We start from the raw sequence: 72,089 nt of genomic DNA on the forward strand, positions 1-72,089 counted from the left end.
ATGGGTGTGATGAAATTTTAAACGAGCTGTCCAGATTTTGCACTATATGAGAATGGATGTAAATTATACATTGCCGTACAGTTCTTTAGAATAAATCCATGTTAAACCACAGGCCTTAGGGCATGGATCATGCAACACCTTCTCTCCCACCTTATTTTTTCTCCCTGCTCAATGGCCATAAGCGCCGAGCATAAGCCTAAATTTTGCAGCCTTTCAACGGCAATGGTGACGTCTCCATGTGAGTGACAAATTCTCGAGAGGGACGTAAAACACTATTCAATCAACCAATATATGATATATTCATCCACAAACTACCGGGTATGTGTGTGATGTCATAAACAATTACGTCATTGATGGGCATAATAAAATACAAAAATTTCTATGAGGCAAGACTTTCCCACACCCAATCAGCTTAAAAGTTACAAAATGTAATAATGGTATAATATTTACATCAGAAGGTTGCAAAATATAACAATTTTACAAATATATGTTGAGAATATGAATTGGGAATTACTCGGGTTTTTTTATTGTTCGTAGTCTGGAAATCTAGAGTGATGATGATAAGGAAATCTAGAGTGATGATGATTTTATTCAGACAAAGGATTAAGTTAATTACATTTCATTTTGGGTTGTTGTTTGTTGGTTAAAAACCTGTTAATTCAATAATCATGTTAATTATACTCTGTGCAATTTCAGTCACTTATCACTATCACGGATGAAAACGAAATCAAAGAAATTCAGTCTCTGCCGTTTCATACTCCTCTGCATGCGAGTAAGATGGTGGTGCATCGTCGCTTTCGAATCCAGAGACATCGTGAACGTTCACAGATGTACACAGAGACTTGAGAGGTATCCCCTCGATTGGTTCCGAGTAGTACTTCTTCTGTCGGAACTTATCGGACCTTTTTGGAACTATGACTGGTTTGTCAGCATCTACTGAAAATTCTACATTCTGTCTCGCTTTGATGTCCTGAAACAAATGAATATATACCATTACTGTGGAAAGTGTAACTAGTTATATTGAATTTTGGGCAATGATTAATGTTCTAATAAGCGTTGGTTGAAATATTTCACAAAAAATGATGATGTGTTGAATATTTATATATTCATGGTATTATATAATGACTCGAATTTGCTACCTCCCGTCTCTCTCTCTCTCTCTCTCTCTCTCTCTCTCTCTCTCTCTCATGTATATATGGCAGTGTCACATGTGCTAAACATCATGTTTGTTAGAAACAAGACATTCCCAATAGATTAACGATTCGGAACCAACGTATAAGGAATCGTAGATGATAATGCAGCCCCCAAATTCACTAGATGAAACCCCACGCAAGCGCGGGAACTCACAATTAAATAATATTGCATAAAAAAGGACTTTGAAAATGCGTGTTTGAATTGTTGTGCACATGAATTATAAAAACGATATCATTAATTCAAATTAATTTAAGATCAGTTTTTGAATAATTGCGTACATTAGTTATGTTATATTTATTGATATCATATACAGTAAATAAAGCTTGATTATTAGAAAGTCATGGAACTTCAAATAAAAGGTCCCGTATATAATATAAATGATCTCTCTCCGTATTGAAAATTACATAATGATTTTACGAATACGTTCCGGCATTCCAAATACTTCATTCAAAATTCGAAACTCCGTATTGTAAATGTGTTTCTAATGGTAGTTTTTGTTCAGTGCTACAATTGAAGGGCAAAATTATGAATACACGTCGTTTATAGTTTCTCGTCAAACGCAATATAATAACCGAAAACATAATGCACTATGTGAATGAAAAACAGAAAAACTGCTATATTGTAAACAGTGGCCTATTTCTTGGACATTGTTGACGTCATGTGTTCTAGTCCTTTTTATATCAGGTTCTTAAAGTGAGGGTCTTGAAGTTATGTATTCTAACCGTTGTCATCCAGGTACTTGCAGTGAGGCGCCTTGGTGTCATGTATTCTAACCGATGTTTTATATCCGGGCACTTACAACTAGGGTCTTTACATGACAAATGAAACACGTTTAGCAAACTACTCCAATCGCCTTCATTGTAATTACCCACATGAATAGCAGCTTAAAACAAAATGCGTTTGTGATCCCCTATAAACCTAGGTACATGTAAGGTCGATTGTAACATATTACACATTGATGAGTAATTGCTATTTGGTCTGACGCGTTCCTTTGGCATTTTAATCAACCTAGCAAGATGTCTTCACCTATCAAAATTCAACGGTTATGATCAACGTTAAAGTAAAAGACAAAGAGACAATACTACAGACAGAGAGACTGACAAAAATCCAATATGCTTTTCGATCGTAGGTGGTTGTTGACATGCAAATGATATTGTCTTGTTTAATTAAAGCCTGTTGAATTTTTGTTAGTTGAAAGCCCTCAAAGAACGACGAATCTTGCTAAGCAATAACGCTCTATTTTCAATAACCCACAATTTTGCCTCAAAAACATTTATTGTATGATATTTCAGAAAGAATATGTTTATATAGAAAACCTGTGCATGCATTTATATTCAGTACAGGGTTTCTTATATTGTATAAAACGATGGCAGATAGACATTTTATACAATATGGATCATGCAACCCCCTCCCCCCACCGTATTTTTTCTGATCTGAGATCAACACATTTATTTTCTTTTTATACTTATGTTTTGTGAATATACAATAAAGATTATCGAAATCTCTGTTACATATTAAAATTTTGTAAAAAAATTCCTTGTTAGTGATGATAGGGCTCACAGCGGGTGTGACCGGTCGACAGGGGATGCTTACTCCTCCTAGGCACCTGATCCCACCTATAGTGTGTCCAGGGGTCCGTGTTTGCCCAACTATCTATTTTGTATTGCTTATAGGAGTTATGAGATTGGTCACTGTTCGTTATCTTTACCTTTCATACGTACATTGTATTGATAATATTATGGGATGTTAAAACACAACTTGTAGTACATACATGTAGTAGTTTTACAGAAAATAATTGATATAATGACATATTGTATATTTATACATACATTGTATTATATGATGACGTGTCATAGATTTATACATGCAAGGTGAAGATAACGAACAGTGATCAATCTCATAATTCCTACAAGCAATACAAAATAGATAGTTGGGCAAACACGGACCCCTGGACACACCAGAGGTGGGATCAGGTGCCTAGGAGGAGTAAGCATCCCCTGTTGACCGGTCACACCCGCCGTGAGACCCATATCCTGATCAGGTAAACGGAGTTATCCGCAGTCAAAATACATTGTATTATATGATGATCCCGTGGGGATCCGGGTTAGAATAGGTTCTCAGTACCCCTTGCTTGTCGTAAGAGGCGACTAAATGGGGTGGTCCTTCGGAGGAGACCACAAAAACGGAGGTCCCGTGTCACAGCAGGTGTGGCACGAAAAGAACCCTCCCTGCTCAATGGCCATAAGCGCCGAGCATAGACCTAAATTTTTCAGCCCTTCACCGGCAGTGGTGACGTCTCCATATGAATGAAATATTCTCGAGAGGGACGTTAGACAATATTCAATCAATCATATTATATAATGACGTGTTATAGATTTATACATATACTAGTGGGAAAAAAGAAACTATTATTTAATATTTGAAAAAATAATAAAAAATAACAATGAACAAAATTTTTTGTAATATTGTTAACAAATGTATTCGTTACAACATTTCATAATCCATTAATGTTAACGTCGAATAACGTCAATTTCAGCACACTCGAACTTGAATTAACAAAGTTAATAACGCGTGTGACCACCATTTGCATTCACACATGCTTGACAACGGCGCCTAATTGATGCCACTAAAGTGTTCAGAAATGCTTGAGGGATGTTGTTCCAGATGTTGGTTAAAGCCTGGCCTAAATCAGCCAATGTCACTGGCTTATTAGGTAAACGGCGTAGATGTCGTTCTATTTCCTCCCAGACGTGCTCGATCGGCGATAAATCGGGGGAACAGCTGGTCAAGGCGAGACATCGACATTCTGTTGAACAAAAAAGTTCCTGACTACACGTGCAACATGTGGCCTTGCGTTGTCTTGCTGCAGAGTGATGTGATTTTGCTGTCTCTGTATGAAGGGCATCACATGGCGCAGAATAATTTCGTCTCGGTAGCGTACGCCGGTGAGATTGCCATTGACAATTTATAGAGGGGTCCTTCCACGTGCTGTTATTCCACCCAACACCATAACGCTACCTCTACCGAATTGTCGACGTTGCACAATACAAGCGTCCTGATACCGCTCCCCAACGCGACGATACTCTCTACAACGGCCGTCACTGCTATCCAAATAAAATTTCGATTCATCAGTGAACAGAATATTGGCCCAGTCCTGTATTCTGAATAGCAGATGTCGTCTGCACCACGCTAGTCTAGCGATACGATGACGTTGAAGAAATATTGGGCGCACCGCTGGACGTCTTCGTGATGTTGTGCTCGCGCAGACGATTACGTACAGTTCTTGGACTGATTAATCGAAGTCCAGGAATGCTACGAGCAGTCAAACTTACTGTCTGGAAACGATTTCTCAGGTGCACAAGTCTAATGTGGTTGTCCTATCGACGCGACGTCACACGAGGACGCCCAGAACGTGGTCGATTCCGAATGTTACCAGATTGTTGGAAACGTCTCCATAATGACTGGATGGTGTTCCGATTAACTCCAAAGTGTCTTGCTACGATATTTTGTGCCATTACAGCTTGAAACATCCCAACATCACGATTACGTTGGTTTTCACTGAGTCGTGGCATTACAGAAGGGTAAATTTTGTCAAAACTAAAGTGCTTTCCTTAACAAATAGTGTCCAAACAAACCTTTTACACTTCTTACTCCAAACAGTATTGGCCAGTGCGTACGAACACTTCAATAAACAACATGTGTACACTAACCATGAAAAGGTTCGGGCATCTGAGTCGAGTACTATCCGATATTGTTCAAAAACATCACCTTTATCTATTGTTTAGATTTTATAAATATAAACAATAAATAGAGAAAAACTATACTAAGTTTTATAATGCAGTTTCTTTTTTCCGCTAGTATACACTGTATTATATGATGACGTGTTATCGATGTATACATATCTTGTATTAAATGATGATATGTTATAGATTTATACATACATTGTATTATATGATGACGTGTTATAGATTTATACATATATTGTATTATATGATGATGTGTTATAGATTTATACATACATTGTATTATATGATGATGTGTTGTAGATTTATACATACATTGTATTACATGATGATGTGTTATAGATTTATACATACATTATATTATATGATAACGTGTTATAGATTTATACATACATTGTATTATACGATAACGAGTTATAGATTTATACATACATTGTATTATATGATGACGTGTTATATAGATTTATACATACATTGTATTATATGATGGTGTGTTATAGATTTATACATACATTATATTATATGATGACGTGTTATATAGATTTATACATACATTGTATTATATGACGGTGTGTTCTAGATTTATACATACATTGTATTATATGATGACGTGTTATATAGATTTATACATACATTGTATTATATGATGGTGTGTTATATAGATTTATACATACATTATATTATATGATAACGTGTTATAGATTTATACATACATTGTATTATACGATAACGAGTTGTAGATTTATACATACATTGTACAATATGATGACGTGTTATAGATTTATACATATGTATGATGACGTGTTATAGATTTATACATACATTGTATTATATGATAATGTGTTGTAGATTAATACATACATTGTATTATATGATAACGTGTTGTAGATTTATATATACATTGTATTATATGATGACGTATTATATAGATTTATACATACATTGTATTATATGATGGTGTGTTATAGATTTATACATATGTAGGACTCCAAAGTGCGATGATCACGCCAAAGTGCGATGGTCTACGCCAAACCCCAATGGTGTGAGACGCCAAAATGCGATGATCCACACTCATGCGCCAACGTGCGATGTTGTGAAACGAATTCGAATGCGCCATAATGCGATGGTGTCGACACGACAAAGTCCGATGATGCATACTAATGCGCCAAAGTGCGATGGAGTGACACGCCGAAGTCCGTTGGTTTGTAAACGACACAGTGTTTTGGTACAGACTGTACCAACCGTGTGTTGTTTCACCAAAATATCAGTGCAAAATCCATGCACAAAAAATTTGGAAAAGAACTTATTTTGTTGTCGTGTTATTAAACAAACTTTTTCCAACGCGAAATCGTATAGAATGTTTTGCGTTATAGCGTACACCCAGGAATTTATTACGTGTACATCACAAGTAATAAATGTTCATGAATTAAAGAATGTATTGGCGAATTAGATAGTTCGACAACAAATGCACTTTGCCCTTCTCACAATCCTCAACAGAGTAAACCTTGCCGTTTCTGTCGTCTATGTCAATCTTAATCACCTGTGCCTTCCTCCAATACACCCGAAGAAGTTGGGGTCAGCACTGCAGCAGAAAGAACCTTCGTTGCATGGGGCAAACTGACGTTTCACTTCTTTGGTTTTATTTTGAAAGACGTTTTAAAAGAATGACGTGACGTCACAAACGTTACTGAATCCCACACACCATCGCATTTTGGCGTCCGTAACGTTAACAAACCATCGCACTTTGGCGCAGACCATCGCACTTTGGAGCGACCATCGCACTTTAGAGTCTTATACATATATTGTATTATATGATGACGTGTATTAGATTTATACATATATTGTATTATATGATAACTTCTGCTTCATACTTAGATATTTTATTGAAAATAGATATCAATGGCAAACTAACAACTCAAATTTATGATAAACGGGATTATTTTAGCTTCTACATGGTGTGTATATATCTCAACTGATTCGATACACAAGAGCTTGTTCTACGTATAATCAGATTTGTTTATCGAGGCAGGCTACTGACAAACAAGTTGATGGTGCAGGAGGTTCTCGTTTAAAGTCAGCATTTCGCTAATTCTATGTATAACGATCTAGTTTGCCAATACATCCTATCATTGGGTCAAATGCTGTTTGACGTGTTTCATACCGATTGTTAGGCCGTTCTTGGCACACTGATTTTAAGTACGGATAACTTCGTTTACCTGATCAAAATATAGGGCTCATGGCGGTAGTGACCAGTCGACAGGGGGTGCTTACTCCTCCTAGGCACCTGATCCCACCTCTGCTAAATCAGAGTCCGTGTTTGCCCAACTCTCTAGTTTGTATTGCTTATGAGATTGATCACTGTTCGTTATTGTCACCTTTCATGATGACGTGTTGTAATCTTATACATACATCGCGCTAGTAATCATTTTCCTGACATAAAAGAATGATTGTTTTATGCATAGATAACGATATACATTGATAGATCAATGAGGGTGTACAGTGGTGCAGAACTATGTGAATTAACACGTGGATAGGATTCAGTTACGTACAATAATGGACATATCATAAGTTCTCTCCCTCTGGGTGTCTGTCTGTTTTACATTTACGTTCTGTCGAGAATTGTTCACTCATATTGAGACGTCACCCGATGTGGGTGAAGTACCACAAATTTAGACCTATGCTTAGCAGGCCGTAGCAGTGAGGTTTCTTTATCGTGTCAATGCTCCCCGCGAAACGAGACCTCCTTTTTTAAGGTCCTATATGAAAGACCCGTGATTCTCACTTCTAAATCCCGATCGTTTGGTGAAGGAACAATCACTTCACCTGTAGCATGTCCAGGGATCTGTGTTTCCGCTACTTGTAATTTCAAATTCATTATAGGATTCATCAGATTGATCAATGGTCGTTATCCTCGCTTGTTCATTAGCAAGATATGCACCAATTTTTCCACCCAGTTCAGTGTGTACTACAATACTTTTGACTTTCCAATTCATTTGTTCTTTTTTACGATTACTAATGCAAGTACAAAAACCACACATGTAGGTAACAAACCTCTGGATCCTGAAATTCTATATAACACCGCAGACGTCGTCTTAACTGTCCAAGTAGGCAGCAAAAGATCCGGTCAAACAGAGGAATCAAGTACCTGCTGTCCACCTCATCCTTAGGAGTCAAACCTAAATACATTTTAAAGGGACTGGTTCACGTTTGAGAAAAATAACATTTTGATGTTAAGAATTGAAAATATAACTCATTTAATGTTTACAACCACAATTTGGACCTTCTGAATGCAAGGATAAGAGCAAAACGTTAGCCATAACTCTTTGTTATGTAAACAAAGACTCGAGTCTTTTTATGTTTACAAACGAATCAATGAAATCTTAATTTTGCAATTCAAAGCATCTTAATTTTGTGCAGTCACAAATTTCATTGTGAATGACATATTTTACTTAAAGTATACTTGAAATGTGATATATATATATATATATATATATATATATATATATATATATATATATATTAATTAAACTTGGATTCGTGTCCATAGATTTTTAAAACTTCGTATCAATCTTTGTTTTCAAAACAAATAATAAACTCTCTAAAATGAGCTTCTGTCATGATATATAACCTTAATTTTCTGTGAAACGTTTTAAACATAATAGACCGTAGATTTTGATCAACTAAATTTTAGGGGAGGTCATGAACTAGTCCCTTCAATATAGTAACACATCAGATCGTCTGATTTAATTAATATTAACTTTACTTTTGACAGACATAAATAACCGGGTTTTTATACCTTTGAGGTGTTGATTGAAATTAATATTTTGTGGATTTTATATGGTATCCCAGTACTGCGCTTCCAAATTATATAAGAATTAGAAGAATAAAATTTCCTTTGGTAGTGAATTCAGAGTACACCCAAAATAGCTTTACAGGAATCCATGTTTAATTAAGAGTACACGAGAACATAATTAATTGAAATTACTGGAGTACATAAGATGACAGAAGTGTATTGGTAACTGAAATTAATGGGGTACAAACCTGTCAGTAGACTGACGAACAAACCAACAACTACCACAGTGGCGGTACCGATAGCTGAATACCACAAGTAGGATATAGTGTACAGGACGTCAAGACCCTCTCTGTAAGTGTCCCGATAAAAAAAAAAGAATGATTAGAATACATGACATTAAGATCCTCTCTACAAGTATCCGGAAATAAAACAATGTTTGTTTATGCTTATTCCTTATAGGCACCTGATCTCACTCCTCGTATATCCAGGGGTACGTGTTTGCCCAACTCCTTATTTTGTATTCCTTATAGGAGTTATAAAATTGATCACTATTCGTTATATTCACATTTTCATACATAAATACATAGCTTGATATGATGAGGTATTGTAAATAAATATATACATACAGTTAATTATCGAATTATCGCCAGTCAATTCATCCCGTGGGGATCCGGGTTAGACTAGGTCATCAGTACCCCTTGCTTGTCGTAAGAGGCGACTAAATGGGGCGGTCTTTCGGATGAGACCGCAAAAACCGAGTTTCCGTTTCACAGCAGGTGTGGCACGATAAAGATCCCTCCCTGCTCAAAGGCTATGGGAGCCAAGCATAGGCCTAAATTTTGCAGCCCTTCGCCGGCAGTGGTGACGTCTCCATATGAGTGAAATATTCTCGAGAGAGACGTTAAACAATATTCAATCAATCAATTAATCGCCATTTTCATTATAACGCCGCATTTTTCGAAGAACGTTTTTCCACGTACTTAAAATTCTCGTTAAAACGCCAAATTCGCTATCGCCATTTGCCACGGTATTTTTAGTACAAAATTCTATATCATACTGTTAATTATCTCGATAAACCGCCATGAGTGCACGTGATCAGTGATGCGGGAAATTGGTCATTATCGACCTCCGGCGTACACCCGGGCAGAGGGAACCCATTATTAAATAAACAAGATAATTATGATATAAACCGTAGTCTTGTTGTTTTTACCTCATTGAAAAATATTTCAGTTTAGCTATGGCTTCGCCAGAAAAGAGGTTTCTGTTGAATTTCTAAGAACAACAAATTATTACATACCACGGACATCACCCGAAATGTACACAACAGTTAATCTCCAATTTTTCTACTGTTTTATGGGAAAAGTTCATAAAAAGGAGGACAAAGGGTGATATTTTGGATGCAAAGGGTGAAATACTCGTTGATCTTCGCGCAGTTAATGACGGCTCACCTACCAGGAAACAACCATGCGTTGCGCTAAATACCAACACTGGACAAGGTTTTTAAATAACTTCAAGCATACTGTGTATATGTGTCTTTTATGTGCATTGTTTTGAAATGAAGCCTTATTATTGATAAAACTATTTTAATCATGCTGGAAAATTTGGAAAAATAATTACGAGATATTTCTTTTTATTAAGTTTGTACGTAAAGGAAAGATAACTCTTACATATACAAGAAAAGTAATTCTTTCTCCTCCAAGATGACAGAAATTCAATTCATCACCAATTTCGTTATAACGCCATAAATTCAAAAGAACAAAACGTGACGGTTTATCGAAAGTTGACTGTACATTTCTTTTATCGAAGTCTTCACCTTTCATGAGGTATTGTACATTTATACATACATTGTATTAAATGATGACGGGTTAATAGATTTATACACACATTGTATTATATGATGACGTGTTTTAGATTGATATATATATATTGTATTATATGATGATGTGTTATAGATTTATACATATATTGTATTATATGATGACGTTGTAGATTTATACATATATTGTATTATATGATGACTTATTATAGATTTATATCTATCGATCTATCTATCTATCTTATCTATCTATCTATCTATATTGTATTATATGATAACTTGTTGTAGATTTATACATACATTGTATTATATGATGACGTGTTGTAGATTTAAATATATATTGTATTATATGATGACGTGTTATAGATTTATATATATATATATATATATTGTATTATATGATGACGTATTATAGATTTAATATATATATTGTATTATATGATAAGGTGTTGTAGAATAATACATACATTGTATTATATGATGACGTGTTGTAGATTTATATAGATATTGTATTATATGATGACGTATTGTAGATGTATACAGATATTGTATTATATAATTACGTCTTATAGATTTATATATATATATATATATATATATATATATATATATATATATTGTATTATATGATGATGTGTTATAGATTTATGCATACATTGTATTATATAATGACATGTTATAGATTTATATACATAATGTATTTTATATAATGACGTGTTATAGATTTATGTATTTTTTGACCATGCTGATATTGTTTTTGATAAACAATCATTTTCAAAATTAGTTTTTAAAAATGTATTTCTAGTAGAAGATAGAAAATGGCATAATGCAATATCACAATGTCAACATATGTCGTTGTTTATGAAAATTCATTGTAAATTAAGGCCAAGTCATATCTGGTGTATCCTTAATGAAAATCCTGGTCAACGACGGTCTATTAATTGTCTCTTGCAACTTGCTTCTATGAAAATAGTTTCAAAAGAATGTACTTTGTGTGGTAAAAATGTTTTAAATTATAACATGCATGTAATGCTTAGTTGCTTCAATGTTTTATCAGAAAGAGAACATTTACTAGAGAATATATTGGATCTATTAGACCTTGAAGAATATGTTAATTTTGAGAGCCAAAGTATTGAAACACAATATCTTTCTCTTCTGGGATGTATTAATGGTACTAGCTTTGGAAATTTGTCTCGTGATAAATGGAAAAAAGCAATTCAAATTGTTTCAAATTACGTTTTCAAATTGAAAAATCTCTTTATGTTTGATTGTCGTAAAATGTAACTTTGTACATATATAATTATGTTTGTTTGTTCCTGTTCATATCTAATTATATAATGTTCTAGTTGTCAATTACTTATAACTCTCCATTACCTTGGAGGAAATAAAGAATATCTTATCTTATATATATATATATATTGTATTATATGATGCCGTGTTATAGATTTATGCATACATTGTATTATATAATGACGTGTTATATATTGATATATATTGTAGGGTTATTGAACTTATATTGGTGAATATTGGCACGAGTTGTCTGTGAAAATGCACAAGATTGCGAGTGCATTTTGACAGCTAACGAATGCCAATATTCACCAATATAGGTTCAATAATCTTTTTATTATATAGCTAAAGTATTTAGTTGTTAAATTATATCCCTTTTCACTCAAACTACTCCAAAATAGACGAGAATTCATCAATATTGGCATTTAAGGTGAAGGTGTGCAATATCAGCATGCATTTCTTAACTGTTCAATATTAAACCCGGATTTTGTGAATGGGGACATCATAATTTATTTCCAGTAAAATATTTTGTTTAAATAAATGAATATGATATCAAATACCGGCTCTATCAGATTCGGAGGACCGTCGTAAACAAGCCATTTTGGCTTGTTTACGTCGTTACGGTAACGTCAATATTTAACGCTAATACTCGGAATGTTTTGGGCGCACACAATTTGCGCAATGATGTGTTATAGATTTATACATACATTGTATTATATAATGACGTGTTATAGATTTATATATACATTGTATTATATGATGACATGATGTAGAATTATACATACATTGCATTATATAATGACGTGTTATAGATTCATACAAATATTGTATTTATGATGACATGATGTAGATTTATACATATATTGTATTATATGATGACGTGTTATATATTTTTACATACATTGGAGATGTAGATGTTATGGTAGTCGTAATGTTTATAAACAGAGTAGAGTTGTCGGCCTTTGTACAGTTTTCTGTCGGGAAGGGAAGTGAATTAGGCGCTCCAACTACACTGTAGGCACCAATACTGATCCAGAATGAAAGTGCCAAACCGAAAAGACTTCCGACTACAGCTCCCTGTAAATGAAAATATAGATATCATATTTGTACATAACATAAAATTCACGAACTTGTCCTATAGGTTTTGTTTTGTTAAATGATACATTGGATTGTGTTTCGGAGTACTGAATTATTACTAAAAGAGAAATAAAAGAATCAGCACTACTTACTAATACTTCATTTCTATAATATTTTCGCATAATAACGATAAATTGTAGTCGTTATTTTTTAAATGAAATTTTAATTTACCCATGAATTCTTCATACATATATGCATACATACAGTAAAACTTACAACACGGATATAGTGAACTCACGCTTATTGCGAAGTCGCATTCATTCCCCAATGAGATATGAATAATGATATAAATACTGAAAACTTGGTTGGATAGAACAAAGTTTGCTTATAACGAATTGATTTGATATTCGTTATAAGCAAAATTTATTCTATCCAACCAAGATTTCATTATTTATAGCTTATTTGGGAAATAGTGCAACTGTGCACTATGCGTGTATGTACTATATGCATGTTCGTTGTTAGTGTGTTTACTGTATCTGTGCTTGTAAAGAGGGAGATGTTCGTTTGAGTGGGTATTATAAGATTACTCTTATTGCACTTCCTCTCTGACCACTGGGTCATGGTTCCAACAAAACTGAATCTATAACTAATGAAAGTCATCGAATTCTGGTTCACAACATGAATTTCTTTCTGTTTGACAAAAATGCTAACATATTCCTATGGTAAACTTTGTTTATTCAATTTGTAACCACGTCCTAGCTCCGGGAGCCAAGGTGAGAAGGAAACATGGTCCTTCATTTTGATAAATGTATATTCCCTTTACTCAGATATGTACTGTACTAAGTTTGAATGAAATTGATTCCATTGATCTTGGAAGGACTCGTAAATATACTAACTGCTATGCAGATGACAGACGACTTTGGATTACAAAAACGAAAATAGATGGGTTTGCGATTCGGCTTTCATATCAATTTAAAACGTTTTCGCAAATGTTTGTTTTCTCCGCGTTGAAGTTAAATACATGTACAAGTATGTCAATGTCAATGCAAACCTCGTAAACGAACCGATGATTTTTATTTTAAACTCAATTTTAAGCCAATTCCCTTTAATTTTCGTGGCCCGAGATTAACATGTCAATCAAAAACGGGAAAATAGCTTGAAATTTTATTGACAGACTGGGCCAGATGTGGCAACTGGGAATCCGAAAGTGGATGTGTGGTAGCTGTAAATGTATCCACTTCTTTCATCTACCACAAATATAATTTCACAGCATGTTTAGTGATGAATCAATAATTACCTGAACTAAGTATTAGAACATTAAAAAGACATCATGCAGTGTGAAATCCAGAATGAAATGTGAGAATTCATCGAACAGCTTTGTGAAGAGACAGAGACATATACTGTATGTGTCCGCAAGATGAAACTATGTCATTCACTGAAAGGTTGATGAACAGTTAGTGAAAGGTGACTGGATGACAGGGCGTAGTACCAGAATCATCCTTTGTACCCACTATCTTCATTTCATCTTCAAGCATGAATGGTGAATATAACGATCAGTGATCAATCTCATAACTTCTATAAGCAATACAATATACATAGTTGGGCAAATACGGACCCCTGGACACACCAGAGGTGGGATCAAGTGCCTAGGAGAAGTAAGCATACACTTTCGACCAGTTATACCCGCTGTGAACCCTATATCTTGATCTGGTAAATGGAGTTATCCGTAGTCAAAATCAGTGTGCAGAAAACGGTCTAACAATTAGTATGAAACACGTCAGACAGCATTTGACCCAATGATAGGTTGTATTGGCAAACTAGATCGTTATAACGGCGATATAATTTCCGAAATGATGACATTAAACGAGACTGATGAAACCCCTGCACCATCAAATTGTTTGTCAGTAGCCTGCCTCGATTTAAAAACTGACCATACGCAGAACACGCTCTTACGTATCGAATCAGTTGAGATATAAACAACATATGCAGGTGACAATGGAATATTGATACATAAATATGGGAAATTGACGACGTAGATGCTGATATCATCCCGTTTGTCATAAAGTCGAGTTGTTAGTTTGCCGTTAGTATCTGTTTTGAATAAAATATTTAAGTACTTAGCAGATGTGGAGGACGTTGTGTGTGGTGTCTTTAGAATGAGAATAACAGGCAGTCCAGGTTGCCCTATAAACCAAAATGAAAAAGAAAGCAAAGTAAAGAAAAAAACGAACAAAATACACGAAAAAAGAAACAAAAAATGGCTAATGTACGCAACCGAATAATACGCGTAAGTGAACTCCATAAAATGAATAATTATTTCAGATCAAATTAAATGATTTAAAGAAAATAATTGAAATACAAGGTGTTCTATTCAGATTGATCACTGTTCGTTATCTCCACCTTTCATATTTCCGACCGCTGGATCTCATGCATTCCATTTTCCGTCTATTTCTTGGTGTATAGCAGATAACGCACTAATTTTGACTACGGATAACTTCGTTTACCTGATCAATATATAGGGTTCACGGCGGGTGTAACCGGTCGACAGGGAGTGCTTACTCTTCCTTGGCACCTGATCCCACGTCTGGTATATCCAGGGGTCCGTGTTTGCCCAACTCTCTATTTTGTATTGCTTGTGGAAGTTATGAGATTGATCACTGTTCGTTATCTTTACCTTTCACGTAGGTAAATACTGGCCACTCCAGGTATATTACATCGATTTCGATTCAGTCCCGCCTACTTTTTCAATTGCATACGATCACGAAATGGGGTCTTAAGGTAACCATTTACATTGTGCATTCAATCTTATGAATTGGAATTATTGTTGACATAGATTCCTTGAATATTTTAGGTAGACCACATTTTGTCTTGACTTGTTAAGATTAGATCTGTACTAGGTACGATATCTTATTGCATTATTATTACATAATTGGAGGTGCAATGCCATATATCGCAAATTTATTGCTGTGCACATCCTGGGCATCACCGTTTCCGATCTTTTTTTTAGTAAATGATATCGGTTTGTGCATTTTATCAAACATTGTACTTGGAATCTATGAAATGTTACCTATCCGATAAAATGATGAGAAATTCAAAGAAATGGGGTTATCGTGCAATAATGAATTTTCTTGTCGTACCAAAATTGTTTCAGATGATTTGGTTACATGTTTTAGCACCGAAGCTCTTTAGCTTTCTATGTCTCTATTTGTAATAAACCATATATGACCTCAAATTGTGACGTCATAGTCCAATGTACGCAATATAAGGTATTTCATGTACAGCAATAATTGTTTAGTTGCATGTTAGTTGCATGTTAGTTATTTTGACAATTCAATGTGCATTGACACGTCTATATGTAGCCCAAATTTGCATGCAATGATAAATTCCGACCACAAAAGAGTATTTTTAACAGTCCTTTACTATTGAATAATACTAACTATCCAGTTAGCCCACGGAAAGAAAGCTCCAAGAACGAATATTCCAAGTAGTGGACCAGACGAGGCGCCAATAAAGCTAAGGGAAGCCTGAAAAACACAATCTGTATATGTGAAATATCTCGTAAGTTATTGGGTCAATAATAAGATTTTAAAATTCCCATTCTATATGGTAATACATTTCTCGCGGACATGCTACATACCGCAGAAAATCACCTTGTTCTATTTACACTCATTTAGACGATTTTTGTGGGCGTGGTAAAATTTAAGGATTAATCTTGTAAAACGTTAAAGTAGTAATATGCGTTGGGCGAATCTGAATCAGTATTGAGTACGTTTACTTTGCATCGAGGTGAAAATTACACCGGGCAAAGTTTTCCTAACATGCAGTAATACAAACGCGTAAAGATATGTTATGGATTATGGGAGGTGAATTGGTCAGTCGATGTTGATCCAAGTAAATACTAACCTGTACCACTGTCCCGCCTAAGTTCATAAAGATGAATGCCATTCCGATACCTGCTCCACCATAGAGGACAACTAGAAGTAATAATTTTTTTAACTTTTGGAATTCCCATGGGCACAAATTATGTTTCATTATTAGCTAACCAGGTTTTGTATTTTTTCGAGGCAAAAATTATTTTTTTTTAAAAATCTACCATATAAAGCAGCTTAAAATATTGGTTGTAAAGTAATGTTATAACTTATATCCCATCCAGGTTTTCTGAGACATGTGATGGATATACACGTACTTTAAAAAACGTTTTCACAAGATGCTTGGATCTATTTTTAATTACCGATCCATCAATTGAAATGAATAAGAACTTGCACACAGTTTTCTCTCTATATACCCAGTATTCGTGTGATCCAGGTTTTCTGTGACTCCGTTTTCTCTCCAAGGAATGGCTCCAAAATATCTTTCCACGTGACCGCCGAAAGAGCATTCAAACAGGAGGACATCGTGCTGACATCAATATCGATGCATGTATTTAGAATTCCAAAGAATTCCACTATAGCATGAACTATTTTACATATTTAAATTAAAAATGTATTCAAATTATGAATGCTTTATTGAAAGAATGGGAGCCGTGTTTAGAGAATGTGAAATCCGTGTCCAAAAACTATTTTTGCGTCTAGAGAATTCCTTTTGTGTCTGGATGATTATTTTATGTCCAGAGAATGATTTATCTATGTAGAAAATTATCTTTGTGTCAAGGGAATTATTTACCTGCGAACAAATGATATTTGTCTAGAGAATGATGTTTTTGTATATCAAATCATTTTCGCTGATAAGATAACCACAAAAAGAACAAGAAAAGCTAGACTTCTTTATTGAAAATAAAAAGATATATCACTCTTCATTCAATCCCAAATCAATATACATGTATTTTCTTCTACTACGACAGAAATGCAGTATTGCATTCCTTGCTTATAACTTCTTACTAAATGTAACTACATGTAATGACCATTGATTGTAAAAGAAAAGTGTAATCCTTGACTCTTGTAAATTCTAAGTGTTATTGCTAGATCTCTAATGACGCGCGTTATATCAATGGTTAGTTATCATAATTTTCAGAAACCAAGGTTTTTACACAAACAGGATAGACAGACAAAAATTAATATGCACTATTTCCAGGGGCGGATCCAGGATTTGCGGTTACGGGGGCGCCACTTTATGAGGCTGGGGTCCGTCTTTAGGCCCCCAGTGGGTCCAGGGCGGAACCATGGTGGGGGCCCAGGGGGCGAAGCCCCCGAAAGCTCTTGGATTTTACAGATTTGATAGAGCTTGAAATATGTCTCCTTTTTAGTCATTTGTACTATTTTCTATCATTTTTTATAAGGTGAAATTAATAAAATGACGCAAATTATAAGAGTTTTTAGAAAAAATTAAGTTCTCCCAATAAAGTAATTCAAGAAATCAAAAGATTTTGTCATTTATTTCTCCGGGAGTGGAAGAAATTATCTTAAATCTGCCACTGGTTTCGTGGATTCAATATTGATAAAATATGACACCAATCTGTATTTTTTACTTCTTATACAAAACACGAATTGGTTGAAGAACATTGAAAGTTCACCAGAACAAATCACAACTTGGTAGAAGAACGATGAAAATTGATCAGGACATAAAGGAATAATTTGCTATATGAAGGATGAAATGACGATAGACATGCAGACCTGAGAGCGCCGCTGAACAGACAGGCCACAAATAGCCCGGGGATTCCTGGGTATCCTAGTGTCTCCATCACAAAGAAAGGGATGATCTGTAAATATAATATGGTTGATTGTATATTGTTTAACGTCCCTCTCGAGAATTTTTCACTCGTATGGAACCGTCACCATTGCCGGGTAAGGGCTGTAAAATTCAAGATTATGCTCGGCACTTGTGGCCATTGAGCAGGAAGGGATCTTTATCGTGCCACACCTCCTGCGACACGGAACCTCGGTTTTTGCGGTCTCATCCGAAGGACTGCCCCATTCAGTCGCCTTTTACGACAAGCAAGGGATACTGAGAGCCTATTCTAACCCGGATCCACGGGAATAAATATATTATCAATTAAGTAAAATCCAAGAAACATAGTGTATGCATCTATAGTATTTGATCTTTAAAATGTTTTCGGACGCTTTAACAAACACTTGTTTGCAGAAGCTCAGTGGTTACAATGTTTTTTTTCGTAACTTATCTTCCGCGTATGATAAATTTTTAAACCTATACAGGCTACTGGCAACTATGTTTAAGTTTCAGGGGTTTCGACTAATTTGCGAATACAAAATATCATTGGGGCAATAGTTTGACCGTTCTTTACAAATGTTGATTTTGACTACGAATTACTCCGTTTCACCGATCGAGATATAGGGCTTATGACGATCAACAGGGTTTGCTTACTCCTCCTAGGTACCTGATCCTACATCTGGCATACTCAGGGGTCCGTGTTTGCCTTTCTCTTAATTTTGTATTCTTATAGGATTTATGAGCCTGATCACTGCTAATTATCTTCAGCTCATTCAAAGGATTGCTAAATTCATTCATAGCATCAGCGAAATGTGATTCATTAATGATTTTGTCAGACATGTGCAACTTTATGCGTTTATATATTTCAACTAATTCGATACGCAAGAGCTTGTTCTGCGTATGATCATTTTTTAAATCGAGGCAGGCTACTGACAAACAATTTGATTCATTGATTTATTGATTGTGTCTTGTTTACGTCCCTCTCGAGAATACCGGTGAAGGGCTTCAAATATAGGCCAATACTCCGCGCTTACGGCCGCAGTGAAAAGCAGTGAGGGTTCGTTAGCCTGCCAAACCTACTGCGAAACCTGTTTTTAAGGTAATCTCCGAGGACCCGTTACATTCACACCTGATGCCGAGCCTTTGGCGATATAACTGTCACTACCTGTTTAACGACTTAGTCTGTCGCGACCGGAATTTGAACCCCAACCTTTCGCATGCGAGGCCGAACACTCTACATCTTGACCATCAGGCGGTACAAACAAGTTAATGGTGCAAGGGTTTCAATAGTTTCGTTTAAAGTCAGCATTTCGCAAATTCTATGGTCGTTATAAAAATCTAGTTTGCCAAGAATACCGCCAACGGTACATGATACGCCCGTGAAAAGCTAATATAGATAGAGTGTTTTTCTTGCACGATGATTTGTAGAACTTTTCAGGTAGTATCAGCAATCACTAGGGTGTGAATACTTTCTTTGCATTGTAAAAACCGACAAATCATAATACTTTCTATGTAATATTTTCATTGGCATAAGGTGCACGATGATTTGTAGAACTTTTCAGGTTGTATCAGCAATCATCAGGGTGTGACATACTTTCTTTGTATTGTAAAAACCGACAAATCATTATACTTTCTATGTAATATTTTCATTGGCATAAGGTGTATGTGTAAAAAGTTTGATTATCCTAGCCCCAATTGTTCAGTCTGTATCGTGCTATATTGACCTTGAGAAACAATAGACATCCTACACTTGGCATAAGGTGTATGTGTACCAAGGTTGACAGTCCTAGCCCCAACAGTTTGGTCTGTATACTGCCTACAAGGTTTTCATACTAAGTGATACTGCGACCTTGACCTCTGGCCTTGAAACAATAGGACTCTTCCTCTCATCATGGTGATCAAATCGACCAAGTTGCAATATCATGGAACTTGTGGTTTGGTCTGTATCTTGCCTACAATGTTTACCTATTAAATGATACTGCGACCGTGACCTTTTATCTTGAAAAACAAAAGGCATCTTTCTCCATCATGGTGATCAAATGCATTAATTTGCAATTCCTGTCCACAATGTTTTCCTAGTAAGTAATACCACGACATTGACCTTTGACTTCTGACCTTGAAAAACAATAGGCATCTTTCACCGGCAGTGGTAACATCTCCATATCAGTGAGATATTCTCGAGAGGGACGTTAAACAGTATTCAATCAATCCTCTGTAGCAAATTGTAAAATCCTGGAGCTTATGGTTTGGTCTGTATCCTGCCCACAAGGTACAGACAGACAGACGACGCGATACCATGATACGTCCCGTCTTCGACGGGCGCTTAAAAGAATTTTCCTGGGTGTCTGAACTTGATTGAAAATGTTTAATCAAGTTCATGGCGGTTTCAGACCACAAGGAGTATGAATTTTTTATGTTCTGTAATGATTACGTCACATATTTATCTAGTTAATTGGTTAATAATATTCATATGTTAGTATATTTTATAATTCTAATTTATTGCTATGAAATCATATTTTGATCAATATCATTGCTAACCATAATTATTACGAAATCATATTACATTGGAAATTAATAACTTTTCAGTTCATTCGTAATTAAAATCACGCTGGTGGCAAAGTGCAACATACATTATGACTTGTTATTTATATTCCGTGTGTAGATAAATAAAATCGAGAGTACAGGTGATATAAATTACAGCGATTATCAATCAGTTTGGTCGGGCATAGTCAATTATGAATAAAAATTGAAAATTAAAATTTCTGTAAAATTAAAAGGGAAAATCTAGGTCCCGTGGTCTAGTGCCTATACTTTAAAATGCTGAGATGTCGGCTATATTAACCTGTTTGAATTTCTGACATATTTGATATTACTTGGTTTGTAGTTCTGGCATATCGGGATATGATGTTACCTGCTTTGGAGTTCTGGCATACCGGTATATGTTACCTGCTTTGGAGTTCTGGCATACCAGTATTTGATGCTACCTGGTTTGGAGTTCTGGCATACCAGTATATGATGTTACCTGCTTTGGAGTTCTGGCATACCGGTATATGATGTTACCTGGTTTGGAGTTCTGGTGTACCAGTATATGATACTACCTGCTTTGGAGTTCTGGTATATCGGGAAATGATGCTACCTGCTTTGGAGTTCTGGCATACCAGTAATTGATGCTACCTGGTTTGGAGTTCTGGCATACCGGTATATGATGTTACCTGGTTTGGAGTTCTGGCATACCAGAATATGATGTTACCTGCTTTGGAGTTCTGGCATACCGGTATATGATGTTACCTGGTTTGGAGTTCTGGTGTACCAGTATATGATACTACCTGCTTTGGAGTTCTGGTATATCGGGATATGATGCTACCTGCTTTGGAGTTCTGGCATACCAGTATTTGATGCTACCTGGTTTGGAGTTCTGGCATACCGGTATATGATGTTACCTGGTTTGGAGTTCTGGCATACCAGTATATGATGTTACCTGCTTTGGAGTTCTGGCATTCAGGGGTCTAGAACTACGCTTTCCCGTTGCAAGTGCAATGTCGTCTCAGGAAACAGACCTAGAGTGATAACCTTACCCGCAGGGGAAAGTAATAAATTTGGGAATGAATGTTTATTCAGATCAATTAAATTTAACCCTTACCACGTTAGATTATCATTACAACTACAAGACTGTCACATCTTGTTAAATTATCAAAGCAAGTGCACATTTCACTACCGGTAGTACCATTGCTTAACTAATATCAAAACTAATCCGGATAACCCGCAGAATTCCGGAATGACTTCTGGCACAAACGGGGTATGGATGTGATTACTTTGTTAGGTCACCTGAATCATTCAGGTGACCTATTGCTATCTGTTTTTGTCCGTCGTCGTTCGTCGTGCGTTAACATTTGAACATTTTCAGCTTCTTTTCTGAAACCCCTGAACCAATTTCAACCAATTTTGGCATATAGCATCTGTGGGTGGAGGGGAACAAAAATTGTGAAATTCGTGGTCCCTGCCCCCTGGGGCATGAGGGGTGGGGCAAAAACCATCAAAATGAGTGTAATTTTAAAAAATCTTCTTCTTTACTCCTGGACATCAAGAAGCCAAACTGTGGGCATAATTATAATGAGCGTTGAGCCCTCTACCAAAATTGTGAAATTCATGGCCCCTGGGGCAGGGGTTCTTGTGTTAGAGTGGGGCTCTATTGGTCATATAGTGAAAATGTAAAAATTCTTTGAAAATCTTCTCTGTCTCTGGGTATTAAGTAGACAAACTAATAGCATGGTAATGATGAGCAAGGATGCCTCTTTAAAAATTGTGAAATTCATGGCCCCTGGATCAGGGGTTCTGGTGTGTTAGGGTGGGGCTCTATTGGTCATATAGTGAAAATGTAGAAATTCTTTGAAAATCTTCTTCTCTGTCTCTGGGTATTAAGTAGACAAACTAATAGCATGGTAATGATGAGCAAGGATGCCTCTTTAAAAATTGTGAAATTCATGGCCCCTGGATCAGGGGTTCTGGTGCTAGGATGGGGCTCTATAAGTCACATAGTGAAAATGCATTATTTCTTTGAAAATCTTCTTCTCTGTCCTTGGATATTAAGTAGACAAACCAATAGCATGGTTATGATGAGCAAGGATGCCTCTTTCAAAATTGTGAAATTCATGGCCCCTGGGTCAGGGGTTCTGGTATTAGGGTGGGGTCCTATTGATCATATAGTGAAAATGCATTTTATTTCTTTGAAAATCTTCTCCTCTGCTGCTGGGTATTAAGTAGACAAACTAATAGTATTATAATGATGATCAAGGATGCTTCTTTCAAAACTGAAATTTATGGCCCCTGGGTCAGGGGTTTTGGTGCAAAGGCGGGGCTGATTGATTATATAGTGAAAATGCAATATTTCTTTGAAAATATTCTGTTTTTGTCCGTCGTCGTTCGTCGTGCGTTAACATTTGAACATTTTCAGCTTCTTCTCTAAAACATCTGAACCAATTTCAACCAATTTTGGCATATACCGTCTGCACTGGCCTTGACCTTTTGAAAATCCCTTGTATCATTTACAACTGATTCAAATGAAGATTTGCATGCATGAAACGTACATACATGTATTTTTAGGTCACCTGAATTCATTCAGGTGACCTATTGTTATCTGTTTTTGTCCGTCGTCGTTCGTCGTGCGTTAACATTTGAACATTTTCAGCTTCTTCTCTGAAACCCCTGAACCAATTTCAACCAATTTTGGCATATAGCATCTGTGGGTGGAGTGGAACAAAAATTGTGAAATTCGTGGTCCCTGGCCCCCTGGGGCCTGAGGGTGTGTGGCAAAAACCATCAAAATGAGTGTAATTTTAAAAAATCTTCTTCTTTACTCCTGGACATCAAGAAGCCAAACTGTGGGCATAATTATAATGAGCGTTGAACCCTCTACCAAAATTGTGAAATTCATGGCCCCTGGGGCAGGGGTTCTTATGTTAGGGTGGGGCTCTATTGGTCATATAGTGAAAATGTAGAAATTCTTTGAAAATCTTCTTATATTGGTTTTATCTAAGGAGTAAATAACCCTTTTCTTTATGATGTCTCAGACCTAGGTTTTTTACAAAGGATTATTGATTGAACATAAAAATGACACATGTACTTCATGACCACATAGCTATTCAATGTTTCTTCCATCCAAAAGTAAAATTCTTATATTTAAACACAAACCTAATTCAAACATTGGAAGGTTGTTACATGATACTCAGGTGACCTATAAGGCCCTTTGGGCCTCTTGTTTCTAGTTGTTATTAAATGCCTTGATATTTCAGCAGAATAATCAAATTTACAAACAATTATGATCTCTTTTGATTTTTATGAAAGAAAACTATCAAATAACAACTATTTTTTAAAATGCTTTGTTCTCTTGTTTTCTGCTGGAATTTAATTTTCAGTATAAATCTCTTGTTTGATGAAAATGTGGGGGAAACATTTTAAATTTCCAATTTGGTACTGCTAAAAAAAAAGTGCTAGTGCTGGAAATGAGAAAGAGGCAAAGGGGGGTAATGAATACAAGAATGAAACTAAAAGTAAACAGGAAAAAGAAAACATCCGAGACAAAAATATTTTTTATCTTTGGGCAAGTGAATTTTTAACTTGGACAAGTGGATTTTTAGGTAGTACTTGCCCGTGGGTAAGTGACTGTAAAAAACGTTCTAGACGCCTGCCGGCATACCGGTATATAATGTAACCTGTTTTGTAGTTCTGGTATACCGGTATATGATGTTACCTGCTTTGAAGTTCTGGTATACCGGTATATGAGGTTACCTGCTTTGGAGTTCTGGCATACCGGTATATGATGTTACCTGCTTTGGAGTTCTAGCATACCGGTATATGAGGTTACCTGCTTTGGAGTTCTGGCATACCGGTATATGATGTTACCTGCTTTGGAGTTCTGGTATACCGGTATATGAGGTTACCTGCTTTGGAGTTCTGGCATACCGGTATATGATGTTACCTGCTTTGGAGTTCTGGTATACCGGTATATGAGGTTACCTGCTTTGGAGTTCTGGCATACCGGTATATGAGGTTACCTGCTTTGGAGTTCTAGCATACCGGTATATGAGGTTACCTGCTTTGGAGTTCTGGCATACAGGCATATGAGGTTACCTGCTTTGGAGTTCTGGCATACCGGTATATGATGTTACCTGCTTTGGAGTTCTGGTATATCGGGATATGATGCTACCTGGTTTGGAGTTCTGGCATACAGGCATATGATGTTACCTGGTTTGGATTGCTGATATCTTGGTTTGTGTAGGGGTCACATCCTTTTTGTACGTAATAAGCGAACGACACTATCCCCACTACACATACAACAGACAGCAGAAAGATGACTCCCACTACGTTCAGTAGCACAGCACTGAAACATGATTGACGCATATAGAATATCATTTAATGGTTGATTACAAAGCAAAACAGTAATCTAATATTTGTATTATCATTTATTAGCTCACCGGGACGACTGTCCGGAGAGCTATCGTTATCGCCCCGGTGTCGGCATCACACTTTAAGGGAAAATCTTTAACCTGGGTTACATCATTTGAACCAACGGGGATAGGGTTTTGATATTTCACATATAAATGTGTCAAGAAGAGACTTTTACTTCAAACTGGTACCAAGACGCTTAACCTAGTGACCTTGACCTTGGATTTTGAACTAATTTTTAAAAACTTAAACCTGAGATATATCTTTAGAACAAAGGGGGGGGGGAGGGGGGTAGAGTTTGATATTTCACAAATAGATGCCTCATGAAGAAAGCTTTGCATTGAAACACTTTATCCTGGGCTATATATTTTGAACCTAGGGGTAGTGTTTGATATTCTACATATAGATGCCTCATGAAGATACTTTTCGTTTGGTATTAAGACTTTTGGTCTAGTAACCTTTATTGTGAAATTTGACCTACTTTTTAAAAACTTTTAACCTGAGGTATATCTTTTTTACCGTGAACTACATGTACTAGTTATATCTTTTAAACCAATGCCTCATGAAGAGACCTTTGTTTTGATATGAAGACTTTTGACATAATGACTTTGACCGTGGACTTGGCCTTCTTTTTAATAATCCCGTGGGGATCCGGGTTAGAATAGCTTGTCGTAAGAGGCGACTAAATGGGGCGGTCCTTCGGATGAGACCACAAAAACCGAGGTCTCGTGTCGCACGATAAAGAACCCTCCCTGTTCAATGGTCATAAGCGCCGAACATAGGCCTAAATTTTGCAGCCCTTCACCGGCAGTGGTGATGTCTCCATTTGAGTGAAATATTCTAGAACAATATTCAATCAATCTTTTTAATAACTTTAACCTGGGATATATCTTTTGAACCAGGAGGGATAGGGTTTTGATATTTCACATATAGATTCCACACAAAAAGACCTTTGTTTTGGTACCAAGACCTTTGACTTGTCACCTTGGACTTTGAACTACTTTTTAAAAACTTTAACATGGGCTATATATACTACTCAAAATTTGATAAGGATCACTAGGTTATATGTGTGTAATTTACCACTAACATAACAAAAGACATAAATTTGACTCAGAAACGTGTTTACTCAGGTTATGAATGAAAATTCATGAACGGCATGCACTTTTATCAATACGGAATGCTTGAAATCTGATAACAACGCCAAAAGGCATTTCATTACAAAAAGTTAACAGCAAACCAGAGAAAGAATTACACAGTTTTGGGGGATAGTCCATCATTACACTTAGTCGATGAAGTGTCAATACCGGGTATGGCCTCCCCTTGCATCAATGACGGCTTGACAACGTCGAGCCATGCTGTCAATAAGCACCCGGATGTTTCCAATGGGAAGGTTGTTCCACTCCTCCATGAGGGCGTTTCCGAGCTCTGCCAAAGTCATGGGTTGTGCTCTACGGCGTGAAAGGGCAACCTGCAGCATGTTCCATACATGCTCACTCAGGTTCAAGTCCGGCGAGCGCGCTGGCCAGTCCATACGGACAATTGTCTCCTGCTGAAGGTACTGCTCCACCACCCTGGCGCGATGAGGACGGGCGTTAGCATCCATCAGGATCAACTCAGGGCCAACAGCACCAGCGTAGGGTCTGACGTAAACATCGAGGATCTCATCCCGGTACCACACCCCCGTCATTGTTCCTCTCTACAGGACATGAAGATCTGTTCTTCCATCCCTGCTGATTCCACCCCACACCATGATGGAACCACCACCATAACGGTCATGTTCACTGATGTTGGTATCATGGAAACGTTCACATTGTCGTCGCCACACTCGGTGCCTCCTGTCTGTAAAGTCCAAACAATACCTGGACTCATCGGTGAACAGAACTTGAACCCAATCGTTCTGTGTCCAAGTGACATGATCTTCAGCCCAGTCCAATCGCTCCCGCCGGTGTCGAACAGTCAGAAGGACTCGAACACATGCCCTTCTCGAGTTGAGGTCTGCATTGTGAAGCCGATTCCGTATCGTCTGAGTGGACACATTCACTCCCGAGGCGTTCAGGAGGTCGTTACGTAGGCTGGTTGCTGTCCAGAAGGGATGGCGTCGTGCCTGAAGAGCCACAAAATGGTCTTGGCGTTGGGTTGTCTACCACTGACGACCACCCCCATGTCGGTGTGCTGCTGTACTAAAAGTTTGCTGTCGGTTCCAGGCCCTGTTTACAACGCTCTGAATGACGTTTAGTGCATTTGTAACGTTATGTTGTGAATAGCCAGCGTCAAGCATTCCAATACATCTGCCCAGTGTTCTGTCGTCAGGCGACGCCTTACACGTTGAGGGGGCATTGTGTTGATAAACGTAGTGTAAACACTCAAGTGAGTTTGAAATTTTAGAAAGAATCGGACACCGATGCCTGAGTGAAAATCGTGCAATGGTAGCAAAAGCATAAACTGTGATGAGAAACGCATTTCTTATGGCATGAAATACACGTGCAAGTGTGTTGAAGACGTTTTTGATTTCACTTGGACACAATATTGCCAGTTATGCAGTTATTAATTTTTAAACAGAAAAGTATCTATGATCCTTATCAAATTTTGAGTAGTATATTTTGAACCAATAGGTATAGGTCTTTGGTATTTTACATATAGATGCCTCATGAAGGGACCTTTGTTTTGGTAGAAGGCATTTGATCTAATGACCTTTGCCTTGAACTTTTACCCACTTTTCAAATTTCAACCTTGATTACATCTTTTGAACCAAGGGTAATAGGACTTTGATGTTTCAAATATAGATGCATCATTAGAGGACTTCTTTTTGTTACCAGAACTATTGACCTTAGACTTTGACCTACTTTTCAAAAACGCTGTTTTTGGCTATATCTTTTGAACTACGGATATAGGGATTTGATATTTCATATTTAGATGCCTCATGACCAGACCTTTTATATGGCATCAAAACTTTGGCCTAGTAAATTTGGACTTTGACCTATTTTTCAAACACTTTAATCTTTGGAAGTATAGGGATAGGTTAGGTAGTGCCATGTTTCCGGGCGAGTTATGTTGTCTTCTGACAACTCTTGTATCATTAACATTAAAGGAAGGCAAGACGTAGGCTTAAAATCTGTAATACACCCATTGACATCTCAATAGCTATCACTCTCTTCCAGAAGAGTTGCATGGCCGTTGCTTGGACCAAGAGATTATCAAGTGAAAAAGTGTAACGGGAAATGTTGAGGAACGCTTCTCTCGCCCTAGAATGTTTTTGAGACGAGGTTTTTATTTCACAGCACAATTTCTATCTACCACGGGAAGTAGGCGGTAGACATAATGCCTGATTAGTTGAATGATAGATCAATTTCTGGAATTGGTATTCCCAAATAGAGGACCACTAGTAATATAATTGTTGTACAGATGTCGGTAGTTTCTTTCCTACATTATAATCATATATTTACCTCAGTGATCATACATGATCTAGTCATATCGCAATGATTACTTGATAAAAAAAATAATTATCACGATAATTGTTTTGCTTTTACATTAGGGGTAACCCTTAATTTTAGATACAGCGAAACACACCCACAAAAGTTTCATAGTGAAATTGTCAAGATACCCAATGCGTAATGTCTTATTATTTTTAAGCAATCGGAAAAAAATAGCAATTTTTTTCAAACATATATTCGCTGTAATCCTTCGTTGATACAAAATACAATTTATGTACTGTACTTGCAGAAGACTTACGTTTTGGCCTGTCTTAGTGAAGGGACAGCGCAGTACCGCTGAAAGCTAGCCTGGTTGACGCCGTACGTAGCGGTCCATGCTAATGTACCTCCTACGATGAGGGACCAGAAGGAGTGACGCTGGGTGGGGTCAGGATTAAAACTGAAAGTAAAAGTTTGGCTAGATATTTCCTTCCTGTAGAAATGGTGGGCGATGAAATGAAGAAACTGAGTTTAATTCAAATAACAGTAATTAGTCGTTACACTTACATGTATGGAGAAATGAATCAACATTACATATGTAGCTATTATTACATTTGTATAATAGCAATAAAACAAAATTAGCTATTACCTTTACATAGCCGTCATTAAAATGAACTACTTATTACATGTAACTAGTAATGCTAACTGTCACATTTGTATAACAAACAAATAGCTACTACGTTTATTTAAGAAATAAGGTATCATTTAAAAATATTTATCGGGATATAAATACGGGTTGGTCACGTGATCAAATTCCATAAAGCCCGAAGGGCTTTATGGAAAATTTGATCATGTACCAACCCGTATTTATATCCCGATAAATATTTTTAAATGATACCTTATTACTTATATTTATATTTTTGGTTAGTAACATTGCTGAATTGTGTTAACAACACGTTTCCATACATTTCAAATTGTTGACGTCCACAACGAAGCGTCATAGATGTTCAAAATGACGACAACACAAAACAAAGTTCTATAAAATGAAGAACTGTTTTAATTATTAAGACGCTAGAAAGGAAGTATATCAACATATACTTATACATTAACTCGGGAGTATATAATGGAAAACTCTTCCATATGTCTAATTTTAGGGGGTGGGGGAATTATGATTTAAACGGGGATGCGCAGTGTTACACTTAGAGTTGTGATGCGCTTTGACTTTTGAAAAGTGAAGACGTTGAAGACCGACTTTGAAAGATATTCTGTGGATATTGCGGAGTTAACAGAAGACTGAGATGGAGGAACATGAAGAACAGGGCGGCAGTCGTCAGGTGTAGGCAAATCTTTTATAGACAGGACAGAGGACGCAGCTCAGATGAATCTCCGGAAAGAACTGAACATCGCAGAGAATGTGGAACTGCACGAAGGTAAGGGACGGTTTGGATTTGGATATGTAATTGTTGATAAACATGAGCTCACTGAACGCTTCTTTTGACTCGATAATTTTTTGTAATAGGTTTTTAACGACGCCTCGCTTCGATGTCCCGACATAAACTTGGAAACCGACATCAAGCACTATGGCTGCTGTGGCACGGAAGCAGTGTGGTGTGTAGGTCTTAATGCACTTTGACGACTTATCGGCCATACATCCTGTGAATGACCTTTTTGCTAAAGCCTAATGTCATCGTCTAGCAGTAAGTACAATTCCGCATCACCGAGGACCAGGGTGAAGTTGTAGCAGACGAAATTTTAGACATACATTAGGCCTAGTAGGCTAGTAACTAAAGACATTGTTTACAGAAATGTTTTTATCAATTATTGATGAAAGTTCACTGCTTGGAATACAAATAAAACCGTAAATACATATTGTGATGTTGATTTCATCTATTGAAAGATTTCTGTAGTAAGTGAGAGCGATTGCTAGATGTGTATTGCCTTAGTAAAAGTAGTACCTGTTACCTACTTTTAACAAATGTTCATACGCACAGCCGTGACCTCTGTTGACCCCGTAGTAGATTTATCCAGAAATAAATACGTATTGCTCGTAATAGTGTTATGTAGGAGAAAACAGTTGCAAATGTAAATATATCAATATAATTTACATGTAACTATTATTTTTATATAACAATAAATCAACTTTGGTCATTACTTTAATATATCATTAAACTAATATCAGCTATTACATTCCAACAGCGATAAATCAACATTGACTGTTACATTTACATGTATATAGCCATACACTAATATTCACGAATATATTCATTATATAACAAGAAATAGACTTCATACATTTGATTACATTCATGTAACGATACCTTAACATTGATATGATTTTATATACACTGTACATGCAAGGTGAAGATAACGAACAGTGATCAATCTCATAACTCCTATAAGCAATACAAAATAGATAGTTGGGCAAACACGGACCCCTGGACACACCAGAGGTGGGATCAGGTGCCTAGGAGGAGAAAGCATCCCCTGTTAACCGGTCACACCCGCCGTGAGCCCTATATCCTGATCAGGTAAACGAAGTTATCCGCAGTCAAAATTAGTGTGCCAAGAACGGCTTAACAATCAGTATATGTTTATTCGGTATATACAAGGATACATACATACCAAGGGCAACTCATGGAAGCTCGAATGCTTATTTTCAATGGGTTCCTTTTGCGCTAGAGGGTCATTTAAGTGGGAGGAAACGGGAGTACCCGAAGGAAATCCACGTGTCAAAGCGGGCATACCATCTCACATACAGCCACTGCCTATCACTGGGGGTCGAACTCGGGTCGCACCGGTGAGAAGCGAGAGCGCTAACTCTGTTCTACCCGGGCACCCTTAACTATTAGATTTAGTTATTATTAACATCAACTATTCCATCTACATAATGAATTATTGTTAGCTATTACATTTACACAGCATTCCCGTGGGGATCCGAGTTAGAATAGGTCCTCAGTGCCCCCTTGCTTGTCCTATGAGGCGATTAAATGGGGCTGTCCTTCGAATGAGACCGCAAAAACCGAGGTCCCGTGTCACAACAGGTGTAGCACGATAAAGATCCCTCCCTGCTCAAATGCCGTAAGCACCGAGCATAGGCCTAAATTTTGCAGCCCTTAACCGGTAAAAGTAACGTCTCTATATGAGTGAAATATTCTCGAGAGTGATGTTAAACAATATACAATCAATCAATCATTTACATAGCAATAAATTAGCATTACCAATTACATTTATGTAACGAAAACTTAACTATTACATGTACAGTGATGTAGCATAAAAATTTAACAATTGACTGGCGTCATGAGAAAAGGGTCACCTTACGGTCAAAATTTCGCGTTTTTAGTTTTTCCAAGAATTTTATTCTGTATCAATTCCCGATCACAAGAATACAAAATTTATGCTATGTTCAGCAACAGTGCCCTCAAAAGTGCATGCACTGATGAAAGGCTTAACATAATATAATAGGTGTATTAACATTAAAAGTTATGACTAAGAAGTAGGTACGGTTTTGGCCAAATTCTGCCCGGCTTTTATGGAGGAAAATTATTTTGGTTTGCAGATATTTTCCTGTCAAATTTCTAAAAGAGTAACTCATAGTAACTCTCAAAAGCATATGGAAATCAACCTATTTATGCGCATGCGTAATATACAATCAAATTAAGTAAGGGCTTTGATGCTATTTGTGGTGTTTTCATGGTTTTTGTATAAATAAACCAGTGAAATTGAACACCTTCCCTCGTCGCCCGGAACAATTTTTATATGGTTTAAAATTTTACTAAATAACTTATAATTCTTCTTAGTTTCATCCCGGGCGACGATGGAAGAGGGGTTAAAATATCAGTTGAAAAATGCTAACAAATTCGCCATCGTGACGCAATTTGCGTTGGTCGTGGCAGTTGAAGAGGAAACGAGAATCATTTGGGTAGCAAATATGCATGTATTTTCAAATGATATATGCACATATGGTTATTTATTTAAACAGTTTGACATTTATTGAAATCATCATAATAATAAAAATCCGAATAAAGAGGTATAGCGCATTTGCTGACGATACAGCCGACTCAGAAATCTAAATGGAAAACACCGGTTTCCAATAATAGACTGGCGTGTTATATTTAAATATAAGGCCAACGTTCTTAATATTTCGTTAACTAAAATAAATAACTGCCGCAGTTCAGCATTACATGTACTGACATTTATATGAGTCGTTCTTTACTTAATAAACCATTTTCCTATTTGGAATGATGAACAGTACAATATTTTCATAGACCTGTGCATTCATATTACACAACAACCCTTTTACATATGGCATTACTTAACTCAAATATTGTTCTGACATGACTACAGCGCCTTTAATAGATGTCATAAGTTCATTTGCCTTTGGTTGATAATTCGAGTGTTTAGCTTTGCCTAAATATCGTATGACAGTTGCTACATGAGTTTTTATATTTTCTTTTGAGAATTCAAACTGTATAACAGTTCTTTTCCTCCCTTGACCTATTTTTACTTATTACATGCTGTGCATTTGTGTCTTTTTTCTTGCAGTATTTGTTTAACGTTTTGTCAGCCACAATACGGTTTGAAAATCCTGTGCACACAGGAACATGTTAGTGTAAACAAACGGAACTAAAATGATCTCGGAATATATTCCCTTTCTTTAAGTCGTAACTTGCAAATATTAGAAGTTATGATGAAAATGACTAATATTTGTTATAATATATGTATCACATGTAACCCCCCCCCCTAAAAAAAACGACCCCTCAAAAATGAAAAGCAAAATTTAAAAAAAAAATTGGAAAAATATTGGAATTGAACTCGGAATGTATGGTTTAAGTGTAAGATTACAGAGCACCTAAACCACTAGGCCACCCAGGCATGCGAGTTTAAAGGTTTAACGTTTGACAGGCTGCTAAATCTCAAGGTAAATTTTGAGAACGATTTTTTTCATATTTTATCCATTTTCAACAAGAGAGCCACCCTAAACCAAATTTCCTCAAACAGACTTATATACAGTCATACTTACATGATCTTACTTACCCAGAGTGTAGGGCGCGGATATAAGAAGTTTGATTTTAATTAGATTGCCAATATACGATGTTCGAGTCCAACATTCATGTTTTAACGGCATCTCTCTCTCTCTCTCTTTCCCTTTAGCAAATGGTGTACACGCTGTTGCTTACTTCAACGGGTGTTTGGGTATAGGCAGGTATACGCGCCAGTTGTTTAATGCGCATTGTGTCTATTATGATCAGTGATGGATAATACTAATATTTATATAAACAGTATCAGTTGAATATTTTCACAAAAATATATACGCTGAATACCTGGGGCATTGAAAATTAGAATAAAAATAAGACGATTTTTGAAAATTGGTCAATTTTGGGCAGTTTTTGCCCCGCTCCTAAGGCCCCAAGGGTGCAGGAATCCTAAAATGTACAATTAATGCCCCCCCCCCCCCCTGTTCCAAAGATGTTCCATACCAAATTTGAAAACAATTGGAATGATAGTTATCAAGAAGAAGTTCAAAATTTATAGTGTTCACACATTTAATAACTGGCCATTTTGGCCCCACCCCAAAACTCCTACTTCTGGGATCATCAAATTTACTACAATTTTGGTAAAGGAATACCTGCTCTTTCTAAATATTCATTTAGTTTCAATTTAGTATCAATATCACTAAAGAAGATGTTATTTAAGTGTTTTACACTTAAACACTATATACCAAGTTTGGCCCCACCCTGGGGTCAGAACCCCTTCCCCGGGGGTCATGAAATTTACAATTTTGGTGGAAGCTTCCTTGCACATCATTACTATATATTCACTTTCTCTGTTTGATGCCCTGGAGTAAAAGAAGATTGTTTAAGAAATACATTGATTTTAGAGTTTTAACCCCAAAAGTAAGGCCCCTCAGGGTGGGAGGGGGTCATGAAATTTAAAATTTCCGGTCTCCTTTACCTACAGATGTTGGTCAAGATTGGCCCAGAAGTTGCTGAGAAGTTGTTGACGGACGACGACGGACACATGTGACCTAATAAATGTACGAGAATCCAGTATCTACTAACCTTTTTATCAGCTCAGGCTTGGGAAATCTCTATACGTTCCGACCAAAATGCGCCAACAACAGTAAGGCATAATGTAGCGAATTTTATTTTGACCCAATTAAAAAAAGAGAGTTATCCAACACCAAATACTTATATGTTCTATTTGCAAAATGTTTCCATCAATTAATTTCCGAGAACGAATGTATTATCTAACCTGCACAACTACCGCAAATGAATATGAAATCCATATAATGCACCATAGATAAAACAGTGTTAGGGCTTTGGACGGCATTTGAACCATTGACGCCGATCTCATAATCTAATAAGGTAGTGATTGTACTGTTTTTCCGCATGCCCTCGAAAAGGTATTGTTTGGTGCTTGAACTAGAGGGGCCCTCTTATCTAAAATAATGGGTGTGTATATAAAGTTTTGGGAGGAATTCAAAGGTGTAATGAACCTGAGACAGTTGGTTTGAGCACAAGGAACAGTCCATCGGACAACGCAAGTATACTACACGTGTTGTTCTCTCTAGCGAGGCTTACACATTCACAGTATACTGCGTGCACAACTGTTGAGGTACACAAACATTTACATATCTATAACTTCATTCTCATGGGTTTATGTTTTAAATTGAAAAAAAAAAATACATTCCGTTAATATACAATACGTGGTTTGTAATACCTGGAAACTGTCTGTCAGGTTACGCAAAATTCATGTGAATAAAAAATATACAGTAGAATCACATTTGGTGTGGTAATTTGAATGTCTTCTGAAGCGTTTGAAGAAGTTTATACTTTGGTATGTGAGTGTATCTTCAGAAATTTCCATTAGACGTTTATATTCAGTTTTTCACTTCTGAAACAGCGGCTACCACGTGGCATCGAACAGATTTACTTTTAAGACAAACATCAGATTTGGGGAAGGCGATTTTGATTTAAGGAAAACATTGTTGACAAACCCACCTTTCTCTCGTATTTTGCTCTATGGCTATAATCACAATATGAGGGAGTAACCATCAGTCGTGCAGTAGTAAACAGAATTGCATGTAGCGGTTGTGTGTTAGTGTTGGTCACGCGGAACGCTTCACGTTTTTCATTTTGTGAGTAAAATGATCCGTTTACATATACAAGTGTGCAACATTTTAAAGAGTTTGTTTAAAACAATCACTCGTTTTAAAATTCGTAGAACTTTACCAATATAATCATTCAAGAATACATATATTATGACAGATCTATCATTGCTCCCCTCACAGACAGAATTGTATCTTTATCTTTTTAAAAAGCATGTCTTTTCGAGGTGACAAAAGAACTGGGGTTTGGGCTCTATATTTGGCATAGGGTATTGCAGGTAGTGACAATCCATATTCTTCGCTGTATCGGAAAATGACGTGGGGAAATGAAAGGACACGTTTTGGGTTCTCAACCTTTGTTGCCATGTGACCTGGAAACTGGGCTGTTAAGTTTAATGTGTTACCGAATTCATCACATGTTTCATACCGATATCATGCACAACGAGAAAATCTTCACATACTGCTCCTACAAGCAAGAGACCAACGGTCCTTATGCGATGGTATTGTCCCCCTTGTTTTGAGAACGTTGATTTTACGTTATTTATTACGTGAAAACAAGATCTATTTAGTGACACCCACCGTTGTTTTCGAAATTTGAAGTTTGGACACAATAACGCATCTACAAAAGGTTTTTTTCGGCTTGCTGAAAATATTAGTGAACTTCTACCCCACCACCACCACCACTTTGAAAGAGGATGCTACGTGCCTTGAATGTAAATCTTAAGCATTTTAAAAATAAGTTTATGATTTCTTTTTATTCTATAGCTAAGCTGAAATCAAGTTATTTGATAATTCGGTATGATTACATGTAATGTATACATAATGTTATTACTTTAAATGACGATATTGATTTTGTGTTTAATCGTGTTAAGTACATACTGTATTATCATTACCTCAAATGTTTGTCTCAAATTAAACTGAAATGCTGAATTATTAGAAATCTAACTTTTCAGTATGTTCGGATAATACGCTATATCGATTCTTTGAATTAGTTCTTACATGTACAGTGTATGTACGCTACAAGTATACATGACTGTACATAGATATATATATGCGAGATAAATAAAATGCTATGGTTATAAATGTATGATTCAACCTAAAATTAATTAAAGTCGCATCAACACTAGGAACAATATGCACTATGATAATTAGAATATATCGGTATTGCTCGATATATTAACAAATTAAGTGGTGTATTATCATAGCATTTTCGTTTGAAAACCACCACTAATTCAGTCTTCGAAATTAAGCGGTAGCCTGATGACCGTGGCTAGTAAAATCGGAATCGGGCTACCAAAAATTATTAACGCGCATGCCCGGTGGGCCAGTACATATTTCCGGCGGATATTATGATTCCGCTATTAGAGTGAGATTCCTGGTAGGAAATCGGTGAAGTTCTTACAGAGGAAGAGAAAGTTGTCGCCAAGAAGTATGAGGAAACACAGTGACAAAGAAAATGATCAGCGTGTTTGGCAGAAGAACTGCCCCTGGCTTGAATACAATGATGGTCTCGTATTTTGCGTCTGGTACAGAAAGGAAAGCATTGCAAAGTCTGAGTTCGTGTCCTGCTCGGATAATTCAGAATTGATTCTGTAAGTGAACGAAAATAGAAAATGGAACAAGCATTTTACCGCAAAGTGAAAAACCACAAGCGGCCGGATCAGACGTTCAGAATATATGAGAATTTGTTGACAACCCTAGTTTTTTACTTTTTGAGGATGGGAGTGATTATGAAGAACTAGAAGAAATGAAACATTGGAGAATTCCGAAGAATCAGGCTGAAATGACAGAATTAGAATTTGAAAGAGGGCTTAAAATCTCGTCTTAAACTTGTATTGTAATATCTAATAAAAATGTTCAAACTTGAAATTTCGAATCATGTTGAATCATTTTTGTATAGCATTTGGGCTAGTAAAATTTTATTTGGGCTACCAAATTTTACACTCTTACTTGCCCGATGGGCTTGTGGTAAAAATCATTAAGCGCAAAGACTGCTAATTTACTAGACTGCTATTAACAAACACAGGTATTTGTACCTTTTCAATGACATTAATTAATGTAATATCTAACTAGAAATCAATTTGACTTTCTTCACGGGTATATACAGATTCTATGTTGGAACTGTCATGTGATTATTTATATACACAATACACATGTGATGTAAGTAAATACAACCGACAAACTAAGTTTTGTTTAGTTTTGGGGTGTTTTTTTTTTTGCGTTGCCGCGATTTTTACATTTCAAGTTCAGGAACTTTGACGTCGTTTTCTGTTAATTGTGACGTCGAAAGATAAGGACGTTTTTCTCATGACGCTAGTCAATTACATTAGTATTGCAATAAATTAGCATTTTGTAGCAATGTATTAGATAATTAGTATAGCGATAAATTAACATTATCTATAACATTTCCGTAACATGATTTAACTTAAACTTTAACATTTATATGACGATAGATCAAAATTGGTACCGTATAAGTTTTACATTAACATCAATCTTTATTTTTTGTGGGATAAATTAACATCAACTATTGAATTTGCATAGCCATAAATTAACATTAAATATTACATTTGAATAACGAGAACTTTCTAGGCACCTGATCCCACTTCTGGTGTGTCTAGGGGTCCGTGTTTGCCCAACTATCTACTTTGTGTTGTTTATAGGAGTTATAACATTGATCACTGTTCGTTATCTTCACCTTTCATATAGAGACAATAACTGTTACATTAATTTAGCGATATATCGATAATAACTGCATTATATTAATATTGCATTTATACAATAGAACTAAAGGTTGATCAATTTCAACAGTTGAGCTAGTTCCAAAAATTTATTTGATTTGAACTGTTACGTTAAAGAGGTTCGCACCTGAGATTTGGAGTAATGTAAATTGTTTTGGGAAGTATATTTTTGATTTCTACATTAAAGGAGAATTAGGAAATTAAAAAGAAAAACTGGGGTCGCAACACTTGTTATTGAGCTTTATTGTTCTAAACATGACCTTTTTGCACTTAGAATTTATTCAATTAAACTTGATTTTTCTGTTGGTGTCAACACAACATAAGCAACACAAATCAATCATTACATAAAATAGATACATAATAATGTCTTCTAACACTACAGATAAAAAAAGTAAATTGATACTAGCAATGGAAATAAATAATGACATTTTTGAACTTGATATACGAAAAAATTCATGATATCAAAATTGATAGTTTAAAAAGACATAGGAGTAATGTCAATTTCTAAAATTTTACAAAATTTTCAATGTCTGGTCTTACAAATTGAAATGCAACTAAAAAATGGGGTTGGAGATCACATTTTTGAATTATTGAAGAAAATACTGAATTTTCCTTAAACGGGTTTCAAACATTTCGGTTGAGCATCACTGAAGAGACATTATTTGTCGAAATGCGCATCTGGTGCATCAAAAGTCGTACCGTATAAGTTTTACATGTTACCTTTAAATGACATCTATAACATTTATATAACTTGAACTAGATATTACCTGTAGATGACATTATCTATAACATTATATAACGTGAACTAGATGTTACCTGTAGATGACATTATCTATAACATTTATATACCTGTAGATAACATTATCTATAACATTTATATAACGTGAACTAGATATTACCTGTAGATGACATTATCTATAACATTTATATAACGTGAACTAGATGTTACCTGTAGATGACATCTATAACATTTATATAACGTGAACTAGATGTTAACTAGCCTGTAGATGTCATTATCTATAACATTTATATAACGTGAACTAGATGTTACCTGTAGATGTCATTATCTATAACATTTATATAACGTGAACTAGATGTTACCTGTAGATGATATTATATATAACATTTATATAACATGAACTAGATGTTACCTGTAGATCATATTATCTATAACATTTATAACGTGAACTAGATGTTACCTGTAGATGACATTATCTATAACATTTAAATAACGTGAACTAGATGTTACCTGTAGATGTCATTATCTATAACATTTATATAATGTGAACTAGATGTTACCTGTAGATGACATTATCTATAACATTTTTATAACGTGAACTAGATGTTACCTGTAGATGACATTATCTATAACATTTAAATAATGTGAACTAGATGTTACCTGTAGATGACATTATCTATAACATTTATATACCTGTAGATGGCATTATCTATAACATTTATATAACGTGAAGTAGATGTTACCTGTAGATGTCATTATCTATAACATTTATATAACGTGAAGTAGATGTTACCTGTAGATGACATTATCTATAACATTTATATAACGTGAACTAGATGTTACCTGTAGACTAGTGTTAAACGTTTATTCAACTGGGTTGTTACTATGAACTGACGTTTTCATTAATGAGAGACATATTCTCTTCCAGGTTCCTTATTTAACTTATTAACGTTTACTTATTTAAAAGACAATTAATACAGGCACTGGACCAATGCTGTGCTCTAAGTGAAACATAATGTTTAACTAAAACTTTTTATTTTCTTAAAGGTATTTACAAATATTTTATTGATTTGATCATTACAGGAAGTGTTATTGGGGTATGAAGTAAATGTTTTACTTGAAAAACTCTATTCGTTTCCACTCGTCATTGATCCGCCACACCGTGTCGATACCACCCACAGATAAAGTTCCCTGTCAAAAGATTTAAATCAAACTTAGTCCTTCTGAGAGACACATTTTCATTTGTACAAAACCTTTCTGAAGATTTCATGCTTACATGCATTATATGCCAAACCACCGACGAGTTATTCAGCGTCTTACTGAATAAACTGTCTCTAACTCACTCTTTCTCAATCTCTCTTTCTCTCTATCTCTTCTCTTTCTCTCGGTTACATTTTATAAATAATCAAAGTAAAACCTTAATCATAATTGCCAACAGTCCAGCCACCATTACTAAAGACTGGAACACGTCCGTCCACACCACTGCCTTCATCCCTCCCTACAACAGAGAGAACTCGTGATTCACCCACCGTACAATAGAGAGAACACTGCCTTCATCCCTCCCTACAACAGAGAGAACTTGTGATTCATTCCTCCCTACAACATAGAAAACACGTGATTTATCCCTCTCTACAACAGAGAGAACTCCTGATTCATCCATCCCTACAACAGAGAGAATACTGCCTTCATCCCTCCCTACAACAGAGATAACACTGCCTTCAACCCTCCCTACAACAGAGAGAACTCGTGATTCACCCACCGTACAATAGAGAGAACTTGTGATTCATCCCTCCCTACAACAGAGAGAACTTGTGATTCATCCCTCCTTATAACTTAGAGAACATGTGATTCATCTCTCCCTACAACAGAGAGAACACGTGATTCATTCCTCCCTACAACATAGAAAACACGTGATTTATCCCTCTCTACAACAGAGAGAACTCCTGATTCATCCCTCCCTACAACAGAGAGAATACTGCCTTCATCCCTCCCTACAACAGAAAGAACACGCGATTCATTCCTCCCTACAACATAGAAAACACGTGATTTATCCCTCTCTACAACAGAGAGAACTCCTGATTCATTCCTCCCTACAACAGAGAGAATACTACCTTCATCCCTCCCTACAACAGAGAGAACACTGCCTTCATCCCTCCCTACAACAGAGAGAACTCGTGATTCACCCACCGTACAATAGAGAGAACACTGCCTTCATCCCTCCCTACAACAGAGAGAACTTGTGATTCATCCCTCCTTATAACTTAGAGAACATGTGATTCATCTCTCCCTACAACAGAGAGAACACGTGATTCATCCATCCCTACAACAGAGAGAATACTGCCTTCATCCCTCCCTACAACAGAGAGAACACTGTCTTCATCCCTCCCTACAACAGAGAGAACACTGCCTTCATCCCTCCCTACAACAGAAAGAACACGTGATTCATTCCTCCCTACAACATAGAAAACACGTGATTTATCCCTCTCTACAACAGAGAAAACTCCTGATTCATCCATCCCTACAACAGAGAGAATACTGCCTTCATCCCTCCCTACAACAGAGAGAACACTGCCTTCATCCCTCCCTACAACAGAGAGAACACTGCCTTCATCCCTCCCTACAACAGAAAGAACACGTGATTCATCCCTCCTTACAACAGAGAGAACATGTGATTCATCCCTCCCTACAACAGATAGAACATGTGATTCATCCCTCCCTACAACAGAGAGAACATGTGATTCATCCCACCGTGATTATTTCCATTTTACGGTAGAGAGAGAATGAAAGAGAACTCGTGATTCATCCCACCCTACAACAGAGCGAATATGTGATTATTTCCATTCTACAGTAGAGAGAGAACTCCTGATTCATTGCCCCTACAACATGAAAGGTGAAGATAACGAACAGTGATCAATCTCATAACTACTATATGCAATACAAAATAGATAGTTGGGCAAACATAGACCCCTGGACAAACCAGAGGTGGGCTCAGGTGCCTAGGAGGAGTAAGCATCCCCAGTCGACCGGTCACACCCACCGTGAGTAGGTAAACGTTAAAAAAAACCCACGTGCTTCATTCTACACTACAACACAAAGAACACGCGGTGGATCTCCAGCTACAGTAGAGGGAGCATGTGGTTCACCCCTACCTACAACAGAGCGAGCATGTGGTTCACCCCTACCTACAGCAGAGCGAGCATGTGGTTCACCCATACCTACAGCAGAGCGAGCATGTAGTCCACCCCTACCTACAGCAGAGCGATCATGTGGTTCACCCCTACCTACAGCAGAGCGAACATACTTAAAAGAAACAGAGAATAGGTCCATCCTATGAATTTTAAGATTAGAAACATTTGAAAAGTGGAACAGGATCTATGGTGCATTTACTATGATATTCTATTCTATATTTGAAAAAAGCAAACCATTTTAACAAGAAGTGGGATATGGAAAAGGAAGTTAAACTACTATTACAGTTGTTTATTACATTTTACGTTCCTTGAAGAAATTTTCACCCATGTTGAGACGTATTCAGCTGTAGGTTAAATACCACAAAGTAAGACGAATGTATTGCATTCCATCATATCTTAGATTTACATAATACCAAGTTGCAAACAACATACAATTTATGGAGACAATCAAATAGTATGAATATTTATATAATATTTTTATAGACAATTGTCTATTTCTTAAATGTCATAATTGTTGTTAGTGGTATTAAGCACAAGCGAATCATATCAAACATGTTCTTCAGACGAAGGTCTACAACGTCAACACAGACTTACTAGATTTGTCTACAACGTCAACACAGACTTACTAGATTTGTCTACAACGTCAACATAGACTTACTAGATTTGTCTACAACGTCAACACACACTTTCTAGATTTGTCTACAACGTCAACACAGACTTACTAGATTTGTGTTGAACGTCAACGTATACTTACAAGAGTTGTGTAAAATGTCAAAATATGATTTTTATCCTCAAAAGAGAAAACTATGGAGGATATAATTAGATGTAAGGCTGAACAAGTCGAAGAATTCCAGCATACGCTTACAACAGCTAAAAACTCTGCTACTTTTGAGGTAGTTACTTATGATCACTTTTGAGGCGCTGGCCTCAACCTTACGCAAGCAATGCACACAAAATCCAATGCGTGGCCTGACAAGAACATCTTGGGTCAGATCTTGGGTCGTGTTGCCGTTGACCTAAAGAAAAACAACAAGACGAAAAACAACGTTCTGGATCCACGCCGGCGCCTTCATCCACCACCCGTCAAAAGGATATCAGTGTGATGCTGCTGGCGGCTAAGGAGTAGAGCACTGCCACTGGTGATAAATAACTTTCCTACGGAACACTTTTTTAATAGAAATGTTTTGAACTTTGTTCAATAGAAATGTTTTGAACTTTGAAATGGATAAATTGAAATGCATTACCCTCAATGCGAGGGGACTTAATTCATACGAAAAAAGAAACACTTTGCATCAATGGTTAAATGACTGTAATATCGATATAGTAATGTTACAAGAAATCATTTTTGTAAGGAAAATCTATTCAAATATGATTCGAGATGGCATGTTACATAGCTTTACAGATTCGATTTATAGTAAGGGAGTATCAATTCTTTTTCATAATTTTGAATGCTTTTCAATGATTCCAAAACAATATTGTGATTTTCTTAAATTTTCATATAAAACTTCATTCTTCTCAATTTACTAGAACAAAGAAAAAATATCTAAATTTTATATTGGTTTTGTAGAATAATGGTATCAAATTTGAATATCACATAACGTAATCTCTAAATTAAAAGTTAGGGTCTAAAGATATGTGCTTAGTATTATAGCATAATACCTGTAAAATTGCTATACCAGAACACACTTTGAACGAATGTTTAAAACACAACAACGTCCACATCACTGTTTTTATTTTCTTCGTAATACAAGGAATACATGCATGATGTATGATAATGTGACATATCAACAGAGGTAGATTCATTTCATGCACAGTCAACAACAGTGAACACATGTATGATGTATGATAATGTGACATATCAACAGAGGTAGATTCATTTCATGCACAGTCAACAACAGTGAACACATGTATGATGTATGATAATGTGACATATCAACAGAGGTAGATTCATCTCATGCACAGCCAATAGTTGACATTATTAATCTCTCTCCAGTAGTCTATTGTATACAAATCACAGGATATTCGGTCCGATGAAAAAAAAAACCGCGGAACGGAAAACGGAACAGAACAAAAAAAAAAAAAAAAAAAAAACGACCGGGAAATTCAAAATATATAAATCATATAGTTTTCTTTACGAAATATTACATAACAGGTATATTTTGTCTTTATATATGCATTAATGAATATCAATACACATTAATTTTTATCAATGAAAATATGATACATGTATGTTATTCAATTATTTCACACAATGTATTTAAAATTTCCTGTGCCACAACACTAATGATATATAGTGAATACATTCAGCAATTAGCGCATTATATATGGTTCGAAACTTTTCAAACAAAACGCCTTGTGGGCATCAAATACCACTGTATTAAACAAATAAATTACGATTAAACACATATGGTGAAAAAAAATACACTAACCAGTAAGTCTACGTTTTAATGAGGAATATCTAGCACGTATATATAAGATCATACTTATTCAGTTATTATCCACATCATGCTTCAATCTGTCTTCAGTAAAGAATGGAGGTCTGGGTAGTTAAACTTTGAACTGTCCTCGTTTCAAAGGGCAGCCGCCACATTTCAAAAGGACACTGCTGTCATAAAATTTCGCTATCAGACAAAACTGATATTAATTTAGTCAAAATGGATGAATAGAAATGACAAATGCAGCGAAGTCACATGATTTCTTAAAAGACAAACTTGAAACATTGTGGTGTGTTCTACGTGATTATATATTTTCAAAGAAAGTTTTCCCGATGTAATATCTAACATTCTAATTTTTTAATTAAATTTAACGATATATGACGCAGTAACCAGCCGGTATTCATTTGGAAAAAAAAATTCCAAATTACTCACAGCACTCTTGAAATCACCACTATCAGCAAATTACTCATAGCACTCAATTACTAGTATTAACAAATGTCAGTAGTCCGTTAATGGATCGGATCATAATTTTTTTCGTTTCTTACTTTTGTTCTTGTCTTTTTCAAGGAGGGTATGTGGGGTGAAAAACTCAATATGCACATGTATATAGCTGCTCGCTAATGCCTCTCTCAACGCTGGGTTGCAAGACTATTTTAAACCGTTAATTAAATCCTTCAAAATGCAACCAATGGTGTGTGGGTTTTTTTACACTAGATTAACGGGGATTTAAAATGATATAAGCAGTTAAGATTTTTTTCAACTGGGCAAATACATTAATTTCATCAAAATCAAAATATCAGGAATTTATTAACATGCGGTAAAACATTTCTTAAAATATTCTGCACCATATATTGATTAATTTTAAGCTGCGTTCACACGGATGCGCATTAGAATTTCCGTGTGAACGCGGTTCAGATTTAATTCGCATTAACTTACGTAACGTTTCAGTTTCTATATTTCCGTGAGCCATATGGCTCATTGGATTCACATACACATACACCTATATATACCCAGGCAGTACAGTAGATATAAAGATATAATACATACAGGAACAGTATATCGAGAGTCATAAACTTACATAACGTTATACAGTAATGTCATCGCATAAATTTAAGTTATATATAAACACAGTGTATATATATATATATATATATATAAACAGTGTGTGTATATATATATATATATATATATATATATATATATATAATTCAATAAAAAAATCAGGAAAATATACAGTTCCAAAATATATTTAAATCACTAGCGCTTTCTGGATTTTAACATCCATCCTCAGGTGAATACAAATTTTAAATAATGAATACAAAGTTGTTTATCTTAGAGACGTCTATTGTGACGTCATGACGTCATGATAGTCTTTGCGAGGAGGGAATACATACATGACGTCATAATACAAAAAATTCGGGAAAGGTGACTTGGACAAAGTAAGCATGAACATTAACATGATAAAAGTTGATGAATTAAGAGGTTTAACAATCAGAATTGATTAAAGTTTGTTTAGTTTAGGAGAAAACAGTTTAATGAAATAATTTTCTTTAGCAAGTCTCATGGATGTTGATTCTGTTTTAAGTTTATAAAATGGAAATACGCTGTAGTTGCCTCTAGCACAGTTGTCAAAGTGTTCGCTGCATGGGGTATTTCTTGTACTGGGATCGTTAATTTCGAAAAGTCGATGAGGAAATGAGTCAAGAGCTTGGACAAAATCTGAGAAATTCATGGAAAAGATATCTAGATGACTGTTTTATATTTTGGGAAAAATCCAAAGAAGACCTGATCAAGTTTCACAATTTGTTGAATACGCTCAATCCAAATATCCAGTTTACCATGGAATACAGTGATACTTCGATTCCCTTTTTGGACATCAAGGTGATAAAACATGAAACCAACATCCTAACTGATATATTTTACAAAAAGACGGACACACACCAATATTTGAATTTCAAATCATGTCATCCTACACACACTAAAAGGAATATCCCGTACAATTTGGCCAGAAGGATTTGCACTATTGTTAAAGATGAAAATACTAAAGACCAAAGACTGGCAGAATTGAAAATATTTCTTACTGCGCAGAATTATCCGGAAACACTCATTCTTTCAGCCATAAATGAAGCAAAGAAAATTCCACAGCATACACTTAGAACAACAAGAGAAAAAGAACACGATCCTTTCCTAATACCATTTATAACAACTTACAACCCAAAACATATAAATATCTTTCAGGAAGCTAAGAAGAATTTTACAGTTATCGAGCGTGATTTAGAACTTCAAAAAATTATTCCCAAATCCGACCTACTTCACAGCCAAAGACAACCATCCAACTTGAAAAAATTATTAACAAAAGCCAAATTCAATTCAACGCCTGAAAAATACGCAGTTTCTACATGTGGTGATTCAAGGTGTGGTACATGTCCCTTCCTAAAAACAGGACCTTCTATTACTTTTAAATGCGGAAAATATTTTACTGTAAATGATAACATGTCATGCAAGTCGAAAAACTTACTATACTGCATTATTTGCAACGGGTGTGGCGAGGAATATATTGGACAAACCGGAACACAACTAACAGCGAGGATGCGTGTCCATCGCCAACAAATTAACGATCCCAGTACAAGAAATACCCCATGCAGCGAACACTTTGACAACTGTGCTAGAGGCAACTACAGCGTATTTCCATTTTATAAACTTAAAACAGAATCAACATCCATGAGACTTGCTAAAGAAAATTATTTCATTAAACTGTTTTCTCCTAAACTAAACAAACTTTAATCAATTCTGATTGTTAAACCTCTTAATTCATCAACTTTTATCATGTTAATGTTCATGCTTACTTTGTCCAAGTCACCTTTCCCGAATTTTTTGTATTATGACGTCATGTGTGTATTCCCTCCTCGCAAAGACTATCATGACGTCATGACGTCACAATAGACGTCTCTAAGATAAACAACTTTGTATTCATTATTTAAAATTTGTATTCACCTGAGGATGGATGTTAAAATCCAGAAAGCGCTAGTGATTTAAATATATTTTGGAACTGTATATTTTCCTGATTTTTTTATTGAATTATTTTGACTGTGTGATATCAACTCTTTCTATTTGGATTATATATATATATATATATATATATATATATATATATATATATATATATAACGTGTCACGAAACATTTGCTTGCTATTGCTGCACAAGAATATTTTAAGCACTTTATATATGATACTGTGTCGGTAAGGAGAAGGTACGCTTAGCATATAAAGAGGTATAGCGCATTTGCTGACGATACAGCCGACTCAGAAATCTAAATGGAAAACACCGGTTTCCAATAATAGACTGGCGTGTTATATTTAAATATAAGGCCAACGTTTTTGATATTTCGTTAACTAAAATAAATAACTGCTGCAGTTCAGCATTACATGTACTGACATTTATATGAGTCGTTCTTTACTTAATAAACCATTTTCCTATTTGGAATGATGAACAGTACAATATTTTCATAGACCTGTGCATTCATATTACACAACAACCCTTTTACATATGGCATTACTTAACTCAAATATTGTTCTGACATGACTGCAGCGCCTTTAATAGATGTCATAAGTTCATTTGCCTTTGGTTGATAATTCGAGTGTTTAGCTTTGCCTAAATATCGTATGACAGTTACTACATGAGTTTTTATATTTTCTTTTGAGAAGTCAAACTGTATAACAGTTCTTTTCCTCCCTTGACCTATTTTTACTTATTACATGCTGTGCATTTGTGTCTTTTTTCTTGTAGTATTTGTTTAACTTTTTGTCAGCCACAATACGGTTTGAAAATCCTGTGCACACAGTAACATGTTAGTGTAAACAAACGGAACTACAATGATCTCGGAATAAATTCCCTTTCTTTAAGTCGTAACTTGCAAATATTAGAAGTTATGATGAAAATGACTAATATTTGTTATAATATATGTATCACATGTAAACAACCCCCCCCCCTCAAGAAAACGACCCCCCCCAAAAAAAAAAATGAAAAGCAAAATTATAAGAAAATGGAAAAATATTGGACTTGAACTCGGAATGTATGGTTTAAGTGTAAGATTACCGAGCACCTAAACCACTAGGCCACCCAGGCATGTGAGTTTAAAGGTTTAACGTTTGACAGGCTGCTAAATCTCAAGGTAAATTTTGAGAACGATTTTTTTCATATTTTATCCATTTTCAACAAGAGGGCCACCCTAAACCAAATTTCCTCAAACAGACATATATACAGTCATAATCAAGTAAAACAATTTCAGTGTTTTATTTCTGGTTTAAGGTGGCCTTTTGCAACAGTTTGCAATTTTTTATGCCCATTACGTTACATGCAAGGTGAAGATAGCGAACAGTGATCAATCTCATAACTCCTACAAGCAATACAAAATAGATAGTTGGGCAAACACGGACCCCTGGACACACCAGAGGTGGGATCAGGTGCCCAGGAGGAGTAAGGATCCCCAGTTGACCGGTCACACCCGCCGTGAGCCCCATATCCTGGTCAGGTAAACGGAGTTATCCACAGTCAAAATCAGTGTGCCAAGAACGGCTTAACAAACGGTATGAAACACGTCAGACAGCATTTGACCCAATGCGAGGTTGTATTGACGAACTAGATCGTTATAACGACCATAGAATTTGCGAAATGCTGACTTCAATCGAGACTGTTGAAATTCCTGTACCATCAACTTGTTTGTCAGTAGCTTACCTCGATTTAAAAACTGACTATACCCAGAACAAGCTCTTGCATATCGAATCAGTTGAGATATATAAACACCATATGCAGGTGATAATGGAATATTGCTACATAAATATGGGAAGTTGACGATGGAGAAGCTGAAATCATCCCGTTTGTCATACAGTTGAGTTGTCAGTTTGCCGTTAATGTCTACTTTCAATAAAATATCTAAGTATGAAGCAGAAGTGGACGACTCTGTGGTGTCCTTTATTTCGAGCTCACAGGGATATATCAAATTGACATATGAATGAAAGTTATTATTGTTAACAGACAAAACGTCATCGATATATCGAAATGTCGAATTGAAGGCCACAGCGAGAGATTTTTTTCTTCTCACGTAGAAGTGTTTGAATAAATGCGACTTTTACAGAAAAAATTGAAAACTTTTATAATACAACTGTCTATTTACACGACTTGTTCTTTGTTTTTAACCCGTTTATATTCATGTATTTTTAACTTTTATGTCCGTCGGATGGGACGTTAAAGGGTGTCCCGTGTCAAGGATCACAACCCCCTTGGCACGCAAAAGAGTAGGCTTACTGGGGGCCGTCGGGGAAACTCAAACACTCACAATCATTTATGATAGTAATATACATCCGAATAACTACATGCGCAGACATCATTGAACATGTTAAATTAATTAAAGTGACATATAGGTCCGTTGGGCCGGGTGTAAAATTATATCATGTATCTTACTGAAATATAGAATTTGTATTACACATGTCACTATAATAAAAGATTTGCTTACTTACTTACTCACAACCAAACACAATTCAATTAGTTAACCGCCGTAAAATGGCTGAAATATTGCCAAAACGGCGTAAATACCCAATCAATCAATCAATCAATGGAGTAGGGATTGTTGATGTGGAAAGTAACTTCAAATCGTTAAAATCTATGTGGATAAAGCGCTTATCGAAAGATAATTCTACAATAAAATCCTTTTTCGAATCATGTATAAGTAAAAAATCAATAGATTTAATCTATTTCTTGAAAACTAGCAATACAAATATATGTGATCTTCAAAATGCGTTAAAAACTACCAAATTTTTACTGTGAAGTTTTGTGTGCGTTTAATGAATGCAAACTTAGAGAAATAATATATGCATCAGCAGACAAGGCTCTATCACAACCTATCTGGCTAAATAAAAGTTTTCCAAATAAAAAAACATTGATTAAACATTCATTATTTTACACTCATTCGGCAAAAGGAGATATTCTGTACGTAAAGGATCTATTTGAGCAAGAGGGAAATTTTCATGACATAGAATATTTCTCTGATGTAATACAAAACAAATCTAACTGGATTTGTGAGTATAATCTACTTAAACGAACTTTAAAACAAGTAGAAGAGAAGCTAGATACAAAGAAAAACAAGTTTATCAATATAACGAATAATTACAAATTCTTATCGAGCAGCAATGAAAAAGTATCTTTAGAACAACTTAGTTGTAAAATGTTATATAAGATTTTCATTTCTAAAAAAAGTCATTAAACCCTACTTTGACATAACTTTTTAATGACTTCAAAGAACACAGAAAATCAATACATCAAAAATAATAAAATGCAGAGACAAACAACTTCCTGGATTCAATTTCAAACTTCTACATAATTTATTGAACAATAATAAATCTATGACCATCTGGAATAAAAACGTACCAAATTTATGCAATTAACTGTGCATTGACGGAAGATAGAAAAACAATTTTTATTTGATTGCAAAAATGTTAAACAAATATGGGAAGTCGCGCGAAATATATGCCATTTAAACATTCAGTGGAAACATATTGTTATTGGGGGTTTTTCGTCGAAAACCGAAGCACACAGCTTCTCAATCTTTTGTTATCTAATATTGCTTTCCTTATATACATTAAATGAAATTAAGATATGAACAGAGACCAGAAACAGATAAGGAGATTAAATGTACGTAAAAAGCAATCTTTTATATTACTACGAAATTTATAAGAAATTAGAAATTATATTAAATGTGAAACTGTTTTATGATGGTGCAGGGGTTCCAACAGTCTCGTTTCAGTTCAGCATTTTGCAAATTCTATGGTCGTTATAACGCTCTAGTTTACCAATACAACATATCATTGGGTCAAATGCTGTCTGACGTGTTCCATGCCGATTGTTAGGCAGTTCTAGGCACACTGCCTTTGGCTGCAGATGATCAAGATATAGAGGTCACGGCGGGTGTGACCGGTCGACAGGGGATACTTACTCCTCCCAGGTACCTGATCCCACTTCTGATATACCCAGGGGTCCGTGTTGGCCCAACTCTCTATTTTGTATTGCTTATAGGAATTATGAGATTGATTCCTTTCGTTATCTTCGCCTTTCATACTTATCAGAAATATATAGATGCAGATGGACATGCTTTCCACAACTGTATAGAAGGTCCACTGAAATATATAGACTAGAAATATGTAAAGCGTGGACTTATACTGCAAGAACTGTGTATATTATCAATATTGTCTTCCTTACTAGAAATATGTAGATTATCAATGTACATGTAGTCTCACTTACTAGAACTGTGTAGATTATCAGTATTGTCTTACTTACTAGAAACGTGTAGAGGGTGGGCAAATACTGATTTATAAAACACAAATTGTAGAAAGTCGTGTAAATGGTCGAAATATCGCAACTTAGCAAACATTTATAGAAGGTCGATAAAAACGTAATAGGAGAAAAGTGCAGAGGGTTGACATAGAATTAAAGAAAGTTGAACATTGACGCATATTTACGTAAGAGAAAGATATTATATAAGGTTAACATACACGTACATTCCAGATAGGTGTAGAAGGTCGACATACTGAATTAGCAGGAATTTGGAATGGTGAACATTAACTCACTTCCCAGAAAATTCTAGAAGGTTAACACAGACTTGCTTAAGAAACGTTTCTAATAGATCGACACATAATTCCTCAACAGAAATTTCTAAAAAGTAGACACAAGCTTACTTAACAGAAAGTTCTATAAAGTAGATGCATACTTACTTAACAGAAAAATCTATAAAGTAGACACAAACTTACTTACAACAAAGACGTAGAATGTCGACACATACTTACACGTACTTACCAGAAAGTTGTAGAGGGTTGACAGACATATTTACCAGAAAGTTCTAGAGGGTTGACAGACATACTTACCAGAAAGTTCTAGACGGTTGACAGACATACTTACCAGAAAGTTCTAGACGGTTGACAGACATACTTACCAGAAAGTTCTAAACGGTTGACAGACTTACCAGACAGGTGTAGAATGTCGATACCACCCCCACTGTGATGATAGTGGCCCAGGTTGGGAACCTGGTGACTGTCAAGCAAAAGGAAAGAACAACTTTACAGTACAGGTAAGTCAATCACAACACAGGTAAATCAATCACAGCCCAGGTACGTCAATCACAGTCCAGGTAAGTCAACCACAGTACAGCCAAGTCAATCACAGTACATATGAATTAATTAGAGTCCAGGTAAGTCAACCACAATACAGGTGAGTTAATCACAGTACAGGTAAGTCAATCACAGTACAGATAAGACAATCACAGTCCTGGTAAGTCAATCACAGTACAGGTAAGTCAATCACAGTCCAGGTAAGTCAACCACAGTACAGACAAGTCAATCACAGTACATATGAATTAATTAGAGTCCAGGTAAGTCAACCACAATACAGGTGAGTTAATCACAGTACAGGTAAGTCAATCACAGTACAGATAAGCCAATCACAGTCCTGGTAAGTCAAACACAGTACGGGTAAGTCAATCACAGTACAGGTAAATCAATCAGAGTCCAGTTAAGTCAATCACAGTACTGATAAATCAATCACAGAACAGGTAAGTCAATCAGAGTAAAGGTAAGTCAATCAGAGTGCAGGTACATGTAAGTCAATCACAGTCCAGGTAAGTCAAAATCAACAGGTAAATCCATGAACGTACAGCTAAGTCAATCACAGTCCAGGTAAGTCAAACAGGGAACAGGTAAGTCAATCACAGAACAGGTAAGGCAATCACAGTACAGGTAAGTCAATCACAGAACAGGTAAATCAATTAGAGTCCAGGTAAGTCAAGCAGAGTCTAGATAAGTCAATCAGAGCAAATGTAAGTCAATCACAGTACAGGTAGGTCAATCACAGAACAGGTAAGTCAATCACAGTACAGCTAAGTCGATCACTGTACAGGTGAGTCAATCACTGTACAGGTAAGTCAATCACTGTACAGGTAAGTCAATCACTGTACAGGTAAGTCAATCACAATAAAGTTAAGTCAGATCACAGTAACCGCAAACAAATGTCTGTGTTTGTAGTAGAAATAAATGAAGTAAAACACAAGGAATGATTAAAGATATTTTGAGAGGGGTTTAATTCATGTCTGTTTCTTGACATGGATATTCTCAGGATAGTTGGTAAAATGGGTAGTAAAAACCGGGCCGGGCCGGGTCAGATCACCTTCGTAATCCGAATTTTTTAGTTTTCTTCGTTGATATGACATTGTTTCTTTTGAAACTTACGGAATATATTCTCAATGATACATTTAGTCTTCGCCACAAATTTTAGCACATAATATTACCTATAGGTAAGGAATTCAATGATTGTATGAAATCTAGTTGGTAAAATGGGTAGCGAGACCAAAACACACATTATTGCATATTTTCTGTATAATATGCATCTGCTGCTGAAAACCTAGCATTTTTTCAATTCACATAGAGTTGAATTTAATACTTAATGTATTATTTGACCATTTTTAAAATGCTTTTTATCTTAATTATCGGCGATTTTTCCAAACCCGGGCCAAAAGGAAACCGGATGCGGTCGACCCGGGGCGGCGTTATTTATTCCGATTTAATTGCTAATGCTTTGATTAATTAACCAATAATAATGGTCCTAAAAAAATATCACCGACTGATAAATTATGCCTACTTTATGAATATTTAAACTGAAGATAGAGTTTAAAGAGGATTATATGGAGAACAATTAATTACTATGTATACCCTGCCTGATTAAAATGAAAAAAAATTAAAAAACATTTTAACCGTAATAATTATGATCTGTATAATAATGACTTAAAATATTGTATTTATAGTGCTAGTATTCATTTCTTCCATTAATAAAAGATATATAACATAGTTCTTGAAATCTACTTCTTTGGTATCAGATGTTTCGAGATTTTTATCAGTCCGAATAATGAAATGTACTGTGAACTTTATCAGTCCGAGGTAATTGTAACCAGTCAAATCCTTCGGACTGGTAAATTTCAAGAACACTGATATAAATTAATAACATCTTAAAACGTCAAGATATGAAGTGTGCATATTCACAATATAAAATGATGGTATTATATATCTAATTTTTAAATTACACAGTATATGTACATAAATATTATTTTCAAAATGGCACTCAAGTAAATCTGCATATGCTTGTTAAATCTTAAGTTAAATTTGATGATCATGAAAATTGCAATTTTGGTAGGCCTTCCTGCTCTACATCACTATGCATTTAGTTTTTCTTACATATATGTGGTGGTAGAGAAGAAGATTGTTGAAAATTATTCAATTTTGTGGCAGTTTTTGTCCTGCCTTTAAGGCTCAAGGGATGTAGGAGTCCTGAAATTTACCATTTATGTCCCCTTTGTCCCAAAGATGCTTCATACCAAATTTGAAAGGAATTGGAATGATCATACTTATCAAGAAGTTAAAAATGTTCAATTGTTAACGCACGATGACAGACGACAAGCAATTGCAATGTCACCCGAGACCTAACAATCGTAGAAACGACTTTTTAAATCGTTTCTACGATTTCCTAAATCGTAGAAACGACTTTCGAAATCGTAGAAACGACTTTCGAAATCGTAGAAACGACTTTCTAAATCGTAGAAACGACTTTTTATATCGTTTCTACCATTTAATAAATCGTAGAAACGATTATTTTTATTTTTTCTGCTAGGTTAAATTGGCACGAATACGCCGCCGTAAGTAACTTAATGATAGTTAGGTTAAAAAATTAAAAAGATGGTTCTTATGAAGATACCTCCAAGTAGTAAGAACCGTGCAATGTCTCGTTTCATGAGATCGCGCACGTGATAGCTAACATTCTCATTTTATTCGGAATTTTAATAGCCGGCCCGGGTTACCGTATCCGGTTTCTTTTTGGCCGGGTTTTAATAAATCGTGAATATTAAATATACAAGACTCGTATAACAAGTGCTACAGCATTTCAGTGATAAATTATCATAATATTTATCTAAATCATGTGTAGTTTCATTGTTGTGTCACATAGTTCAATCGTAATCGCAGAAAAATGTGTATTTTTCCTCGCTACCCATTTTACCAACCTGAAATAAACAAACGTTGATATTTTCACAGTGAAGCAAAATTATGCCGTAATTTTTGTAGCGAAGATCCAATGTATCATCCAGATTATGATTAAGAAGTTTTACACCAAACGAAAATAAAATAACGAAGAAAACTTAAAAATTCGGATTACGAAGGTGATCTGACCCGGCCCGGCCCGGTTTTTACTACCCATTTTACCAACTATCTATTCTCAGGCATTGATAATTCCGCTCCCAAATTAAGCAAAATGTGCATTGTAGATGTGGAAATGACTCGCATGTTCGTTCAACGTATATGATGTATATGCATAAATTTTAATTTTGGTCCGAGGAGAAATAGAAAATTTTAATTAGAATACTTACTCTAGACGTGATTAAAAGCATTATTTAAAATTATGAACAGCAGTTTATTTGATTTTTTCCCGGAACCATCGTTCCGATGCATCTTTTGCATTATAATCACGTGACTGATTTACTGTCATTAAAGTGTATGATGAAACACACTCACGGCGGGTATACCGCTCAACTGGGGATGCTTACTGCTAGAAACTTAATCCCACATCTGGGATGTTTAGGGATCGGTGTTTGTCCTCTCAATTTTGTATTCTCCATAGGATTTGTCACATTGTCTCCGTTTGTTCACGCAGTTGTTTTCTATTAAGTTCGATTGAACAAAAGATTGTGATTTTAATATTTTGATGTGCTAATGTATTCTACGCTTTAATTAATTGTTGGATTATTCTGACGTCTCCACAATTAATTATCTACAACGTATGTTCGTGTATGGGATTATGTTGAGTGTGACTTTGATTCAAAACTTGACACGTTGAACTGTAATTATTGGTAAGTTTGTTTAATCATTGTAAAGTTGATCATCTATGTGAAAGTTGGACTTTCCTTTTTATCACTACAGTATGTTTTCCAGTGTCTATTATTCTATTACCTCGTCTACTGATAAGTTGTTTTAAAATGTTTGAACAAAAATGAATTTTTGGCAAATGAGAAAAACGTGAAAACGTTTGTCCTGAAAATACTTACCCGCTTCTAGTGCAGTTGATGGTGCAAACGATGCCACGCCCATGTAGATCACCTGAAAAAAAGAGCATATATGGTTATCAATAATCATTATTTCAAATGAAAGCTTGAAATTAACTACGAAATAACTGATTGCATATTGTACACATACATCATTATATACAACATGTATGCATCAAGGAACATGTGACATATTGTCATCTCTGTAAGCATCAAAATAAGACGGGTATTGACCAATTGTGACGAAAGTTTACACAAAATATCCATATTTCAGTCTTTTACATTTGAATTTTCATGCAATAGATATTCATTAATTCCTGTTATTTTACGGTGTTTGTTTTTTGTTGTTGTTTTTTTTTTTGGGGGGGGGGGTTATGAAGCATGATTTATTTAAAAGTTTTTACAAGAAAAGAAAACTTGACATTTAGATAATAAGTATATATCTACGTTTTATTTATTTTTATTTTGTTTAGGTTCACTCACATATCGATTCAATATATCCCAGTGAACTCGAAACAAAAGACACCACAAAGTCTCTCATATCCGTTTCATACTTAGATATTTTATTGAATTTCGATGTTATCGGCAAACTAACAACTCAAATTTATAACTTCGCCTCCTCCCTCCTCAACTTTCCATATTCATGTAGCAATATTCCATTATCATCTGCATATTGTGATTATGTCTCTCAAATGATTCGATACAAATTCAATGTTCGTTATAACGACCTAATTTACAAATGCAACATACCATTAGGTCGAATGCAATCTGACGTGTTTCATACCAATTGTTAGGCTGTTCTTACATACTGTGTATTACTCCGTTTACCTGATCAAGATATAGGGCTCATGGCAGGTATGACCGATCAACAGGGGATGCTTATTCCTCCTAGGCATCTGGTCCCACCTCTGGTGTGTCCAGGGGTCCGTGTGCCTTGCTCTTAATTTTTATGAGTTTTGAGATTGATCACGGTTTGTTATCTTCAGCTTTTTAGTGTAAGGAGGGGATACAATCTTAAAATTTAAGTTTATAAGCCGTGAGAGCCCATGACATTATTTATGCTGAAATATGCTACTGACAGACTTGGTCAAATGATGCTCAACTTGAAATCGAGTCAATTTTATGCAATTTTTGAAGACAACAACTTTAAAGCTTAAGGAGGAGTAAGCATCCTTTATCGACCGGTCACACCCGTCGTGAGTCCTATATCTCGATCGGGTAAACGGAGTAATCCGTAGTCAAAATCAATGTATATAAAACGGCCTCAGTTGGTATGAAACATGTAAGACAGCATTTTACCCAATGACGTATTGTATTGGCAAATTAGACCGTTATACATGTAACGACCATGAAATTTGCGAAATACTGACGTTAAACGAGACTTTTGAAACCCTTGTAAAGACTCAAAGATTCCCCTTACATCAGGAAAACACTATGAAATAATTTGGACCTTTTGTAAAAGATTCCATAAAGTAATAGATACCTGTTCTAAAATCATCATGGTCGTTCCCGTCAGCTTGGCCGCCTTGGAATTGAACCGCAGTTCTAGGTACTGAATTCAACATAAATAGATAGTTTTACTGATAGTGCGTGTACATTTTAGCAAAATGTGTGGTCGAATATTGACCCTTATGTATCACAAATGAATACTGTAAAACTAGTATTCTTCATTCTTTGCTGTTTCCATGATGGTGGTATTCGTTGATTCATGGTGTGAAGAAACGAAACTGAACCCATAAAACAAGGAAATCAAATCTTTGTAAACAAAGGTATGTCGTCTCAAATCGCAAACATTTGACCCTATGGCAATCAGTGCATGGTTTCAAAAAAGATGTAGACCAAAGAGTAAGATAGCACGTTTCAGATTGCTTACTGGCCATTGAATGATTGATTAATTGTATATAGTTTAAAGTCCCCCCCCCACTGAGAATTTTGTATTCGTATGGAGTCGTCATCATTAACCGTGAAGGGCTGCAAAATTAGGCCTATGCTTAGCGCTTACGGCCTTTGAGCAGGGACTATCTTTATCGTGTCACACCTGCTGTGACACGGGGTCTCGGTTTTTGCTGTCTCATCCGAAGGATCACCCCATTCAATCGCCTCTTATGACAAGCAAGGGGTACTGAGGACCTATTCTAACCTGGACCCCCACGGGAGTACTGGCCATTGAACAAGAACTATAAAATCATTTTAAAGCACGATATGTCCCTAGCATTGTTGTGATTTTAAGGTCTCTGAAGTGTTTATTGACTTCCTTTGATTGCAATATTTTATCTACAAAATGCTGTGAATTCACTAACTGAACTTTACAGATTAAACATTTCACAAGCACTGACCTCGAACGAACTGGTCAGCTGTAAAGGGTACAGCAAAGGCACAAACAGTTGTGATACCAGAAGGACTGCCAAGGATATTCCAAACTGATATATAAAATACTGAGTTCCTTGTGTGTACATTTCCGCGGTGGTTCCGAGAATGAAGATGGCTGACATAAAAGAAAGTAAGATGGAAATGGCAACGGGTACCAGCTGCATGTTTCTGCCTCCCATTAGGAAATCTGTGGTCGTTTTCTGTCGTCGGCATGCATAGAAAATTCCGATGCCTGCCGAAATGATCAGCATTGCCGAAAAGAGAAGCCAGTCCCAAACATCAAATTCAGATTTTGATTGCGTCATCTCCTCAATTAATCAGTTATTGACTAATTCTGCTACAATAATGCAAGAAGAGTATGAAGTACTGATGTTCAATTTTTTTCCTATCAAATGTTTGGCCACGCGATTAATGATGAAAACTTAATTCTTGCAATCACAGAGAAACATAAATCAAGCAATGCGTTAAAATGCATGGACGTCAAATTACGTTCGCATACGTGATGGGTTTTTTTTTTTTTCGAATATCTAGCGAAAAGACACAAAAACTTAAAAACAAATCAATCTGATTATCCTCCTTCATGGAAATTCTTATGATCTCCAAGATCATGCAGTGATTTCGTTTAAAATTTGTTCAAACTGCTTATGAGAAAAGCGTTACCTGAATGCTGGTGAACTAAATTCTCAGCCGTTCTCTCGGCCTTCACAACACTGTCTGACTTCCTTCTTCGATCTACTTATTTTCCATTGTCACGGATAACCGTGCTAGAATGTGATACTGTAAATTATAAAGTCACAGAAACAACATATTTATTTGGTATACAACTAAAATTTAAGTTTCTGGTTCCGGTTTATGGCGTTGAGCGTAAAACTTGCTCAAATGGCGTCTGCCTTATACACAACACACATGTCGATGCTCCCCAAAGTCACCCCTACTAACGTTATTGTTATTCAAATTTACACCACGTAGGTTTTGACCAATTTAAAGGTTAGAGGTGAGGTCAAATTCCGCAGTGAAGGAAACCGGAAATAAGTCTGCCAAAGCTATAGTCATTTTCTATATAATATACATGTATCATCAATGCATTGCAATTTCGTAGAAAATTCAATTAAGTACTGTCATTACCGGCGATGATCGTGAAATTGTGAAAAGTTCAGGAAGTTGAAGTAATTTAAAGATCTAGAATGTATTAATAAAATGTAGTTTTTAAAACTGATATTTAGTCTTACTGTCGTGTCATTAGGGGGAGGGGGTATCTTGTCTTCTATTGTGTTGGAGAGGGGGGGGGGCAACGGTAATAATTCAATTGTTTATAACATATGCAGATAGAGAAATTGGGATGACTGCTCTCTTTCATTTTCATCTATAGTGGTAGTTAGGGTAAAGACAGAACTGCAAACATGTATGCATGTATCGATGGAGAATTTGTTCATGTCAATCCCCCTTCCTCCCCGAATTACGAAATAGAAGGTAAGAAAAAATTGAGCTTTGGTAGTAAATTTTTAACCACCCCCTCCCTCCCCCGAATTAAGAAATCAAGAATTTTTTAGTACTGAGGAAAAAATTCCCCCACCCCGATTTAGGATTTTGAAGAGTGAGCAAGTCACAGGACGAAGGATTTTGTTTCTCTTGTCAAACCAAATTATCTTCAGCATTGGTTACAAAAACTGAATATTTTGCATTGAAAATAAAATTGGTGAAGAAAATGTGTGATTCCTCTACTTACAGTATAATGGCGACTCATATAAACTGCACAAAATAATTTATCACATTATAAGTAAATAGTCAACGTCACAGAAAAAATGAAATTGATGTCATTGTTAGATACATGTACTATTACTACACTTCTATGGCATGTCGTTTTTAGATTTATTCCTCTTTAAAGATATCTCATAAATTTTATAAGATATTTTCTAAAGTTTATGAAATATCTTAGTTCTCCAAATAAGTATACATGAAAGGAGATATACGTGTATTATATATTTTTTTCTTAACAATATATGTTATATATTTCATAATATCTTATTAAACATATATCTAATGTCTTTTAAGGTATCTCAAACGTAATAAGATGTCTTATATATTTTATAAAATATCTCAACAAGAGGCCCATGGGCCACATCGCTCACCTGAGTCACCTTTGTCCATATCAGAAGATTTTCCATATCTATTTGCATGTAAAACCGTAGTCCCTATTATGGCCCCAAACCTACCCCTGGAGGTCATGGTTTTTGCAAACTTGAATCTACACTATGTCAGAAAGCTTTCATGTAAATGTGAACTTCTTTGGCCCAATGGTTCTTGAGAAGAAGATTTTTAAAGATTTTCCCTATATATTTGTATGTAAAACTTTGATCCCCTATTGTGGCCCCATCTTACCCCAGGGGGCCATGATATTAACAAACCTGAATCTGCACTATATCAAAAAGCTTTCATTTAAATCTCAGCTTTTCTGGCTTAGTGGTTCTGGGAAGAAGATTTTAAAAGATTTTTCCTATATATTTGTATGTAAAACTTTGACCTCCTATTGTGGCCCCATCCGACCCCCGGGGGCCATGATCTTAACAATTTATATCAGGAAGCTTTCATATAAATCTCAGCTTTTCTGGCTCAGTGGTTCTTGAGAAGAAGATTTTAAAAGATTTCTCCTATAAATTTGTATGTAAAACATTGAGGCCCCCTTGAGGCCCCATCCAATCCCCGGGGTCCATGATTTTAACAAACTTGAATCTGCACTATATCAACAACAACAAAACGAAAATTAAAAAACAACAAAAAACTTTGACCCCCTATTGTGGCCCCATCCGATCCCCGGGGGCCATGATTTTAACAATTTAGAATCTGTATTATATCAGGAAGCTTTCATATAAATCTCAGCTTTTCTGGCTCAGTGGTTCTTGGGAAGATTTTTCCTATATATTTGTATGTAAAACTTTGACCCCCTATTGTGGCCCCATCCGATCCCGGGGGCCATGATTTTAACAATTTAGAATATGTACTATATCAGGAAGCTTTCATATAAATCTCAGCTTTTCTGGCTCAGTGGTTCTTAAGAAGAAGATTTTTAAAGATTTTTCCTATATATTTGTATGTAAAACTTTGATCCCCTATTGTGTCCCCATCCGACCCCAGGAGGCCATGATTTTAACAATTTAGAATCTGCATTATATAAGGAAGCTTTCATATAAATCTCAGCTTTTCTGGCTCAGTGGTTCTTGAGAAGATTTTTAAAGATGTTCCCTATATATTTGTATGTAAAACTTTGATCCCCTATTGTGGCCCTATCCGACCCCCGGGGGCCATGATTTTCATAATTTAGAATCTGCACTACCTAATAAAGCTTATCTATAAATTTCATCTTTTCTGGCCCAGTGGTTCTTGAGAAGAAGAGTTTTTAATTACCCTACCCCATTTTTACCTTTTCTTGATTATCTCCCCTTGGAAGATGGCCTGGCCCTTTATTTTAACAATTTAGAATTCCCTTTACCTAAGGATGATTTGTGCCAACTTTGGTTGAAATTGGCCCAGTGGTTGTTGAGAAGAAGTTGAAAATGTGAAAAGTTTACAGACGGACGGACGCCGGAATACGGGTGATCAGAAAAGCTCACTTGAGCTTTCAGCTCAGGTGAGCTAAAAATGAATTTTTATAATATATCTTGTAAACTTTATAATATATCATATGAATTTACTTTTATAAGATATCTCATAAAACAATCAGATATCTTGCATGTTTTATAAGATATATCATAAAGTTTACGAGATATTTTTAAGTACAAAATTGTTTATGAGATATCTTATAAGATATATAAGATAACTTATAAAACTTATGAGAAATCTTATAAAACATTTAAGAAATGTTATATTTAATAAGATATCATATTAAAATAAATTAAAGACATCTTCTAATTTTATAAGATACCTCATAAACATAAGATATCATGTTTGATATACAAGTTATCTTATAAAGCTTAGAAGATATCTTACATAATTTATAATGTATATATCTTAAGATATTTTATAAACTGTAAATTATGAGATATCTTATCAGATTTATTAGATATCTTATCAGAAATAGAATATATTTCATAAATTATATACGAAATCCTAATAGGTATAGATATAAATATGGCGTGTCATACACCTCATTTAGGAAGAAGCTAGATTAGCAGGATTTATATAAATTATATGAATAAATACATATTTTCTATATATCTTGAAGGGACTGGTTCACGATTTTTGATAAAAATATTTTTAATTTTTTATTGAAAACATTTAAAATACAACTCATTGTAATACAAAACATCTCAATTTTGCATAGTCCAAATTTTAACTTTTAGATGATACATTTTACCCCAAAACTGCTTGAAATGTGAAAGATATAATAAACTTAGATTGATATCCATTTCTTTTGAAAATTTCGTAAACAATAACATACTGCAAATCTTTGTTTACAAAACAAATAATAATTAAACTCTAAATTGAGCTTCTATGATAATGAATAACATAAATTTTTGTGTGAAATCTTTTAAAAGTTTGGGTAAAATCGTGAATCAGTCCCTTTAAGAAATATCTGTGAAAAGCCTAATATGGATTTTCATAAATTTAAAACTTAACATACCAATTTTACTCTTTATACTAAAGAAATTCATCAGCAAATGTGAATCATTGTGTTCTGCAATGCATGCAAGCAGATAATTATAGTTATACAGTATTAAAGTTGGTTAAGAAATTAAGTACTATGTACAAGTTACTGCTCATAAATGGAAGTTGAATAGTTGAAAATTTCCCACATGTACTGGAATATACATAGTTTTCTTATCTACATGTATTGATCAGAAAGTAAGACAATGTTACACCACTGTATCTGCATAAAAGTTTGTTTTAGTCTTAAATATTAAAGAAATCAAACCTTTAGAGTGGAAAATCTCTAAAATATGTCTATATACATGTATACATAAAATCAGAAGCTGAAATTTTATAAAATTTAATTCAATATCAGTATATATACATACATTTTAAAGTTATAACAATTTCTTAAAAATTCTTGGAAGTTATATTCATTACTTTAGTCTGTGACATGCACTTTAGAGTATCCCAGACACCATATTACAGGATTTGAAGGTAGATCCTTAATGTAAACTGATGAATTCATTTAGGAATGTGCACTCACAGTACACCAACTATTTCCTCAAAATGAATCTCTGAAAGAAAAAAAAAATCACAATGATCAATATAAGCTATCTAAATTTTATTTCCCAGTATGAAATATGAATACTGATTGATTGTTTTTTACGTTCGTTGAGAATTTTTCACTCATATTTAGACTTCACCAGCTGTAGGTGAGGTACCAGAAATTTAGCTCTATGTTTAACGTGCAGGGCCGTAGCAGTGAGGGTTCTCTATAGTACCAACTTAAAAGGCTTTGCATGATATAATATATGTAAATCAACACGACATGATGTACTAATTTTGACCCGTCCTAACGTCAAAACCCTGGGGTTGCGAAATTCACAATTTTGGTGCATCCTTTTCTGCTTTTCCTAATTATGCACAGACTTTTTATACTGTATCAGCAAACTTAAAGAAGTCTTTCAAATGATAAGGACAATAATCACCTTGGAATCAAAGTCCCTACCTGGAATCATGAAATTAATTCCAATTTTGGAAAAGGCCTGTCTTAATTACTCCTCCTAAATATCTATTCTGTTTCAATTTAGTATTAATAGCATAAAAGACAAGAGTCCCATGGGCAACATTGCTCACATGAGTTACCTTGCCCATATTTAAAGATTGTTCTTGTATATGTGCAAGTAAAGCTTTGATCCCTATTGTGGCCCCAACCTACCCCCGTAACCATGATTATTTACAAAATTGATTCTGCACTATGTCAGGAAGCTTTCACGTAAATATAAGCCTTTCTGGCCCAATGATTTTTTAGAAAATTTTAAAATATTTTCCCTGTATATTTGTATGGGAAATTTTAATCCCCTACTGTGGTCCCATCCTACCACCAGGGGCCATGGTTTTAACAAATTTGAATCTGCACTATGTCAGGAAGCTTTCACCTAAATATAAACTTTTCTGGTCCAGTGGAACTTGAGAAGGAGATTATAAAATATTTTCCGTATATATTTGTATGTATAACTTTAATCCCAAATTGTGGCCACATCCAACCCCTGGGGGGGGGGGGGGGGGGGGGCATGATTTTCACAAACTTGAATCTGCACTATATCAGGAAGCTTTCATGTAAATCTCAGATTTTCTGGCTCAGTGCTTCTTGAGAAGAATTTTTTTAAAAATTGATCCTATATATTTGTATGTAAAGATTTGATCCCCTATTGTGACCCCATCCAACCCCAGGGGCTATAATTTGAATAAATTTGTATCTGCACTATGTCAGTAAGCTTTCATGAAAATGTCAGCTTTTCTGGCCCAGTGGTTTTTAAGAAGATTTTTAAATGACCCCACCCTAGTTTTGCAATTTTGTGATTATCTCCCCTTTGAAAGAGACATGGCCCTTCATTTTAACAAACTTTCACAAACTTGAATCTGCACTATATCAGGAAGCTTTCATGTAAATCTCAGATTTTCTGGCTCAGTGCTTCTTGAGAAGAATTTTTTTTTAAAATTGATCCTATATATTTGTATGTAAAGATTTGATCCCCTATTGTGACCCCATCCAACCCCAGGGGCTATAATTTGAATAAATTTGTATCTGCACTATGTCAGTAAGCTTTCATGAAAATGTTAGCTTTTCTGGCCCAGTGGTTTTTAAGAAGATTTTTAAATGACCCCACCCTAGTTTTGCAATTTTGTGATTATCTCCCCTTTGAAAGAGACATGGCCCTTCATTTTAACAAACTTAAAAGCCCTTCACCCAAGAATGATTTGTGGTAAGTTTGGTTGAAATTGGCTTAGTGGTTATTGAGAAGATGAAAATGTGAAAAGTTAACGACGCCAACGACGACAGACAACGGACAAATTTTGATCAGAAAAGCTCACTTGAGCGTTCAGCTCAGGTGAGCTAAAACAATATGTATTCCCCTGGAAGAGGGGAGACATGAGTGATGATAAACTAACTAACATCATGCTTCAAAATACTTACAATTTATATTAAGACAGTGAATACTTACAATTTACACAAACACATTGTTACCATTTGTTAGGCAGCAATTAAAACATATGGCTTCTAAAAGGAAAAAAAATCATGCAGTTATTCATTGTGTAACAAAAAATGCAATATTATAGGGTTATTGAACTTATATTGGTGAATATTAGCACCAGTTGGCTGTGAAAATGCACGAGCTTGCGAGTGCATTTTGACAGCCAACGAGTGCCAATATTCACCTATATAAGTTCAATAACCCTTTTATTATATAGCTAAAGTATTTAGTTGTTAAATTATATCCCTTTTCACTCAAACTACTCCAAAATAGACGAGAATTCATCAATATTGGCAGTGTGCAATAACAGCATGCATTTCTTAACTGTTCAATATTTAACCCGTCATTAATGCATGAAGCAAACTGATTTTGTAAATGGGGACATCATAATTTATGTACAGTAAAACATTTTGCTTAAGTAAATATCAAATACCGGCTCTGTCAGATTAGGAGGACCGTCGTTTGACATTTTGGCTTGTTTACGTCGTTACGGTAACGTCAATATTGAACGCTCATATTCGGAATGCTTCGGGCGCATACACTTTACGCAATGCAAAGTTAGCGTTCAATAAATTCTCAGGATATTGAACGCTAACATTCTCTAGATTTTACGCAGATTTTATATTAGACTATTTATAAGCTATATAATAATATGAAATTATACGATTTGTCAATAATTAAGATTCAGTATATTCCATGAAACAGTGTGTGTCATCTGCAAGTGTACAATACTCAACCAAGACAGAAAGACAGGCAAAGTGATAGCATAAGCATTAATGTATCTCTTCATGAAAATATTTCTAAGATCTGCTACATGTACAATTATTACTAGCTTTATTCTTATAATTTTAAATGTTTTGACTTGTATCTGATGAAAGTTTTGAGATAGAAATTGTGTTTGTGCCTTTGTTGCATGTACATAATTTGTAAAAGTAGCTGTACTCCTAAGTAGATTTTACATAATAAAACACTGAACACATATGTACTTCATAACTTCTGTTACATGTACATATACAACCTGATAAAAAGATGTTTAAATACTATAAAAGAATTTTAAGAAACATAAATTATCTGCATGCAGTGTATAGCTTGGGCAAAAATTTAAGGACAGGTAAAATGATCTTGCTTTGTAGGTGACAGAATAATCTACTGTAAAATCTGCAAAACATAATCATTACATTCAATTATAGGAAGATGTGATACCTTGACAAATCTAGGATTCCTTTGAGGTGGCCTTAATTAATATACCTTTGTTCAAAGGGTGGTGAATCACTCAAATTTCCCAAAAAGTACACTGAAAACAGACAGGTCAAACATGCACAAATATGTATTATGATTTGAAATAGAGGCTAAAAATATGAATTGCTGTATTTCCTCAAACATTTAAGTCAAAATAATGGCAAGTTGGTTTATGATAAAAAGAATTCCGCTTCTCTACGATACACTTCCATGTATTGAAGTGTACCGAAGACGATTCGAATATACCAGTCTAATTTTAATTCAGATTGGGATACATGTATATAATTCAAATCTTTTTTCTTTAACTTGTCAACAAAGTTTTAACATTCTGATCACAATCTCCATTTAAACATATCAATTATAATGTCTTTAATATTGAACATAAGGGGCTCATTTTTCACTTGTCAATGGCAACTATTAGATTTAGTTTGATTGAAATTACTTATTATAGATGAATTGATCGAATCACAGAATTGTCAAGTCCCCAAACAATGTTTCTTCAATGTCAGATCTCTTCAACATTATATGTTTATTTAAAAAACAAGGGGTACTGTGTTTAATGTAGGGTCAGAAACACAACAACAAAAAATCATTTGAGGCCTTAATTATGCTTTTATATTTTTAAAACTCCATCAACATGCAATATATTTGATCATTTACAATTGTATTTAATTCACAATTCTTTTTACAAGGCTAAAATATAGCACAAACTAAAACATGTAAAATAATTAACATTGCAGTTAGCTTTTCATTAAAGAGAGCTTATACTTACAAAATTCTTCACTTTAGGTTAAATAATACTCAGTGCACACTAAGATCCTAACTTGAAAAAAAAATCCATGTATGATCATGCAAAATAATTTCTTCTCCTAAATTTCTAGAGCAGTTTCTGGCTCACAGCTCAATTTTGATTTCTGAGACTTACATGTAACTTTAATTAGGTTGAGAAATGTAATATTATAAATGAAACAACAAATGTTTCTTACAGACAAAATATAGTTGGTGTATATTAAACAATAGTTAATTACAGTGTCGTGCAACGTAATCCTAATTGTGATTCAATATTTGATTTAAGATTTCTAATTTTTGTACATGATTGTCCTCTAACAAACAGATACATGACTAATCTAAATATGAAAAAGATTATTGATTAAATTTCATGTGCATGACTGTTTCTGTAATTATAATTAAGTTTGTAATTGGAGTAAGTAAATCTAAATTAATTCAAGAGAGAAATGTATGTAGGTATTTCATTCATAAAAAGGGAACAATTTTAAGAAATGACTTAATGAAAATATTTACTGCTTCATGAAAATATTTACTGCTTCATGATGTATCAGTACAGTAAAGGAAAAAGTCACGATGTACATCCATGTATCCTATCACATTAAATATAATGTGTTCAACTTAATGATTAATACATAAATGCTTGCATAATAAAAACATTAGTTATACATGTGTGTGGTTACAGAAACTCCGAGCTATAGACTGTCAATGAGTATGAGACCTGCACCACTCAGGAATTTCAAATGTTTTCTACTATGGTTTTATATTAAGACTGCGATTTTTTGCTACATATAAGGAGAATATACATGTATGGTCCCTGCATAATCTGATAAAATTATTTTAATTAACGCATTGTCCCCTGGTGTCTTATGCACATTTGCTACCCAATCTAATATACATTTTATATTGACAATTAGAATCCTGCATTAGATAAAGGGAGGATCCTGTTAAAGATAATGCACTCAGCTTGTCCCCTGATGTCCTTTGCAGTTTTGTGATCATGCAACTTTTAAAATTATCACTGGTACATTATATGCTTTGGCAATGGTTACTATATATATATATATATATATATATAATATATATATATATAATATATATATAATATATATATATATATATATATATATATATATATATATAGTACACGACACAAGTTTTATACACCCCACCGTGGAAAGACCACGGTGGAAAATCCACGGAGATACACCGTGTCCTCCGTGTTTCACGGTGTGTGTTATTTGCGAATACACACAGCTGCTAAGAGCTTTGTTCTGGCCACGGGTGCCTTGCGGGAGATGTGAAAATGTGCCGCAGGTCAAATCAAGATAAGGGTGGGATTTTAAGAAAAGAAAAAATTGTCAATATTTTTCCCCCTGCATGATACTTATATTGTTTTTCAACATTTTGAGCCAATTTCAACGATACCAACACTAAATATTATGTTTTAAAGAAAACCTGGTTTTGAATTTCATTTTCTTTTAGTCTTCTTTCTTCATTAAAATTATATCTTTAAATAATGTGTACTTGCAGGTAATTTCCTGTTTTGAATTCGAATTAGTATATTCAGTAAATGAAAAACATACATGTACAACATGTGATAGGGATATTTAATAATTACCGATCTGCTCTCTCTCTCTCTCTCTCTCTCTCTCTCTCTCTCTCTGACAAATGCGCTGATTAACATAATTACTTCCATCATATTGTGTTAATATGCATCTTGACAAATATAACTTGATCCAATATAGAAATTAGAGCATTGTCGATGATTAACAAATTGGAATTAATTTATTACATAATTGATAGAAGCAAAAATACAAACCATCGAATGATTTATTTTTAAAATCCCGAGTTAATTACATTTGACCGAGACTTATGTTCAGTGTACTTTGATAGGAGTTTTCATAAAAAAAATGTTCATCGGGAGTGTCTGGATAATGCAATGATTGTTGTATAATAAGTATTAGCTGCAGAACTGTAGCTCTCTGAAAAAATATTTTGACATAACAGAGAGCTACAGAGCCGCCCCTTATAAAAAACCTTTGATTTACGGCGCACAAAAAGTTGCGCACGGTTGAGGCCTTATATCGTTGTATTCTTGAGTATTTAATATAAAAAAAATTCTTAACATATTTTCCTACTATACTTGTGTCTAAACATACCTTCAGATATTCATTAAAGCCCCATACGACCTGAAAACTCCCAGCTTCAAATGATTTCGTTTATTGACGTAGCCATGTTAGGTAGCCGAGTCAATTCGAATTCTGGTTAATTTCCATACTTGCACAATAACGTCTAGATGTGAATTCATATCCCCACAAATATTCTAGCTAAATTTTCAAATAATGTATCATCCCAGTGCCTTTAAATAATAATTATTCTAATAGCTAAACTCACGGCAATGCGGCTTTCATTAGTCTGGTCCGGTCTCCATCCCTGCCACACGAGTGTTAAGGACTTTAGTAGCATTTTCATGAATAAAGAGCTTATTTTAGCTTTAGAAAAACTTTATTTTTTTTAATTTCTATAAATTATTCGTATTGATGATAAATGAAGAGCGAATACATAACATATAACGAATTTTATGAATATATATCAACAACAACAGGGTACGAATTGACCCGGCTACCTAACATGGCAACGTCAACACGAAATCATTTGAAGCTGGGAGTTTTCAGGTCGTATGGGGCTTTAATGAATATTTGAAGGTATGTTTAGACACAAGTATAGTAGGAAAATATGTTAAGAATTTTTTGATATTAAATTTATGAGACAGCAATTCAAGAATACAACGATATAAGGCCTCAACCGTGCGCAGCTTTTGTGCGCCGTAAATCGAAGGTTTTTATAAGGGGTGGCTCTGTAGCTCTCTGTTATGTCAAAATATTTTTTCAAAGAGCTACAGTTCTGTAGCTAAATAAGTATATACCATGCAAATTCCTAGGGTCTTTGTCACAGTATAACTAAATTACGGTTAGCTAGTTTGGGTTTTGACTTCTTATGAAAAGTGTGAAATATATTGGGTCGGCGCGATATCAGATCTAGTCTAAGGTCACGGGTATCTTGCGCCGACCCAATATATTTCACACTTTCCGCAAGAAGCTAAGCACTTCTGTTGATTTCAAATACACGGATTAGCTGACCCCCATTGTTCTATTGAGGCGAAAACCCCTTCGAATTTGCATGGAATGTACAAGTTATACACAGGTCATTGTTATAGTCATACATCATAGTACCGCTAACCCGACAAACATTTTTTTTTAATATTTTGA

At 35.3% G+C, this 72,089-nt stretch overlaps 1 protein-coding gene and 1 long non-coding RNA gene across 2 annotated transcripts in view; both read right to left on the reverse strand.

Annotated features, from left to right (window-relative positions):
* Window positions 1-599: 599 nt before the first annotated feature.
* On the reverse strand, window positions 600-59,954 carry LOC125651248 (sodium-coupled monocarboxylate transporter 1-like). Its single transcript, XM_048879826.2, has 16 exons — window positions 59,596-59,954; window positions 58,743-58,811; window positions 57,263-57,314; window positions 53,147-53,214; window positions 40,929-41,009; window positions 40,629-40,702; window positions 29,246-29,386; window positions 25,316-25,451; window positions 18,520-18,605; window positions 17,196-17,308; window positions 16,814-16,884; window positions 16,348-16,434; window positions 12,735-12,910; window positions 8,979-9,079; window positions 7,989-8,113; window positions 600-970 (listed from the first exon to the last, which is right to left on the reverse strand). Exons 1-16 carry the CDS (start codon window positions 59,932-59,934, stop codon window positions 728-730), a joined length of 1,962 nt encoding a protein of 653 aa, XP_048735783.2. The 5' UTR covers window positions 59,935-59,954; the 3' UTR covers window positions 600-727.
* A 4,643-nt stretch (window positions 59,955-64,597) lies between these two features.
* LOC125650071 (uncharacterized) overlaps window positions 64,598-72,089 on the reverse strand; it is a 35,837-nt gene continuing 28,345 nt past the window's right edge. Inside the window, exons 2-4 of the long non-coding RNA XR_007360887.2 lie at window positions 67,996-68,086; window positions 66,763-66,818; window positions 64,598-64,830 (exon numbers count right to left, since the gene is read on the reverse strand). This is a non-coding gene — a long non-coding RNA (uncharacterized LOC125650071). The remainder of the gene's footprint in view (window positions 64,831-66,762; window positions 66,819-67,995; window positions 68,087-72,089) is intronic.

Source organism: Ostrea edulis, chromosome 5 (assembly GCF_947568905.1).
Source record: "Ostrea edulis chromosome 5, xbOstEdul1.1, whole genome shotgun sequence".
In the NCBI taxonomy this organism is placed as follows: domain Eukaryota; kingdom Metazoa; phylum Mollusca; class Bivalvia; order Ostreida; family Ostreidae; genus Ostrea; species Ostrea edulis.

Excerpts from the sequence above, each read along its gene's own strand:
- LOC125651248 (XM_048879826.2), bottom strand. The coding sequence starts at position 59,934 with ATGACGCAATCAAAATCTGAATTTGATGTTTGGGACTGGCTTCTCTTT. Across the intron at positions 17,309-18,519 it reads CTGTTCAGCGGCGCTCTCAG|CACGATGTCCTCCTGTTTGA; the intron begins GTCTGCATGTCT and ends TATTGATGTCAG. Across the intron at positions 971-7,988 it reads TAGAATTTCAGGATCCAGAG|GACATCAAAGCGAGACAGAA; the intron begins GTTTGTTACCTA and ends CATTTGTTTCAG.